Genomic DNA, 60948 nt, shown 5'->3' with positions numbered 1-60948 from the left:
TATCTTACATTGTATGTATTTTGTTAAATGTTTGTAATGTTTCTTTTATATTTATTTTAATGTGCTTTTGTTTCATTTAGTGTTCAAACAAACAGAGACAAATTGCTAGCAAAGCAAACATTTGTTTTTCCAGGTTTATCGTCAGACTGTAGTGTATATTTACTGATTAAATTACATTAGACATTTTTGTGTTTATTTTATTGAAGCATGAAGGGGGCAGTTTAGAAGTAGCCATACTGAATGCATGCTTTATTATGTGGTTTGAGTCGCCTTAATTTGCTGTTTGTAGGGGAAATTTGAAGTGGTGTTGAACGGCTTTGATTCGAACTGGATCGTGTGTATCATTTATATTTTAAATTGTCTGCTTTTATATTACTCCCCTATCATCAAGTCTAGCTCTACATCATGTGTTTTGATTCTACTGTTTATTGTTTATCATCCCATTTTTTGGCTTGCATTAATATTGCTGCTGTTGTTTTTGGTACAGCAGTCTCTGGTTCCAGTCTGTTGTGGGTCTTGTGTAACCGAGCATCCTTGGTGGCAAACGTGTGGTAAACCTCTTATAAATGCTTGATGTATCTAATAGCATCACTGTAAGCTTTCATTTCTAGTGAATTCTCTGCCATTGTTATATTTAATGTGGTGCTCCATCTCCCTCTGTTGCCACTCATAGCCTTCCTGGGAGTGTGCTATAATTTAATGATCCACCTATTAGGTATGCATGCCATATAAACATGCCAATGTCAATTGAATCTGCCAGTTATACCGTACTACCGGGAAAGTAGGTATGGTACCACTAATGAGCACCTGAAACATTATATATGTCGTAACTACATCCAATACAATCACCATTTAAGTAACGATCCATCACATGCCTCAATTCATGTTGTTCACAGCTTTATAAACTGGCTTGCACTGGCAATTTAAAATCTTTCCATCTCTCAAGAGTTAACATGCATAAGTGCAGGCACACAGCATGCACTGTGCATGCTGGCCTTGGTTTCGGCATGGCCTCTGGCTCTCCAAGTGAAGCAGGAAAAAAAAAAACGTACATGAATGCCCTCAGGCCAAATCTGTTTATGATGGAGAGAGAGAGGGCAAAAGGGAAGGTTTATTTAACTGGTGGTGGGTAGGAGAGAAACAAAGACAGAAGAAGATGAGAGGCAGCATGGGGTGGAAAAAAGAAATCGATGAGGAGCTCAGAAAGAAATGATGATGATGCTGCTGTGGAAACTGTATGAAAAAGAAACAGATACAGTGGGTGGACAGGAAGGCAGCGGGAAAGACAGATGAGGAGAATAATGGAGCAAGTGGGGTGTTGAAGGGGGTTTGGGTAATTTATGTAAAGATTGGCAGGAGGCAAGAAAGAAAGAAAGAATGACCTCCTACAAGAGAGAAAAGTTAAGAAAGTCAGAGTGAGAAATCTGCACCTACGGCTCCCTGCTAAGAACATGTTCATGAAAGACCCGAATGCTGCACAATACCTGCTGCCTCTGGAGCCTTTTTTAACCGAGATAACTCGGATCATACATACATTAATGCACCAGCACGTGCACACACACACACACACACACACACACACAGAAAATGGAGCCTATAAATACCCTCGTGAGAGTGAAGTCACCTTGATAAAATTTCTTGAGCGGAAACAGGCAGTCAAACTGTCTATTAAAATGTTCGGTAAGAGCGGGAGAGATGAAGTTGGCTAACTGACGAGCACAGTCCTCGCCGAGCTTTGGAGAGAAAACAATTTCTTTTTCCTGTCAGTCATTGCATGTTCTGGATTAAACAAGTATTTTTAAGTTATGCACATCAAAGCACAACATGTAGGATCATTGATGGGTGGCTGCGTGCTGACTGATTTGTTTTTTTGCCTTGGATCTGACCCCCCAGAGCACTTGGATGTTGACATATTTGTTTGAGTCTTTTTAGTTATGAAACAAGGTATAAAAGAGACGATGAACCCTCTAAAAGAATAAAGTGTTTGACATTTGAAGTTTGCACTTTTTCCTTTTGTTTCAGACAAAGAAACAACCCCATCAACTTAATTTACACTTTTTTTTGTAACAGTCTTCCAGTTCTTACTATAAACTTCCAGGTCTGATCAAGCTTCTAGACTTGTACATGTAGAGATTCAAATGTATTGATTTTGACTTGAACCTTTAAATGTCTATCAAATCAAATGAGGACACAGATGTTGCAGAGCTATTTGAAACAAACAGTTTCTGTCCCTGTGATAATGGCAACTGAATTTACATTGAAATTAGCCGTCACTCTCCCAGTCTCATTAAAGTGACAGGGAAAAAGTGCCTTGAGTGATCGAACACATGATCATCCAGACAGCACAGAGAGCTGTTGAAGCATGTATTTACAGATGTCTGGTCAGTTTAATAACTATACGATTGTTGTGGGTGTGGTGTAAGTGAAGGCCCGCAAAGGTAATAAAACTTTTGTCTCACTTGTGTTTCAGAAATATGACTTATCCATGTGTTTGCTAGTTTACGGATCGTTAGCTCCCTTATAATAACTAACCTGCTAACATGCTAAACCCGTTCTTCTGACATGTTCGGCAGTTATCAAATAGCTCCAGTTTTATCAGGTCCACACTTTAAATGACAAGTGTACATGAGGCCACAGAGAGCTGAAACCTCATTCAAAAATCCCACTGACATTTGTAACTATGCTAATAACACAAAATACAGCCTGTCTCAAAAACATGTCATGTGGCTCCCTCATGTTTACATAAAGAGGGTAGTTTTTTTTTTTTCTTCAAATAGTCAAATATTGTTGTTTATTGAGGATTTTACATTTTTAGTGGCCTTTAACTAACACCATTTCCCATGAGCCCTAGCTGTTTGCAGGTTAAACGTCACAGCTGAACAGAAAGGTCGAGGGGTAATAATAGGACGACAGAGAGGATTAAATGTTTTAGAGGTTTTCTAGACTTCAGACATTATAGCTAGAAAGATGAAAAAAAAAAAATCACATGATTATGATGGGTATCCCTGCTGCTGCATTATAGCCGTATCGTTCTCTGTGCTCTCAAAGTAATCATTATTTCACTTTAAATGAGTTACAGAGCTAACATTAGCATTAACAACTGTTTTACTTACCAGTCTGGAAGAAACGTTGCAAGTTCAGCATCAACTTTCGCTCTTTTACTCACCAAGAGGAGTCTCCAGAAGTGGAAAATTGTTAAACTCTTGTTGTTAACTCTTACTTCTATTTCTATTCCTTCTTTTCTTCTACTGAAGTTAGCATGTTGACCGGCTAGCCGCAGCCCTGCCGGCCTCTGTCGTCACTTTAGCGCCCAGGTTTGACCTGAAGACGTCACGCTGCTCAGTTTGCATTATAACCTCTTGTAAACGCAATATAAGAAACTGCATTCATTCAGGGGCAGAGAAACATAGTCCCGCTAAAATCACAACAACAAAAAAGAAGCTGAATTAGTTCTTGCACTGACTTACAGAGGCGAGTGAGCGAGATGCTTACGTGGAGTCATGGCTTTGTTTCTCTGTAGTCCACCTGCACAGGTGTTTTCAATTCTCTTTTCTGATTAGATCTCTTTTCAAGAAGGTGTGGGCGTGTCAATCAGCCAGAGAATTGATTGAAAACACCCCTGTAGTTTCCAGGGACGGGGAATTCTTTACATTGTAAAAACTAATGTCATTTGAATGCAGCATGTACACATTACCTCAATGAAAGGAAAGTGCGTCAGAGCCTGTGTGCCCAGTCTAAATGTTTGCAAAGTGACAGTTCCAGGTCTTGGTGTAACACTATATATAGGCACTGCATATACCAGGTCTTGGGAATGTTGGTCTCTTGGCAAGTTTCTCTCTGTCTCTCTCTCTCTCTCTCTCTCTCTCTCTCTCTCTCTCTCTCTCTCTCTCTCTCACACACACACACACACACACACACACACAGGAGCGCTTGACTGAACTACAGTGTGTTTTAAGATAAGACTGCGGACAGATAGACTGTGATCTGGACTACGACCTCTGTGATAACCGCAGCTCATTTCCATTTGCTGTCCTTGTTGCCTCAGACACATTCTGGAGATAGAGACGAACTGCATATTCACCTGACAGAAGGTCCCACATTCACAGACAGAAGATATGACAACCGTACCAGCAATTCAGTTCACTACTGCTTAGCACATCACATTCAGATAAAGTTCTCGAAGGATAATACAGAAAAAAAAAATGTATTTCTCTTAATCTCTCTTCACTATGTCCTCCTCTGTCCCACAATGCCTTGGGGCTGGCTCGGGCTGCAGAGTGATGTGTCTCCATCTTAAGTCTCAATCACCAGCAAGGCTTTAAGTTAGAAATGACTTTCTGATCTCATGGACTCTACTACTGCTGTAGATTTACTGAACAGAACACAGAGTTACACTCACTTCATCTGCTTATACCACCAAATAATGAATGTCCTGATTTGATTTTTGACCCGGCAAGGTTAGGGCGTAAAGCAAACCTCAAAATCAGGTGTCACTGAAAGTGTCAGTTGTTTGAATAGTGTGGGATCATTTGTTTTAGTCCGTGAAAGCAAAGCAACCTTTAATCATTGATTTAATTCCTTTTATACTTTTCACTTTGGCTTCAAATTGGTGTCTGTATTAATAAATGTTTGTCCACTACTTTTGATACATTGGATGCGTCAGATTGTGTTGTCATTAAAAAGAAACCGATACAGAGACTACGGCCTCATCACGCTCTATACAAAAGAAAAAGAAAAAAAAAAAAGGAAGTCAGAGATAATGGAAAAACCTGAGGGAAAGGTGACACTGGGATGAAAAGATCAGTGTGTGTGTTTAATCTCCCAAACCTCTGCTCACAGCATGGCAGACAGCAGGCAGGAGATGGTACTGATGGTGCTCGGAGTGAGGGGAGCAGGCGGCTTGCTGCCAACATAAATCAGTGTCATGCCCTTGAGCCACACCTTAGTAGAGAGGCACGCAACTGAAGCGCTGTCCTTGCTGCTTCAATATAAAACAGCTATTTAAGAGCGGTAAAATGTGTTTCTATTTCTACATGTGTTAAATCAAAAGTAGCGACATGAGGCTGTGGAGGAGTTGCAGTTGAATGGGAGATGACAGTTGAGAAATGGTAGTAAAGTAATGAGGAATGTAACATCACTATTCCTGCTGAGTAATTAGTAAAGTAATGTGATTATGTTTTCACTGAATAATGTGTAACGAGTAACAGATTTTAACAGTTTTCAAGTAACTTGTCCAGCTGTTTACAGAAGTGTAATTTCATTTAAATTCAATGCTTCTTGAGATTTTTCAAGACCTGTAGACACCAAGCAACAGTGACAAAGACAAACAGTGTTTTCATATTAACATCTTTTTTAATAACTCTTTTCTTATTGGATGTTTTTGGAGGTCACACAGCAAACCAAATTTAAAAAAAACTAAAACGAAAAGAATCCTTTTAACAAGCAGTAAAACAATGTGAATATAGTTTTAAAAAACATGCAAAAACATGCATCTCCCACACCCCCTTTGCCACGCCTTCATTTCTAAAATGAAACAATGAAAATTAAATAGTTCTGACTCATCTAAGTCTTACACAGCTAACAGAACATCACCAACACATTGAAATCAAAAACATGAGTCATTTGTAACAGAAGAAGTAAAGGAAAGAAGGGACATGAATTGATACAACACACAAAAGACATAAATGTAAGCAGGTATAAAACACGTTAATCTATAACAGACAAACTTCTTTCTTAAAATGCCATTAAATTAAAAGGTAAAAGTCATTTCCAACCATTTTTCAGTGTTTCACAACTGTTCTGTTGAACCGAAATGAAGGAAGTGAACAACTAAATATCAGTCCTTTGTCTGGCTGCCATTTAAATCAGATGAATCACTGGCTGCCCCTCTGCTGCCTCTGTCAGATATGCTGTTATCTTGCTGGTGGAAAAAGTCAGACTGGTCAGAGACCAGTCAAAGACATGTTTAATTACCAGGCAGCCATTTGGATGACTGGGACCAAGTTCAGCTTGACAATTTCCGGATGTTACTGAGGAGTCTCCTGCTGTATTCCCTGTGGTCGATTGGTTGAACTTCCATTACTGTTACCTTCACTCGACTTTCATCCTGAGGAGAGACGACAAACAGTCTTGATTTTAAGTGCAGCAACATCTGATTAAGAATTTCTAACATCTATGATCAGCATCATTCAAAAGTGCAAATAATAATTATATATATGTAGTAAAATAATTTAAACCAACAGATGGTTTGATAAGTAGATGGGTTTAAATTGTGACCAAACTCCACGTCCCAATCTATCTATCATGTCAGCTGACATGACTTTCTATAGATTCGTGGTCCCAAAGTCTTTCAACCTAAAGAAACTCAGAGCTCTGACTCCACACACAGGCAATTCCTTGTCTTGTTTTTCATTTATAAACAGGGATAGGAAAGCCAGCTCACACAGATGTAACAGGATTGGCAATACCACTCTAAATGCACTATAACACAACAACATATATGCATCTCCCAAAGCCAACATTTGTGCAATCTCGTAGATTTCAATGTGAAGTCATTGAGTCCAAGTGACCATTTGGCGTTCCTTAGATATCACGTTCGCAAGAATGGGACGTATTCGAGATTACAATGACTTTGACCGCCAAAATCTAATCAGTTCGTCTTTGAGTCGAAGTGTGTAGGTATTATGACACATCACATGATCAAAGCTGCAGTAAGTCAACATACAAGAGGACTACCCAACCTGATTGGATTGCTAGCCTGCTAGCCCCGGCCCACCTTGCTTACTTTCCAATACCGCGTCACTGTAGCCTCCAGTCTGCCCCTTAGAAGTTGCTACTTAAGAGATCGTATTATAACCTCTTGTCTTGTAAATGCAACAATGGCTGAAGCTCTTGGCAAGACTGTTAAGTAAATAGCTGTTAATGCTAACACTGAGCATGCAGCAATAGCAAAACTTACAAATAGAGCCTTTAAGACATAAAGCCAAAAACTCATTTCCATTATAATCACACTCACGTTAAGTCGCATTAATACCCAGACAATTCATTAATCAATTAGCAAATCAGCCAGCAAAACGAGCACCAAATATTTAACACTTTCCCATTATCTTATATGTGATTCAATACCTCTGCTTGTATTTTCAATTTGCATCTACCTGAGGATAGCAGGCAAATTAAACAATCTGGGTGGCTGTCAAGACAAAGGTTCCACTTGACAAAAGGTGACAACTTGGTTAAAACTAATGGTTTTCCAAAGGACAGACTACTGTTTGAGAGAAGGTTTGTTAATTTAATGTGCTCAGACTAATATTCTACACCACATCACATCAGGAGAAAACAATTACTCAGTGGCCCAACATTCACCCCTATTCTCTAACTCAGTTTCAGATGGTAGGGTGAGGTGGAGTTCTTCCCCGAAGAATTAAACAACACAACTACACAACTTGTACATGTTGGCACACTGACAGAATACACACACACACGCACACACACCTCTTACTGACGCCACAACCCCACAGAGAATTAATGAGATACTGTACTGCACTGCAAAAATGAAATTACAACACAAAGGATTCCTGCAGATTAATTTGGATAACAAAGCTGTAAATGATACTTCACAGCGACAGGTTACATGTGAATGAGAATTATACCAAATTCACAAACACAATTTTAGCTTATAGTCACACTAGTGGCACGGCTCTATGGATTGCAATATCTGTCTGCTTCGGTCCTGACTGAAACAACTCCAACAGCTACTAGATGGATTGCCATGAAATGTTACATATCATTGACGGGAACAGTCCCCAAAGGACGAATCCTACTGACTTCGGTGATCTTTCTCAGACCCTTTTCTCAGGCTGAGAGACAGTGAAATGACCTCAATGTGGCGTTGACCAGGCCTGATAAGAGTGTGCTTTGTTGATGATATAAAGTGAGTGTATTAAGTGTCTGTATGGCTCTCAATGGCCTATCTGTTCACATGAGGCAGGAAAAACTCGTCCCCTCTGCTAATGTATTCATTGAGACTAAATCAATTCATTCACCTCAGGCAGACAGATTCACTTAAGACTCACAAACGCACAAAAACAGTTATATACACATTTGAGACTGCTGAGGCAGACAACAGGTCTGTTTATACCTGGATATATATTACTAATACAGTAGTGTATCACAAACAACCATACAGCCTGAGGCAGATACAGAGGCTCACAAAGACACGGATTCAATATTCTGCATCTAGGTAATGGTTGGAAATTAGATGCACTTTCCCAAATTGTATATGCATCAAATTTCTTGCATTGGCTTTTAAACAAATGCAAATTATATGTTTGTGTGAATATCTGTGCTCAGTAAATCCAATCCTGCAGGCCAAATCTGATTTTCACTATGATCTGAGCTCCAGCGACTCTACCTGTAGCGCAGTGAAATGGCCTCGACTGCACAAGCATCTGATTCACTGCACACTCTCCCGGCTCTGCGGGCCGCCACCACTGTAACGAAATGTGACGTTTTTCTGCCTCTTTTCTTCCTGTAACTTTCTGAAATCAACAACATGACAATCAAGTCCACTGCACGCAGTGGTTGGCCGAGTGTGTGGAGGTGAGAGAAGTTTGCTATTTTCATTCTTTACACAACCATTTATGCCAGTTTTCATGTGTAAAAACTGAGTGCAAAACCATGAATATCTTCCAGCAGAAACAGTCTGAAAATGTGCACCATCATCCACATATTTAAACAATTATCACATCTCGCCCCTCTCTATGACGCCTTCGAGCGAAGCTGTTTGGAACAAATAAAATCACTTTTGCCTTCCAATTACAGAGACATAAACAGTATATCCTACGTATACAGCTGAAAATAAAAGACAAACCCTGCAGAAAACTGGAGTTGTATTTACTTGTTGTCACTTCATAAATCAACATGTGTAATTTTCCATGTTTTGCTGTTTACTGCACTTTGTATGAGAACTGATAAATTTTATTATACTATTATACTATTCATGGCATTTGAAAAAAAAAACATCCCCTCATTAAAACAGAACTGGACATTTACACACTTGGACAATGGATTAATCATGTATATGTCCTGAGTACTGTGATGAATGTGGATCTTATTTTGCTGTATTTATTTGTTTTAAATTGTTCTTTCAGTTCAGTTTTCTGACCTCTTTAAACTGGTTCCTGTATTGTGTAACATGCGTTTTCCTTCTGGTCATTAATAATGTTTTGTTTGAATTACAATATAACCCTAACAGACATTTATATGAAAATGATGATTAGTCCAACACTTCAAAACAAAGAAGTCAATGTTTTTAAAAGTGCTAAATCAAGCCTGAAAACCAAGAGATGAACCAAAGACTGCTGCACTGCTGGAATCACCAACATTCGGCTACAGGCTTATGTGGTTTAATATTTACAGTTGATGGCAGAAAAGAAATTGGTGATTCATCATCTCTGCTGTTCTCTAAAATAATACAAACCTGAGTTTATATGCAAAAGAAGTTCAAACAGAAACTTTGAAATGATCCTAAGCTCGGTTGTGTCTCTGTGTCCCTGTTATGAGAGATGTAAAAATCTTGTAACTTCATTAGTCTTGTTAAGCTCTGACATTTCATTACATTGTTCTATTTTTATGAAAACACTGGTGTTAGATGTCAGATGTTTTTGCTTTGTGTCTATGGGAAAGAACTGCGGCTGCGATAGAAAGACGCACAGTGAATCTCAAGTGAATCACAGACTCTCTCTGTTCTGTGCTCATCTTTTTGAATCATAAACTTTGAAATAAAAACAGTAAACTTTGACTAACAACCACTGAAAATGAATACAGCCTTGAGTAGTAGTGTATCTGCTCAGAGCTTATTATCTCTGCTTTGTGGAATACTGTAATAATGAGTTTTATATTGTTCCTGTTGGGGTTTCAATTCTTGCCATTTCCTACAATTTTAAATTAATTAGAAAGCACAGGAAACAGTCACTCATGATTCTGTTACTTATGTGTTAATTGTGTTTGTGGTTTTGACATCCTCAAAAAATATCAACAACACCTGTTTAGCACTTCTGCCCTCCCTTACTAAGGTACGGTATAACCTCTGATGTGTGATTAACAGGTGAGTTTTTCCAACTGAATGTTTCATGATTTATATTTATTACAGTTAAATTAATGACTCAACGATAATATAATTGTACACAAAAGTTTGGGCACCCCTGACATTTCAGTCAGTGGAAATTTCAAGCTAAAAGTGCTTTGATAACATTTTAGAGCCACTCCTGGTTTGTAGACATCAATTAACTCCTTTTTCAGATCCTCAGTCAGCTGCTTACAGGAGCCAATGGTTGTTGAGTGTCACCACATGGTTTGAAGAGTCTTTATCAGTTATGGAAATGTCATCAGCTGATTCTTGACCTGCCTCACAAGTCAATTAAGGCCTAACAAGTTAATGAAACTGAGTGTTTTATAAGGACAAGGTGCCCAAATTGTTGCACATGCCACACGGTTTAATTCTCTCCTGAAATGAAAAGTAACAGTGCATTAATATGCTCATTTTAATGTCTTTTTGTTGCATTTACCTCTTTGCACTTCAGAAATCAACAGAATATGTATAGAATATGTTTACCCAGGGGTGCCCAAACGTTTGCATACAACTGTATTTTTAACGTATTAGCTGAATGTGGGCGGGCGTAACATACATCGCTAAATGCACTTCAATACACTTCATTAGGAGTGTTTAATGCAAAGCCGACGTTTACATGATTTCAGCGTCACTTTGTATTCACTTTCCCTGATTAAATTACCTCCTGAGACGTGGAATGATTAGTTTGTGCATTTCAGATATTATTAGACAAAAACAACAAAAAAAACTGTTGAAAAAATAATCCTTTGTTGTGAACAGTGTTTTTCTTTCCTTGCTGTAAAATAACCAGAATTTAGGAAGATTGACAAAAGCAAACAAAATACAATAAACAAGATTTTCTTATTCAGCTAGAAAAAACTGGTTGCTCAGCATTCACTTAAACTCCTAAAAAGTGTTGGTTTGAACCAGGTGAAGGCTTTGTTCACATACACGTGTGTGCACATAGTCGGGATGTTACCACCTCCGCCTCATTTTGAGGCAGGAAAAACCCTGCTCAAGAGCTTAGTGTGTCTTGTTATGCAATTCCTTCATATTAAACTGATTTGGTACAAGCAGAGGCAGGGAACAAAGTGATCAGTCAGTCTGTTGTTCTGCACAGTAGATCACTTGAAACAGCCGCTGTAACACTGTTGACATGTTTACTTTTTTCATTTCCACTTTTTTCCAGGTGGGGCCTCTGGACTGTGATGACTGTCAGTCTGTCTCTCTCACTCTTTATGTTCAGATTGCCATGAAATTTGCTGTGGATACTCATGGTCCTCAGAGGATGATTTAGCGAGAACATTTGTGCTCCCAAGTATTTGTTTTCAATGACACCATGACTCTTCCTGTAATGCAGCCCCTGTGGACAAACTGCATATTGAGCTCCACTACTGCTAAGACTATAATGAAAAGAGAAATCATCAGTATGTTGTTTGTTCTGCCCAACACCTCTGTGTTGTGGGCTGTATTTAAAAATGCAGCCTCCAGCATCTGTCAGTGGGGCTTCAGGCTTTTTCCCCATTAGCTGGAAAGACTGACACTGGACTGACGTTGGCTGTAAACAGTCAAACTCATTTTACTTGACATGTGAGTATTACTCTTCATTGCAATACATATACATATACACCATATGTAAGATTAGACTGCAGCTACAGAAAAATGTGAACTCCTCATTGAAAAGGTTCAACATTATCCTCCGCACCATGACGAAATGTCTCATGAACTCTGTAACATTCCTTGCAGGTTTTCCCGCGGCCAGGACACAGACCATTCAGAGCTCATCCTACATCTCAATCATTCCCCTCAGCCTCTTGGTATGTGCCCTCTGTAGCAAATTAGTCTCTGAATAATTAAGTTAATTAGGCTTAGACTGACAATAGCTAAATGCTAATTAGCGCCTAATTAAGAGAAATGAATCCACAGCTGTATTTGTTTTCTGTTATCCAAAGTGCACTGGCTACATAACAGCTCCCTCGTCACTGTGCTACTAATTGAAATGATTTTGGATTCATGTTGTGTGACTGACAGGGTATTGTGAATATATTGCATTTTACGCATCTTGTTTTGTGGCTTTACATGCTTGGGGTCGAAGTTCAGCGGAAAATAATCACAGACAATGAGTCCGGTTGATACAAACTCATTGATGCAGCTAATTAACACCACACCGCAACGTAACACACTTTAACACCAGGGGATACTTAACATGAAACAGTGAATTCTCATTTTAGAGTATTCATTGTGAAGTTTCACCTTGGCCTGCAACTAGTTCATGCTAAAGGATACTGCTCATCAGTAAATACTTGATACCAATCAAAACATTTGATCTGTAAACACATCACACTTTGTCACCGGAAAACCTGACCGAGAAAGTGCTACTTGGATCTGGCATAAACAGAATCCTGTGTGGTTGATAAATATTAAATGCTGCAATTTCCAGTTACTATTTCCATAACTGAAAAATAGTCACTGTCATATGAAATAAATTGCTTTAACACACACACACAGAGCTTAGAGCTATATACTTCAGCTGGTTCCTACTGTTTCGTTTGATTATGAAATTGACCCTAAATAAGACCATTTACAGTTTTTACAACAGTGCTAGTTGGTGTAGTTGTAGCTTTGTGTAACAGATATAAACTGGTCAATCAGGGTGGACAGGCACAGATCACAGGAAAGATTCTTGCAGCTTCTTGCAGTTTGTAGGACAATAATGAACACGACTGTACTGTATCAAATCCTACTGCACTGTGGTTTATAGCTACTTACATTGTACGTCTCCAGCTTGACTCTGTTTTTAAAGATGTGCTCTGTAAAGTTAGTTCTCTGGAAGACTTCATCAAATGCAGTCTCGTCCTTGGGAAGAAACACGTGCACGCAAGCACACACACGCAAGCACACACACACACACACACACACACATACACACACACACACACACACAAATAAAAAGTCAGGGCTGGTGGTTTTCAGGAAGTAGTCTGTTAAAGTTAGAGCTCGTGGAAAAACTGTAAAAGCAATTTTGTTGTCCTATGTGAACAAACTAGCTTTAGCAGAGCCATGTGTAGGAGTGATGGTGTGTGTGTGTGTGTGTGTGTGTGTGTGTGTGTGTGTGTGTGTGTGTACACGTGTGTGCGTGCATGCATGTCTCACTGTGTCTCTTAGCTCCCCCAGTGTTTCTGCACTGTGACCCAACAGGACCTCAGCTGTCTCCTGGAAGCATGTCACCCACTGGTTATCCCCGAAGTCTGCTAAGTTGGCCTGAAAGTCAGACAGACAGATGATGAAGAGGCGAGAGATTATTTATGTGTGTATGTTTGAGTGTGTGCATGTGAGATCACAGAAGATACAAGATTTCTCAAAGTCAGCATCACTGTATGTGTGTCAACCAGACATTAATGATGTGCACTGTGTGCACTTTGCACTTACAGAAAGTAGGAGTCTATATTTAAAGTTGGGGAACTCTCGGTTACACTTTTCGCAGCGGTACAGTCCGTTCTGTTGGTCTATGACCTTCTTGTTGCAGTCTGCAGATGGACAGGCCTGGTACAGACAATTCTCCTTACGAATGTACAGCACCGTCGCCACGCAGCTGAAATAGTCTGCCTGAATAGAGAGAACAAAAAATAGGACAGGAAGAAATCTAATTATGGAGGATAGAGCGGCACGATCAATAAAAACCACCAAATCACATCCAACTGCTGCAATTTGAACGTCTAAGAGGCTGCAGTTAATTTGCAGGTGCTTCCCCTTTACATAATATTGTGGTGTGGAGAAATCTAACCTGCAATTCAAGTTACATACTGGTAAAATCTTCCAAAACAAATCAACCTTAAACACTATCATTTAATTGCAGAAAATGTTTGTATTGCATTTTGTATATTTTATTTGATACTTGGTGATCATCCAGTTTCCCTGCTTAACTGGTAGCTCTCTCATTTGAATGTGTTGGTGCTGTAGTTGCTGGCAGATGTTAAAAACATGAAGATAACTGGAGCTGTCCTAGCTACTGCTTGATTGCCTTGTTTCATTAAAATTTCAGGATGTCTCATTCTTTTCTTTTGGAGTCTTGAGTGAAACTGTTTTACCAAGATGTTTTCAGTTACATTTTCAATGTGACAAAAATAAATTGCACAAGAATTCAAGCTTACAATCACTGTGTAGACATAAAACAGCTTCTCATACAAGGCTGTATAAGCTGACTATTGCACATATGCACTGGCAACAGATAATTATGGACTTCTTCGCTTAAAAATCCTTATTAGTAAATTATAATATTAATGAAGACAGAGCTCCTTTACTGTTGACATTAAGGCAATCTGTCACTGAGTATATCCACTTTGAGTTTTAAAACTTCTACATCTTCAAAATAAATAAAGATTCAGTGGTTCCTGTTAAAAAAAACAGATCCTGCCCCTGCTGAAGAAGTGGACCCTCTCTGAATGTTACTGCATTATTAAGAGGTAAACAGGTGTGATTTTACAGACTATAAAAAGGCACGTTTTTGTGTGCCAGGAGAGGAAGTCCGAGCATTGCAAAGACTGTCGCCACACTTTTCAAAAGCAGCGATCTTAAAAGGTGTACAATGAATACATCGGAAAAAGACACCTCTTCAAAGTGTTTGTTATGTAGGAGGATGCATCTTGGTAGATGAACAAGACACCAGGTGGCTCAGGCCATAAGAACAAAATGAGTAATCAGTGCACAGTACAAGAGTCAAAATCACAACACAGTTGTAGTGTACGACGACTAATCTCAGAAGACACAATGACTCAAACTCTTTCCTGTCGGAGTACAACTGCTCTCCTGCCCACCATAAACTGAAACCTATTTCAAGTAGGCTAAAAACATCACGAAGGAGTGTCGACAGCTTAGAAAACATGGTCTGAGTCTGCCAGCCACAACGGTCAGCCACATGAAGCGATTCCATGGCATGCATGGTAACAAGTGTACAGGCCGCGCTCAATAATTAATGACTACTACCATGACGCTTCAAGATAACAACAACAAGATAATACTGCCATCGGTACAGGAAGTGTATAGGGATGGTTCACGACAATGCTGCGATATCATTCGCATTAAACAAGTCTTAAGTTAAACACAGCAACATTAGAAAGAAATATTCATCAAACCTTTGGATGAATGTTGGGTGAAGATGCTATGGGTATCATTTTGGCATTACCTTATATTATGATTTTTGGTATTTTTAAATCATAAAAGCAATCATCAGCAAACAGCAAATGTCATGAAAATAATGTCCATCAAACTGAAGTGAGAAAAAAAACAAAACAAAACCATGTACGAGAAGGAGAAGAGCCAAAGTGCTCCTTCTAGTGGAGGCAGGACACCCTTCAACAGTTTTAGGAAAATTAATAAGCTGCTTAGGGTGAAAAAGAGAAACATTAAATAAAATAAAAATAAACTCGGATCAAACTTGGCATGATAAGTAAAACCGTTGCCAACGAGTCAGTCCAGCTGGTAGATGCACGCTGTTTACACATCTCTATTTGACTTCCAAACAATCTTGGAACAGTTTAAAAAGAGAGCAGAGGGAGTTTGAGAATTCTATGCATAATAGATGCAAGATGAGACGAATCTCTCTCCCTCTCGAATACATAAATTGTGCTAATGTACACATACACACCAGCACACTCACATACACATGGCTAACATACAAGGTTATATGCAAAGAGCCAAACTTACACATTTGCAATACAGATACAATGAGCTAAACTTCTCTCAGTTATGAATTTAAATTAAAGTGTACACAGTCAAACAGAATCAAATTAAAATGCAGCGATGTGTTGCGGTAATTTAAACAGATATTAGCACCTTAGGCGGCAGAACTCACACTGCTAAAATCAACAGCTAAAAAGGAAAGGAATGCGTACTCTGGGGGGGAAAGGCTATTCTCTCATCTTGTGGAGAAGCACAGCATTTGATTTCCATAAATGTAAATATAAAGAATGCACACGGCAGATGAACTGTGTCTCATCGGGAAGAGGCGCATACGTGTACACGCCTGCTTGCGAACAGACACACACGGATAGAAGCGGACGCAAGCAACAAACCGATAAATACGATATACACGCGCATGTAGGAAACCACAGAAAAATCCTTTTTCCTAGCTTCACCAGAGGGTATTTCGTCTACCAGGAGAACAGGCCTTAAACAAGATGTTGGAATTACAGCCAGAAATTAAAATGAAATGCTTTAAAATGCATTCTAAACAACAACTACAAGCTAGAGCTGGGCCAGACTCATTACTAATGTTGGCCTAAATGAGTCTATCAAAGACTCTCTTTAGGATACTGGCCAAATTCACACACACACACACTGACGGAGCATTGCTGTTCCTTCGTTATACAACCCACACTTTCTGTAAAGTGTTTGGTAAGAGCACTGAATGTGAAAAGGCCATTGTGTTCTCTGCATCCCTCATGAGATGGTTGACGCTGTCCTATGTCCCCACGACCTCTACAGATACTGTCAGTCAGACTTAGAGCTCTCTCTGACACTTTCCTCCCGCTAGCTAACACTGACTCACATGCCTCATAATCTGTCCACCCATCCATCTACCCAGTACCCACGCCACACAGCAAGAACCCCTCCAAAACACTTACTAAGAAGGTTTATTAATTAGGAGGATTTCTCCCGTAAGCAAACAGCCCTCTCCTCCTCAAAACTCCGCTCCCGTGTTTCCGCCCGCGCGCCTGCCTCATCACATTTCGCAGACTTGGGCAGATTAGAGCGCTGGAAGGCTGGAGAGGTGGGAAGGCGATGGGTGGGGAAGGTGGTAGGAGGGTGGACATGGCAGGAAGAAAAGAACAGGATGCTTTCTTTGGGGTTGTGATGAGGGCTCATGATGTTGGCAGATGCTACTGAGAATGTGAGCAGGGATGTCAGCAGGATGTGGACCATAGCACTTCCATCGCAACAAGCCCACTCTAAATAAATCCCCCCCGCATTTGCCATCATGTCTCCCCTTCTCCTTCTCCTGTTTTCTTTTTTTTACTCTCCCTCTGTATTCCAGTGTGTGTGTACACAGAAGCCTTGGGGCAAAGTCTTAACCTTAAGCACACTGTGGAGAACCTAGAAGAGCAGCATGACTAACACTGCACACAAAAACAGACACACACAAACGCTCACAGACACACCGCACACAAAAATATGTGTGCACACTTACCTAAACATTTAAACACACACACACACACACACACACACACACACACACACACACACACACACACACACACACACACACACACACACAAAACATTCAGAAATTCTTCATTCTTATCACAGCAAATCCCTGTGTCACCTGCTGGCACCTAAATGCAATTAAAATTTGTATGTGGAAGGGCAACCAAGTGAAAATCTACTTCACATAATTGACGTGTCTGCACATGCCAACTTTAATGCTTGTCCCAAAATCCCAACACGTACAGACAGACACACAGCTACATTAATTAGAAATGGCTTGTACACTTGCGTCCACACGACCACACACACACACACACACACACACACACACACACACACACACACACACAGAGTCTCACACATACATGGAGGCAAACAGGTAGAATGTCAAATTAGACTCCTTCAAACTATGAGCTAATGATTTGGATTTCATTATTATAGGCAACCTCCTTAAAGGTGTTCAATCACAGAAACGTTTGGGGGCACACGAGGCAGAGAGAGAGAGGAGGAGAAGACAAAGAGAATAAGAGAAAGGGAAAATAACAGAAAAAAGAAGAGAAAAAATATGAGCTTGAATTTTTTTTTACAGATTCTCACCTTTCAACTCCTTTCCCCACATCTGCCATCTGTATCCTTTGTCACTTGTCTCTCTTTGTCACCACACTCTCCCCTCCGTTTAAAAAAAAAAAATCCTTTTTCCTTCCTGTGGCCTTGTTTCCTTCCTTCCTTCAACACGGCTTTGTAAGTGACAAGAAGTTTAAGTGGCTCTGCCTGGCTTTTCTACCCTCTCTCACCCTCCCATGTTCTCAGTTCGTGCTACTTCCCTTCTGGTAATGTTATGCCCTATAGGCTTCCTCCACCTCCAATACATAATTAGAAATTTTTATTAGAAACGACACTGATGTTGGAGCTGCTCGTAAGTGGCTTCTAATTAAACGTGAGGAATGAGAGAGACTAGTCGAAGATAAACCTAATTAGATAGAAAGTTTATGAGAGGCACATACCACTTACACGCACTCTACTTTTAGCTGAAAGCATGATAATTGTGTGCAATGCCACTTCTTGAAATGGCACACGGTTCAATTTGAGAATTTCTCACATGCTCCTCCAAATGGCACACAGCAGTTCATTCAATACTGCTAATATGTGAACATCACTATTTCCCTCCCACAGCTAAAACAAGAGAACCATGACTCTAATCCATGAAGTCAAAGCAAGCTGCGGCCTACAGCTGCTCTATTTACAATGAATGGAAGACTGACTGTGGGTTTGTGTTTGTCTAAATGCTTACATTCAAATGACTGTGAAGCAGTCCGTTGTATAAATCACTAAATCCATGTCTGTTCGCAGGAAATGATCTTTGATAGTTTAAATAAGAGGCCTTCAGTCTATATAATGAAAAAAAAACCCAACCCCAACATTTAACCTTTTAAATCCCTGTAATGTTTAGTAGCAGGAGCATACCTGATCTCAATTTTCCACTTTGTGATTTCCAAAATTTTCCTAAATGCATTCTGACAAGTCTTACAAGTGATTGAGCTGAATCCAGCTGTGGTTTTCACTGTACGCGTAGGTAGATAAAACATGAGCCACAGCGATAGGGCATAAGAGACTCCTAACGTCAAAGACTGCCAACATGATGGATTTGTCCTGGTGTGACTGTGAAACTTTGGTGCAAAACAGTGAAGCTCTAACCCTTTGATTCGGAGGGGACCGACACCAAACCCGGTGTTTACCACGCTCGTCGAACAACACTGGGAAGATTTTCTGCTCTCTAACTCGGTTGTACTGTAGCTATGCTGATGTTACGTCATCTGTAGGGGTTTTTTTCATTCCTCTTCAAACAGTAGCCAGCTGCCTGAGTGAGAGGACTTTACTGACTCGCACATCAATCTGCTCCCAGCCAAAGTTTTCATAAAGAACCAGCTCAGATATCGAACCAAAACTGCAACACAAATAACAAGATTAGTTTTTTTGCTGTTACACCTGGTGGCTTCCATTTATTTCATCTACTGAATATCCCCTTTCTCCTGTGACTCAAATGCAAGAGGATGAATAAATATAAAGCTCAGAAATCAAACCTGAAGTTACACAGCCCAATAAAAGCAAGTAAAATGATTAGTGCCACTGTTACTTGTGGTTCTAATAACGGTTCATCCATTCTGGTCTTTTATTGTGGACTGAACTGAATCATTCAGGGGCCTAAATTAATCTACAGCCAAACCCAGAGAAACAGAGATATCATATATGCAACACATTCAGAGAAATGAAAACATGAACTATGAATTTCCACCATTTACTTGGGTCTTCCACTAAGTAATAGTCCACTCATAGTGTTTTAATAAAGTATGAGTTCCATGAATAAAAATGAAATCTGACTTATGGACAGATTTAGCTTTCATTGCAAAGCTGAATCTATTAGTCAATTAACATGAAATTAAACTGCAACAACTTTCAAATTCCAAACATCCCCTTGTTCCAGGTTCCCAGTTGTGCGGATTTGCTGCTTTTCTCTGTTTAATATCACAGTAACATGAAAATCTTCAGGGTTTAGACAGCTAGTGGGGCAAAACAAGACATCTGAAGGTGACACTTTGGGCTTGGGGAAATTATTATAGACATTTTTTTCTGAGAATTTGTAGAATGGCTAATTAATTAACTGGAAGGATAATTAAAAAGACACCACCGATATCTATTTTATGGTACATTTTTCTTTAAAGGGTCAGTTCATCCATATTACAAGAAAAACCCACATTTCCTCACTTACCTCTAATTGTGTCAATCCATGACAGTAATGGTTTCATCTGCCCTTGTTTTTCAAGATTTGTCTCTGATATTTATGGTTATTTTTGGGTGAACCAACCCTTTAAAGCTTCACATTTAAATGTAAAATGAGCCTTTTCTTTTAGATGAATTCCCTGCTGTATGTTTGCATGTGAGCACTGCACCTTCTCTCCTTGTCCCATGTGTTCATTCTTCACGTCGCTCAGTGTTTTCCAGTTCATCTTTGCTCCGCTGCCCACTGACCTCGTCTCTGTCAGGGACTGGCTATGGAGCGCATAGCCTGTCCGGTCATACCTGGACATTAAAACACAGAGCACACGTACAAATAAAGGTATGCGCAGACACGCTTGTACATGAAAAATAAACACACGCTCTTTTAAGTGAAATGTGACATAGGTTATTTGAAGTGTTAGGAGACGAGAAAGAAAAAAGAAGGAGGGCTTGTTGGTTAAAATAAAAAACATAAACAGCATGTGAGACCCGAGAGCATGTTTAATGATCCATGAATACTGAAGTGATTATATTACAGTATACCATTAATACTACACCTATGTGAACATGTCCAGGATTGAAGCTATTTTTTTAATGAAAAAGAGATTGTGAAACCAGGTGTGTTTGTTTACATGTATGAACGTACATGACATTATATTTGCTACAATCTAAAGAAACCATCTTCAGCTCTGACTGACTTTCGCCCATAATCCCTGATTGAACTGCATCTGTATCCTGTCATCTCGTTTATCGGACATTCGGCTGTCTATCATGGACTAATGCCTTCACACATCAATCAGCCTTTTATATTTACATATGTTTCTGGCCATATACACAGTTTCTTCACTGATTAAAAAAAGAGGAACAAACTGTTCTTGTCTACCCACTCCATCTATTCATTTATCTACCTTTTTAATATTCCCTTTAAAATCTTAACGCATCAGTGTGACTCCTGCTCTGTATTCTAGCCGAGCAGAACAATCTAATCAAGGCATCATCCAAATTCATCAGTTTTCTTCAATTATGCAAGCCAGCCTAGTCAAAACAATCCCACAAAGCACCACATCGCCACAGGAACTCGAGTCAGACAGACACTCTTTGTCTTTTTAAAGCACAGACCTAAATGTTAAAAAGGAGTAGAAAAACACTCTGTCTGCTCCTTGAATAACATTCATTGTCATTCGTTCACCGCTGTCAGCATGTAAACTGGGGAGAAGACCAAACAGCAGCAGAGATCAGGGAAAAGCCAGGGATTAGAGAAGAATGGAAGAAGGAATGAAAGGAAGGAGGGTCCCTGCCTTTTAGTTATTTAGCCCTTTGAATGTCAGGATGAGATGGTGTATTGACCAGAGACTAATAAGAGCAAGATTAAAGCTGGAGAAATGGAGCATTCCCCTCCTCTCTCTCTCTCACTCACACACACATACACACACTCACACTCACGTGTAACTGCTGTAACTAATAAAAGGCGCACACACAAAAAATGGCCACCGTTATTGTTCTTAGAGCAATTAGCTAAATTTATAAACCAGACATTAACGACTGAAAAAGTGAATAGAACAATGCCCACAGGTACCAACAAACATGCCCCTTTATTTACTGTCTTCACGCTGTGAGGCTGTGAGCATGCTGTTTGACGCAATTTTATGCCTAAGAATAGCTTTCGGTGTAACACACAGGCAATCATATGCACACTGCAGCATCATGTACATAAACGGAATAAAAGTGGGAAAAAAACGTTTATTTCAGCGTGGCCAGACTGGGGAACAGCCTTAATGAGTGAATGAGTCATAACTCAAAATCCCTCCACAGGAACTGGAATCCAGTTTGATGCGGCTCGCCGTGTGCCCATCTCTCTGCACACGTACAGTAGCAGTTCAGAGCGAGAATCCAGAAATATCCATGTTCTGCTTTTCTGTTATTCCCTCCATCCAATCCTGTCTACATCCTGTCTGGAGTCCCGCTGGGACTGAGGAGGCACATGCCACCCGTCTCTTGACACGTGATTATCAGGGCTTTGCATTCAAGTTTATTCATCTGTGTCTGGGTGTATGTGTGAGCATGCCCTGTGTTTAGTATTTATTATAGGTCATTTTACATATATAAGATTATACATATATACTGCGTCTTATGTGGTCCTTGTGTCAAGTTTCACTGTACACTGCACATGCCAGCATGACCACATTGTATGGACAATTCTTTATGTGTTTTGAATGTGTGTGTGAGCACTGCACATCAGTGTGACTCACCAGGCCCTCAATCTAAAGGCCTCCGGTATGTCTGGGTTGACCATGACTGTTGAGCTGAACAAAGCAGAGAGAGATCTGCCCCCAAAATCAGACAAGCGAGCTCCTTTGATGGCGACCACAGGCTGCCCTGAGCCGTCAAACTTCTCTGCCTGGAGACAGAAAAAAGTTTGTGAAAGACAGTAATTGAGGACAGAAAGATGGAAAACAACAGACATCAATAATTGTCCCGTAAATGTTCAGTGTGTGTCTGCAGCTTGGAACGACCAGAAAGTAATATGTGGTATAGTTTGCTTTAATAATTGGACAACCTACAAGATAATTTGAAAGTCATTTTTGGATTTTGGCAAAGAGGAGGATTAGCTCTTGGAGATTGAATGAGCTTAGAGAAGAATAGTGCCATTTCATGCACATTCGAGAGTTATTTAGCCTTCCGTCTCAAATCAGGGACTCTGGTCCAAAACACTACTGAAGGTCACCGGAATGATTTGACCGATCCAAATTTTACAGCCCCGAGAACTCAATCAAACTGCTCTGTACGCAAGAGCTCACACACTGTTGTGTTATGTGCACTGACACGGATACATGCACACGCACACGCACACACACACACACACACACACACACACACACACACACACACACACACACACGCATGGACACATTCATAAACACACCATTAATTACAGTCTGCTCAACATGTTTTTATGTTAAACCATAAATCCATCCCTGGATACAGACGGAGAGCAAGGAGATAGAGAGAGAGAGACAGAGGGAGAGGGAGACAGAGGGAGAGGGAGAGAGGGAGAAGGATTATAGTTATTACCTCCTCTCCCCACAGTGTGACTGCCACCACTTTGCCAGTTGTGTCTATTAGGTTGAGGGCCCTCTTGGAGACTTCTCTGCTGGTCTTAGTGGTGATACGGGATACATCCTCCACACTCTTACACACTCCAATGACATCTATGGGCAGAGAGAATCAATTAATCTCCATCTATAGACAGCTCATGAATACAGGTAGGCAAATATGCTTAGACACACATTAGAAACACGAAGCAATAGTGTGTTATGTTAACAGAGTCTTTTGAAAAGTCTCAATGTGGTAGCAAGTGTAAAAATGCCCCCTAGATGTTCTCTGCATACTGTGAAGTGTTATCACTTCATAAGCAGTAAAGATCCAACCCAGCAGAGTTGACACTCCCCTCTGATATAGCCAAGTCACAGCAGACTGACATAAATGTCATAAAAGGCTGGCTAAAAGCCAGGCCCACTTTCCAAATCTCAACAAACACACTCATTCCTCATTCATGTTTCCTGTCATGCTCAAGGCCTAAACACTTCATTCAGGATTACTGCACTAAGGCGCAGTCACAGCTGAGAGAGGGTGAGACCCTGGCCTACCATGACTCATATCAAAAACTAAATCAGAACAAGTCTAATTAATTAAACTAATCAATTTATAATGCCCTTATTGTACAACACATGATTTTCACAGGGTTACTGAAAACAAAAACAAACACATGCACGTTCAATCAAGACGCAGTGTAAAAGAGATTCATGCATCTCAATACTGTGACACAGGGTTAGATACACAGAGTACAATTTTAACTGAATGAATCGAATCTTTAGACTATAAAGTGTAAAAATAAAACAATGACAAATGCAATCATGTGATGAGCATTGATAATTTAAAAGTGCATTTTTTTCACAACCCACTTTCATTCATGTGAAACGAGGAAGAAGCAGCCATATTTAAGAAGCTACGATCAGCAGAGGTTTGTCATTTTTACTTGATTAATAACTAAAGGTGCCCTGCGGAGTTTTCCTACGAACAAACAAAGTAATGTTTACATTCACAAGGCGCTGTCAGTATCCTCGGGACCTGACAAATGTGTTAAATTCATCCATAAAACAGCTGCAAAGCCGATTCTTTGACTACTTTAAATTGTGCATTGTATATTTGAAGGATTTCAAGAAATCTTCTTCCCTGCCTTAAAAACTCCATAGGGCACCTTTAAATGGCTTAACAATTATCACAACTGCGGTGGCTAATTTTCTGTCAGTCATCTCATGCTGTCAGAACTAGTGCTTATGCATTAAATAAAATGATTGGACAGAATTATTATAAAGACTTTTCAAACCAGTCATTCTGTGAACTTCATCCGCCTGTCTGCTACCTCTGCTAACCTTTTTCTAAACCCCCACCCCCGGTTCCTCCCTTGCTCTCTGTCTGCGCTCTCTCAGCTCTCCTTAATTCCATTATGATTGAGACGATGTCATCCACCTCTGAACTCCATTATCACCACAGGAACAGGCTGACAGTTCTCATTACCATGTTATAATCCCCTATTTAACAAAGAAGCGGAGAGAGAGGGAGTGGAAAGAGAGTGAAAGGAGAGACAACAGATGAGGCACAGGACATGTAACGCTGCCCCTCAGCGACCAACGCAAACACGCTCCTCCAGGTAGAGCGCTCAGCGCATCCCTTCGCTCTGCAGTGTGCTGCTGCGCTCACGTGTATTGCTCATAGCTTACACTAATGTAATCATGTTATATTAATGCTCTAAATGTAAACCCACATTAATCTTCCACTCAGGAGGCTGCAGTATGTTGTTTACTTTACAACCATTAAGTTGTTCTCTAATATGGCATGTCCAACACTTAAAAGAATTAATAGCCCTGCTTTTGCTGTCTTCCAGCAGCCGCTGTAGGTTTTGCTGATCCTATGCAGTCGAGCACTAAATTACTGTGCAATGCAAAATCACATCTAGACAAGAGACCACACATACCTGTGCTGATGGGTGTGGTGAGAAATGCAAAAAACCCGAACCTCTCAACCCACAGAAGTCAGTGAAACAATGATTTTCATCCTAACAAGATTTTGCAAATTCAACTGACTATGCTAATTACTCCCGAATTACTCTTCTATAAAACAGGCTCATCTTGCTTTGAAAAGCTGTTACCCTTTGACAGACTGAAATGTGTTTGAACGCCAAGTATAAAAAAATATCAAGTACCAAATCAGATATCTCATTTGTAATCGTTTTTGTTTGTTCTGTCATCAGATGGTTCCTGAATAAAATCAAAGTTTGTGCCAATTTTAAACTTAATCTTGTTGAAGTTAAAATGTCATTTAACATTTGACAACTTGAGCCTGTGTTGTTACACCAAACAATGGGTTTTGTAGAAAAACAAGTTTGTATTTCTCAAAAGTAAGTTGTCTTGTGTCGCTACCAAAAAACTCAGGTATCGAATTGATACAAATAATGATAACTTTTAAATGACACCCATCCCTGTTCATAGTTGAAAAAAATAGACAAACTCTGTAACATACAATGTTAAGTCCTCACCCCTCAACATGCAAAACAAGAGCAGTTTCTCAAAAATAAATCGTCACTGCCACAAACAGAGAAACATCACCGTCATACCTCTGCATCACCTCACTAATAGCTCTGAGCAGACTGCTAACGGCACACTGTTGAATCACTAATTTCAACCCCAATCTACACGTGGACCATCCCAATTTACCTGTCACAGAGATAAGACATTCCTGTCAGGTGCAGAGGGCAGGCACCGCAACTAACCTTCATAAAAACAGTGGAATGAGCCTTATCCTCTTTTTTTATCTCTCCTCTTTACTGTATAACTGAATTAACCTTCTCTCTGACCCTGTCATAATGTATTCTTCCATGACATCTGGCTCACAACTGGCTGGCACGTGCCCTTCTATTAGCTCAGGGTTTTCTTTTTTTTTTTTTAATTTATATCAAGGACTTATAATCACCTAGGTTGACTGAGCAGTTAGAGAGATGGTCTGGTTGATAACACACGTTTAAATACTGGCAACAGCTAACATGTCCTAGACTTACTGCGCCAGCTCACTTTGCGGTTACTCAACAAACCTCTCGCAAGAACCAGTAGTACAAACAGAATCATTCTGAAGTGGCACATACAAGTGAGTTAAGAGAATGTGTGGCCATTTCTCGTACCAAGAACAAACGAAATTCACAAATGGTCCCTACCTGTCGTACCGGTCATACAGAGCTAGTTTTTATCTATTAATTGATCTAATTTTATTGGCCTATACTTGCATACAAAATTACAAACAGTTCAGTGGTTGTTGGAAAATTCTCTCGCCCCGATGGTTGCGTCTCTATGCAGGTTGCTGTCAATTATTTTCCCATAACACCCAACGGTGTAACACCACTTACTGTAGGCTGTAATATTCTCTCATCTAATAGCTACATGACTGTCACATCGCCGTCCTGACCGCCACTCACATCAGGCATGGATCGCTTTGCTTTAGAAAGACTTCTTTAAGCAACTAACTTCATGTCAGAGCAGTCACTATTTATTTCTGTCACAGTACAGCGTTGCTCTGGAGACGTCATTGACAGCTGCACTATTTATTGTTTCAGGTCCTCTACCACTACACTGACTCTGATTTTGCTTCTGACGGCAGAACTTCAAGCTCTGCGGTGTGGAAGTAACTTTTTTTTTTTTTTTTTAAATGAAACATACCCATGTGCGGAACAAGTAGCTTTAAATTGCAATTTAAGGGGCTGATGGTTAAATCTCATGAAAGAACATCTCATTAACAGCCGACATTCATCAGGCTGAAACGAGCAATTAATGACAAGTTTGTACAGTCAGGAGAGTTTGGTGAATCTGATTGGGAAAACTCCTGAAAGGTCTCGGATAAAAATATGAATATTTTCTTGCTTGAGGCTTAAAGCTTTTCTTTACACTGACGTCAGTCCAAGTAACTTGTAGTGCCAAATATAACTGACCGTTCTCTTATTATTCAAGAAATAACAACCTTTCCTTCATCTGATTGGACTAATGCACAACTCACTTGGCTATTGTTGCTTCTGGTTTTCAAAACACATGTACTCTATATCGTAGCCAGTCAGGAATGTGGTAAAATATTTCCTTAATTATCCACAAAAGTCAGTATCTGAAGGAATTTGTTGCACAATAAAAGAAAGAAAAGCCACACAGTTCATGAATCACACTCCATTTTCTGTCTATAACACCTTGTTTCAGTAGTTCATCACAAAGTTTGGAGAGGCAGTGAGTCCCATCATTATCTGAACACTCACCACAGAGTGCTGATTGGTTTGACACAAACCTATGTGGATCAGCTGATTATCAATGTTTTCGAGCCTTGATTGCATAAATTGAGCTTTTGAGATGTAGTCTGGCTTTGTGAGGCTGAATAAGCTGAGCTGCCACCTCTGCCACTTTTATCCCAACTGTCCTTGGCACAAAAGCTCTGCCTGCTCCCTCTCACTCTTCTTTTGTTCTCTTATTGATTAAATGGTGGAAATGTGCAAATAAAGTCTCACTGATGGACTTCTTCTCTTACCAATGATGGAGTCCTTGTCTATGTTCTCCAGCTCTGCGATGGGCACAAAGTCACAGTGCAACGTGGGGACGTCCTGACTGTCATCACACGGTACAATGGATGAATGAGCATGGAGGGTCATCTCGTAGTCGTTCTTCAGCGTGGTGTACTGTTTGTTGGCCACCTTCAGTGTAGCCTTGGAGATGTAGTACACCTACAGAGGACAGGTGAGTGAGGTGTGCTGGTATTATAAAATTAGACCTAATCAAACTGGTTATTTCCTGTGAATTTGAAGCAACTATGACTGATCGAACTGAGCGCACACTTTATTGACGCTGCCAAGGAAATTATTATAATGATAAAGCTTCTGTTCCACCAAAACCCCTTAATAAGAATGGAAAAAACCTCAAGGTCAGACTAAGATGTGGTGTCATATCAGTCCCATCACTCCTCTAATTCACCAGAAAATAAGAAGCAGCTGAGAGTGTGTTTGCTAAACAGTACAATTTAAACTCAATCTGCAGGGCACACTTCTTCATTTACTCTCCCAGCTCTGCATCCAATACCCTCCCCTCCCCCCCCTCTCTCTCCCTCTCTCTCTCCCCCTCTCTCTCTCTCCCTCTCTCTCTCCCTCTGTCCCTCTCTCTCTCTCTCTCCCCCCTCTCTCTCCCTCTCTCTCTCTCTCCCTCTATCTCCCTCTGTCCCTCTCTCTCTCTCTCTCCCCTCTCTCTCTCTCCCCCCCTCCTCTCTCCCTCTCCCTCTCCCCCCCTCTCTCTCTCCCTCTCTCTCCCTCCCTCTCCCCCCCTCTCCCTCTCTCTCCCCCCTCTCTCTCCCTCTCTCTCCCCCTCTCTCTCTCTCCCTCTCTCCCCCCCTCTCCCTCTCTCCCTATCCTCCTCTCTCTCCTCCTCCTCTCTCCCCCTCTCTCCCTCTCTACACAGAGATAGGAGCATGAAACTAATGTGATAAGCATTCTGGCCGCTCAGAGCCAGTCACACCCACTCACTGTTCTGTCAATACTCAGATCACGAAGGAAAGACGGATTCATTCCTTTATTTATCTTTGGAGGGCAGAGGGCACAAATTGGATCTGGGGCTGTGTTGGGAGTCACTGCCAGTGGCTGATACCTGAGCCAGTGTGACTAGCAAAATGATGGCCAGGGTTAATTGAGTTATTAAGCTCTGTGGGCCAGACTGAGTTGAGCAGGAGCTTTAGCATGTGTTCTACCTGGCTTAGGTAGCATAGGTTTTGTGAAACATGCAAAGGGCTTGTTTTAAGTGTTGAGACTGAGCATCACACAAACAACACACCTTTCTAAGACCTATTTTCTCTCTTGCATAAACAATAGCATGTTGATCATGTTGGTCCCTGAGACTGGTGCTAACTGGTGGAAACTCTCTTTCTAGGAAAAAAAAAGCATCTATATACTTTATCTTATATTTAACTCTTCCTATAAATATGAATTGTTCCTTAATAATTGAGATTATTCAAGGATGCTACTGTCTATACTTTCTAAGTCTTGTATAAAATTCTGTTTGGTTTGCAGCCCTCCAGCAAGGTCAGAGGTCAGTGTCATTGTCAGTTATGTAACAGGAGCTTGTGCTAGTGGGCACTACATTTCTTACTGAAGGACAGTAAAGCAGATGCTCGCTGACATGAGGTCTTGAACCAGGGCCCTCTGGTTGAAAGATGATCCTATTAACAAATGCTGCCTCCGAGACTCTTAAACCAACTGGTTTGGCAAAAAGATTTATGTATTAGTGCTCGACGGATTTTAATTTCAGTAAAGGAAAGCTGCCGCTTTCTTTCGAGTCTAGCTTGGCCAGTAAACTACCACAAAGTAGCCTCTAGAAGTCTTGCTCTGTGAGGAAGAACTCCACTCTGTCTCTCCTCTCACTGTGCTGTCTGCTCCCACACACACATACATACACGCACACACACACACACACCAATAAAGTGCCTGGAGGCAGCGTCATGTCCTTGTTCTAAGCAAAATGCATTCAGAATTTCAGCCAAAGTTAATATGAGTTTTCAGTATTCTGAATTTTTACCAAATCAAGTGGGTATCTTCCAAAGTTACGTCCTCCTTTGATTCCTTGAATGAAATTCCCTCTAAGTGTTTCCCTGCACAGCGTCTTCTAACACCATGTTTACACAGCAGGTGTGCATGCAGCGTGAGCAGCAGCTCAGCAACTGTGTGCGTCTACACTGGAGGCGTTCAGGCACAGTTGCAGATCAACACACAATCACTGTAGTTACATACACACAGCACAGGAGAATCAAGTTGGAGTCTAAAAATATGCAAGGACAACAAGTATTGGATTGATTAAAACTGAAGTGTATCTTTTATGCTCTCCCTGAGCCATGACTACAGGAGACGACCTTGGACACAACACAATAAAAATAAACCAACGTGTGACTACCAGAACAAAGATGGTGAGTTAATTAGGCTAACTTAAGACTGCTGACGCCTAATACAATGTAGTCTCTCTACGAAGGGGCCTCATTCCCAGAATGGAGAGGAGGAATGATGACAGTGAGCATTAATACTCTCAAAATACATATCAGCATGTTATTATTGCGTTAAGACAGATACAAATCCAAACCTATCCTCTATATAATATATTACAGGAATACTTGACTCAAGAGTTATAATCACTGTGTCAATCACTTAAGCCCTGAAAAACTATATACATGAATCCTCCATGGAGAACACAGCCTGTAAGACTGGCAATGAAGACAACCGGACACTTTAACAACAGCAAAACAATAAAACAATAATGTCAGATTTTAAACATTTTCTCAAACTGCAATTGGTTTCATATTCCCAACCTGATACATCCACTCAACTACTCAGTATGTCTCAAACATATATATTTCAGTAAAATGTGAGTTAATAAATCCCATCCACAAAATCCTCTAATACTTGCCTCCAGCTCATTCATTGGCCAGAAGTCCTGCAGGCACGGGAGGATTTTGCAGAAGGGGTTTATTAGACACTATTTTACCAATGATACACTGAGGTGCTGTGTGCATACAAAATGGACACGTCACTGAGGCTTAGCCTGCAAGTAGTTTGCAAATTTGTTATAGCCTGTAGATATTGTCTTGCTGCTGTCAAAAGGAGTCTTGCATTAATGACTAACACGGCTACGTGTGAAAGCTCCTTTGGAGAGAATGTCAGCACAAACATTTACTTGCAGCTTCCTGGCAAATGCGCAACACACGCTCAAGTTATCATTTTTTGTGTGAAACGTCCGACAAGCTCTTATCACATAAAATGTGGATGGATATGGGTGAGTGGGACTTGCTCACCTTGCCTTGCTCCACTAGAGAGAAAAACTTGTCCACCTCCTTGTTGAAGGCTGTGATCTTGATTTCTCCCTGCGGACGAGAATATTTCCATTAAGCAACATCTCGTTGAACGGATAAAACAAAAAACAGCCATGTGTGACGTGTGTTGATATGCAACAGACAGATATTCAGACCTCTCTGCTTCTATACTCACACTCTCATCCACTATGTCAAAGGAGAAGAGCTTGCCCTCTCCTTTTGAGTTACTCCAGGTGCGGACATTGGACTTGTTGGTGACTCGGGCTCTGATAGTCCACCTAAGGATATACACAGAGTGGACATCTGTAATACTACATCAGAAAACCTAAGCTCACAAAATGTTTTACTTGCAGCAGTTACATAAATGCCTGCCATCATGTTTTCATTTTCCATTTCCAGTGACAGATTTCTTTTATGTCAGTGCATATACAACACTTATTATAAAGTATATCTTTGTTATGAATATTTTTCTACTTTTCTTTGACCAACACTGTTATGTCCAACTTAACTGAAGTTGCAGTCTAAAGGTCAGCTCATACAGAAAGAAAATGCTACAGAGACACTTTAAAAAGCTTCCTATTTTTGTTAATGAGCATCCCATCTTAGCTCACATCAGTTACCAACGTGAAATACACCTGCGCAGAAGAACAATTCCCAAGGAAACTGGATGAGTGTCTTTTCAGTTTTTCTTTTTAAGTTCTATGAAAGACAAAAAAAGCATCCAACAACTTTCTTTTCAAAGAGTGAACTAGGTGTTGTACATCTGCCAACTCCTGGATGCATTTAAAATGTGCTTCTCATTCTGTTTTTAACAACAGCCAGCCGAGCTCGGCAGTTTATGCAGCAGTGAGCTTTTTGACTGCGCTGATAATTGTGCAGTGGAGGATATTCATACCATAACTTTGCCTGCAATTAAATCCCCTATCATGAGAGCAGCTGCTGGCCCAGAGTGAACCCCATTCCCTGCTCAGTATGGATAAGACTGCTACACTGAGGTTTTATGGCAGCCAAAAGTCAATTATAGTCTGCTCTAGATGCTATTACTTAACACGAGTAGAATGGGATGAGAAAGCCATGCAAACGGCCATAAAAGACCATGTGCAAATACACAGCATCTACCGTATGAAACACTTTGTGTCACAGACGGACACACACTTTTCATCTCATGCAAACATACGTGGAAGAACCACAGCTGCTGAAGTCATCTGTTTTACTCACTGTAGGTACTCCCCAACTTCAAAGTTAGAACAGTCATCAGTTTATTACAACTCCTACAGGCACAGTTATCTTTACAGCTTGCAATTTCAAACAGAGCTACGTTATCAGAGCCCAAACACAGAGGGGGAGTTGACAGGGTACTTTTACTCCAATCTGGACAACTACATCTTGCTATACTGTGCTCTTGTCTTTTTGTGGCCAACTTTAAGGTCAGAGACAGAGACTTAAGCCTAATGAAACGATAAGAAGCAAGAGGGGGAGAAAAAAGGCAGTAAAATGGAGCCCTGGAGGAGGTAAAGGAAGGAAGGGTGGAAAAAAACGAGGTTGGTCAAATCCCCACTGGGCGAAGTAACAGAATCAAAACCTCAGCAGCAGATCATAAAGACCCAGCAGTACCTGCCATTAAAGTGTCCGTTTCTGAGGCGAGATTGGTCATTTCCATACAAATGGGCTGACTAACAGGCACACACACAAATCCACACAGCTACACGTAATGACAAAAAAAAAAAAAAGATTGGTTGCACATGCATGCAGAAACACTTATACACACATTTCCCAACATGCCCCAAAGTGCCACTCAGAAATAGCAGCAAACAGGGACGTAGAGGCAGAGCATGAGCGGAAATAGTTCAGCTGATGGTTGAGCAGAAGGGGAGAAAAAAAAAAAATCAAAGTGAAATCATATCATAAATGAACGTATACAGAAGAGGTTTTCTTGGAATATGAGAGGGAATACACATATGTCAAGTTCAGTGCTTTGTGACTATCCACTATCGAATTTAAGTCATGTTTAAATTCTCTTACAGACACCGAGCAGGCACATACAGACGTGGACATACACACAACTTACTTGCTTTGGTAGGGGTTGAGGGAAGCAATCGGAATCACTTTAGCTGAAGAACCTGGAGATGAGCTGGATGAAGCCTTCATGGGTGAAAACTTTGAGGGTGAAGCCTTCATGGGTGAAAACTTTGAGGGCGAGGCCTTCATGGGTGAAAACTTTGAAGGTGAAGCCTTCATGGGTGAAAACTTTGAAGGTGAAGCCTTCATGGGTGAAGCCTGCATGGGTGAAAACTTTGAGGGTGAAGCCTTCATGGGTGAAGCCTGCATGGGCGACTTTCCCACAAAACCACTTCCACGGCCTCGGGGAGGACAATGGGCTGCTGGGAAAAAAATGTAAATACTTTAGGAGAACATCAAATTAATGAAATGGCAATTTAATAGTGCTAAAAGATTAGCAAATTCATTTATTTGTCGACATAGATCTTTTCATTTATCAAGCAAAAACCCACACAATATTTTCTGGTTCTAGATTCTCCAATGTCTCCAAAGGATTAGTAATATACTAATGTAGTATAGAGTAAAAAGTAAAGCAAGAGTGGGCTACCGAGGTCTGGCAAGCTCATTTCTTTCTAACTGCATAATTAAACAATTGTCTGGATCAATTATGCTTATTTATACAGAAATATAGCAAAGGTAGCATTCTTATAATTTTTTCATTGACTGCAGAGACGTTCCATACATTGTGAGATAGTTATTATCTCAAAGTACATGTCAAACTTATCAATAACAGGATCTGATGTTGACAAATTTATTTCGCAGAAACTGTAACTGTAAATGTAACTGATAGAGCTCCTACCAGATTTACAAACTTAATTAAAACACCCTGACGAAATATTTTAGCAGTTACAAAGTATAAGTGGTAGCACTGTTATCTGATCATGTGAGCAGCTGCCAAAATAGTAAAATAGCTGAGAAAGTTAAACCCTCCTTACAGATCTCTCCATAGAGCGACTCAATTCTCTGTTAACATCAGTTTCTGCCAATGATTTGAACAGTGTTTTTCCCCATGGGTAAGGCTGCCAAAGAATTATTAATTTGATAATTACTGTAATTATGCCTTTCAGTCATAGCAAAAATAATAATGATAATTACAATTTGTTATCAACATATCAGCCTTGTGGCCAAGACACCAGACATAAATCTGTAAATACTAGTCTTAAACACATTCCATGCATCATGAGGATAGTTTGAGTGAAAGACAAGACATAAAGTTTAGAGTTAAGAGCACAAAATGAGGAAGGCTAAAGTTATACGTTGTTTCCCACAGATGCTTCCAATAATCCATATTTCATACATTTATTATATTGTGTAGTAACAACAGAAGATATTTATATATTTACTTCTGTCAGATACTAAGGGGCCAGTATACTCTGTCCAAAGGGCTTGTCGGATGGTTCGATAGATTCAGAACCCCCCCCTGTGTTCGACCATTTCTGTGACTTTTCAAAACTAACAATTCAACATTCACACCCACTTCATGCTGTGACTGGCCAGCTGTGCTGAGAAAGTACACTGGGACTGAACTTTTCTCTCAAACTGCGACCTTATAGCCAAGTGGTTAGAGCGCATACCACCTGGGTACAAATACCCTAAGCAGCGAGTCCCTGGTTTGACTCCCGGCCAGCTGCACTCTTTGCTACATGTCATTCTCCTGCTCTCTGTCCCTGTATTTCCTGTCAATCTTCAGTCCTATCAAATAAAGACATAAAAATTTCCAAAAAAAAAGGATAACTTCCTTTTATTTCTAAAACTAAAATTACTGCTACATTGTTTTGCGCCTCTGCCAACCAATCCAGTCGCAGTTAATTATGACATGAGTGACATTCAACCACCAAATTCTGAATCCTCGTTTATCCTTGAGTCCAAATTTGTGCCAAATTGGAGAAAGTTCCCTCAAGGTATTCATGAGTTTACCTGTGGCAGACAGACGGACGACCCGAAAACATAATTTCTTCTTCTTTTGACAAATGACAATGCCAGAAAACTTGAACAGTTTGGACCAGCCCCAAGAATCACAAGGTGTTATCCCACCTCCCACAATAAATTAGCATCAGCCCCATCAGCAGGATAGATAGATAGCTGCTGTCAGAATGCATTCTATGCAATGCCTCATTTTGGCATGAATGATCTGCCATATTGGGCAACAGCAATTGGGGGAAGAATTGTCTGAGATAAAAAAGATGCAATTACACAGAGACCACTCGACCGATTTAAGCTCCAATGCTGGAGAACAACAAATATTCACCTCTATGACACCCTCCTTGTACTTCTGTGTGTATGTGTGTGTGTGTATGTGTGTGTGTGTGGTGTGTGTCTTGAGTACATTCCTCGGGGAAATCACAGGTTGAACAGCTATTTTCAGGCGAGGGGTAATTAACATCAATATTCATACACACGGTATCTGGATAGAGCGTTAGAGGGAAGGAGCTGGTGGTGAAAGAAAAGAAGGGGAGATGATAGGCGGTGGGAACGGGTGGAGGGAGGGTGAAGAACAGAGCGAAGAGCGGCACAGAGCTTTATCAAGGATCCTCATTTTTTGTCATTAAGATCAGAACATGCTCCTAATATGTATGCCAACAGTGTTTGTAAAGCGTGCTTGGTGGTGAAGACAATGTAAGAGCAGAGAAATGTATAGACAAGAAAATAGCGATAAATAGAGAAAGTGAATAAGAGAGTGTGTGAAGTGTGTGTGTTTTCTAAGAGACAGAGGGAGGAGAAGAGAGAAAGAGTTGTGAGGACAAAGGAAACCTGCAGAGAATGGTTACTGATGAATAATGAATATTTTTTTTAGCTGCACTTCAGCGAGCGCAGATCTCACTGGAATTTAAATATCATCGGCGAAGCAGTTTGAAGCTAGTGTATTTTAAGTGATGGCTGCTGATGAATATTTAACTGGTAACACAAAACTGTCGATGGCTACTGTGTCATGACCTCTGACTCTACACCTACTGTTAAAGACTGTTTTTTTGTGTATTACTTCAGAATATTGATACTTTTGAATAGAGAGAGTACAATATCACCTGTGATCGACATGCTCAAACTGTATCAAATGCTCCAAACATTTAAAATTTGTTCTTCAAACTCTGCTGGCACCTGAAGAAAAAATGTTGCTCTGATCACATCCTCCCACTCCAATGTCATGGAGGTCAGAGGTCACTACAGAGCAGAATACCTAGAGTTGACAGGGGGGGCTTTCCATTCATTTAAATACACTTCTTCCCATCCTCGCTCCTCCGTCCTCTGGCACTTGACCTAGATTAAGGTCTGCCATCAAGGACGTTCAAATCCTTAAAAAATATGTCCTGGAGAAGACAAGGAGAGTGAAGGGAGGAGGGAGATATTACAGGTGTATCCTTCAGTAGAAGTTTTTTTTTTTTTTAAAACCACATAGCAACACTGTTTCAATCTGAAGCTGTTCTGTGATTGGTCAGCTGATGTAATGAGACAGTATAGGAGCAGACAGGTGATTGGTTGTCTGATTGCAGTACCGCTGGTTGAGCAGACTGTGTACAAACAAATCCCAACACCAGTAACGTTTAGGGAATAAAAATAATTAAATGTTTTTATTCTGCATCGTGAATGAATCAAAAAACTGTTTCCTTCATCAGTGAAAGACTTTTCCTTTCTGCTTCTCTTTTTTTTTGCTCCAAGAGTATCTTGGCTTATTCGGGGAAAATGTTTGTCCTAAATAACTGATCAGTCACAGAATTATCTGTCCTATAAAATCCAGCCTGTATAGTATGGACTTAATATACCTGTAGCCTCACAGCTTATAATTGATTTTCATCCCCACTGGCAGGAGCTACTAAGACACGAGGAAGAGACACAAGTGAAGGAAGTAAGAAGCCAAAATAGCTAAATGGAAGCGCCCAGAGATTCAGTGTGTTGCTCAAAGACTGTAGTCTTTACAGTGGCTTTAACCCAGAACCTCTGATAAAACAGCAGCCTCCCTAGTCATTACATTGCCCACAGCCCATTGGAAACACTTCATTTGTGGAATTTGACAGTTTTGTGAATGCACACAAATTCATTGACCTACTGCAAATGCAATTTACAAAAATATTGGAAAGTAATCAAACACTTAGCCGCATTCAACTGGAGAAAACGCTTTCAGACTTTGTGCATAAGGTTTGCTTTTGTCTCTAAAGAAGAATACAGGACCATTTCATCAACAGAACAATTAAACAGAGCAGCAGGTTTTCTGTAACTGGTGGGATCTCCGAAGTAACATGGATCAAAGGATATAACGAGGAAAGAGTCTGATGAACTACTTAATCCTCATCTTTGCAGAGTCAAATTAGTTGACTTTCTTTCTCTCTTTCCGTCTGTGCATCGCTACATGGGGATTCGGTCCACAACACAATATTCATGAAGCCATGAACTGGAGGAGCCATCGGCCCACACAAGCTCCCTCAGTCACAACACACATACGGACACACACCTACACATGCACAAACACACAATATATACCAAGCACTCATTATCCGCCCACATTGCTACATCCTCCACTGAGGAGGACTATTGGGTATGTTCCTGCCACATAACAAAATCAATGTCGACGCTGTGAGCAGTTGGTGGTATAAAACAACTGAGTGAAACAAAGGCTAAGCTAATAAAAGAAGATCCAATAAAACACAGGCTACTTTGGGCATGATACATGGCAGCAGCCATTTTGGCAGGAAACCAACCATCATTCGGGGTCCTATTTTGTTATAAAATTCTGGTTGGTATTAAAACAGTGAAGGGTTGAGTTATAGACTCCACCAGCAGCGGTGGCCAGTGGGCAACAAGATAGTTTCCTGCTCTGATGGCTGGGCAGTAAATATGATAAAAGTGCACTATGTGATGTATAAAAAAGGCATTTGAGCTGAAGGAACTGCACTCTTCCATTAATTTAGCATTTCCTGTGGCTACCTTCAACTGGTAGAGGACCATGCTGTGCCTTATGATCCTGTTTCATCTCGTTCTTCACCCACACTCAGACTACAGCCTTTGAACATTGTAGTGTTATGAATTTTAAAGGAATGAAAACTTTACTTTTTAGTCGGTGTGGTATGGTAAATGAGATTGAAAGCCGAACGACAAAGACTATGTTGGTCCCCAAATTATGAACAGACAACAGCACTGAGGAGAAAAAATAGTGAGGGAACTGCAAATCATTCATCAGCTGCCTTCCTTCAAAGGGTACATGGCTCCCTCTGTTGGCGAGATTAGAGTTTGTCAAATTATTCGAATATTCTCTAAAATAACTGGGGCAAAGCTAAAGAATCCAACCAATCCCAAATTTTCCTGTTAATCTGAAAGTACTATTAGGTTCTTACCACAGTGCAACACGCCTGAATAATACTCATGTTAAGATCTGAGATTAAAGAATGAACTCAGAGGCAGAGGATCATTTAAAATGAAGACACAATAATTCCTTTTTTAACAAAGAAGCTAACATTTTACTAAGTCCTAAATTGTGTTTAGTTAATTATTAATTGAAAATGATCCTAACTTGTTTCCCTGGCTTCATATTACTATTGATAGCTATGGTTTGGTCCTCTACAAGCACAACATTTCAAGCGCTCCTTCTGCATGACCGCATAATAAAGTCAGTGACTTCTAGTTGACAAACCTGTATTTAGACTGAGTAAAGCCCTAATGATCAGTGCATTTAACTTCTAAATGAAGAAATAAGAACTTGTTTATATTACTGAGGTATTTAATTACAGTAATCTGCACCGCAAATAAGTAGTATTAATCTATATGGCATGTAATATCCACAAACAGAGCTTGGGGGCCTCTGGAGGCAGTGCTTCGTTGTGTTTAAAACTGATTTATTTAGACATCTCTGCCTTGCATGCAGTGGCTTGGAAATGAACACATATATTTTTGTACTGCTGTCAATACTGCACATGTGATACTAGTTTAAAAAAAAAAACACAGACCAGACATTTTTTTAAACTAAATGAATTGTATCTAATCTGCATCAGCCTCATGTTGCTCACTTGTGCATGGAAAGCAATGGTTTTAGTGTTGTATATTCTAAGAATATCTGGAAATATAAGTGTACTAATCAATAACTGTGTGCTTGAGGGATATGAAGTGAAATTCATCCAATTTGTTGGCTGAAGTAAACTTTCTCAAAACAAGGAGTCCTGCTCCTCAGGATACATCACCTATTCACTGCAAAATATGATACCGCTAAGCACTAATCACATTTCACTTTAATAACTGCTGCTGTGAATGAGAAGTCAACAACATACAAAGGTACTTAAGCCATGCAAAAAAACTGGAATAAAGGCATATTTAAGACTAATATATGAAAGACTCTTAACACTGACCTGCATTTGTAACAACCGAGAGGATCATATATAGAGAAACATGAAATCATATATAAAAAAATCTTTGATGACACTCACTGCTGTTGTTGACATAGGAGGGTCCAGGTACTGCAGCTGATGGAGGGCTCGGTGAGGCAGAGGTGCTTGAGGCAAACTTCTGCGGAGATGACGACTTTTCTGTAAATTGAATAAAGAGAGCATAAGGGACCTGCAGATGATATTTATCCGTGTTTCTAACTTTATGCATTCACATTTCCAAAAGAACATACCATCTGTATTAAATGGAGTGGGATTTCCTATCTTCCCTCCAGTTTCCTCAGCTGACTGCAATATGTCCATGCCCATCACAACCACCACATGCCTGGAACACAAGAAGTGGGAGAGAGTAAAAATAGAGCCACAAAAATAAAGGAGAGGAAGGAAACAGAGAGAAAACACATACCTGCCATCTGCCAATGTGTTGGTGATGGTCTTGGTCAGCATACACACACAGTTTGGTAACAGGAGGTTCTCTTCTGCCAGTTTGTTTAACTGGGTGGCCAACAGGAAGGCTACACACACACGAACACATCCAAATCAAATATAATCATGTACATATCAGATCTGATCTTCTGAGCTGCAAGTTTTCCTTAGCACTACTGCTGTATTTTGTAATTGATAATATTACCCTTGTTGGATCCCAGGTTATTGTGTTACCAACACACCAGAGACCTATCAGTGCCTTAGCAAACTGAACCCACAGTGTCAAAGTTACTGTATGATACTCACAAGACCAATAGTGCTGACCGTCACTCATCATAAGCCGGAACCTGGTTGGGCCTGTGGTGTTACTGATTTGACGCATGCTCTGACAAGCACAGAGAGAAGGAAGGATACTTATACTTTTTAGTTATTTGTTAGTGTGACAGAACAGACAAAGAGCATTTATAGCAAAGCTGTCCCTTTAAATGTCTTTAGTTGTACTGGACCACTGATCATGATGAGTAAGTCTGTACCTCAACTTGTCACAATTTTAATATACTGGATATGCTAAAAGAAGAAACTCCCATCTACTCAATTTTGTCCACAACTGGTTTCTCAATTAAAATTTATTATATCCCATACATCATGATATGAAGTTACTCATACTGTAATAGAGGATTTTATCCATGTACCCTTTCAAAGTGGAGTTTGAAATAAAATACAGTTGGACTGGCTGGTCAAGTGGACTCCTAAAATATACTCACCAGCATCTGCAGCACGGGATTGTTCATGTGTGAGCCTTTGAGCAGGGCCTACACAAAAAAAGGATTTTCACTTATTAGTGCCTCCTTCTTCGCCTCGTCATGTCCCACCACATTACCACCTTGCTAATGTAAAAAGTCAAAATTAAATATTATTGGAGACTAATGAAATAGCAATTATTTTGTACTGCCCCTACCAAGTAAACATTAGTTTATCAGCTGAACGGACATTCATCAACTGTCTGGACGCCTCAGTACTGGGAAGACGTGGCCAAATATCAAGATTTTATTCTGACAACTTAATCATAGCATTGTTGTGTGTCAATAATTGAATAAATAAAGCATATCAGCATTTCCCCAATCACCCACATATGCAGAGAAACTCACTATTTGACAAATTTTCAAAGATAATCAAAGTTTAAACATTTTGAGCTGTAGGTGCAGCTGACTCTTTAAATCATACTAGCTCGCTAGCATGCTGCAGCAAGTAGAGCTACATGGCTAAATATCAGCCTGGCGACATCGAATCAAGAAAAAGTCGGAAAGTCAGTTATATTATATTCATATTTACTTCAACCGCCCCCTCTGTGAGTGTAACACTCATCTCTCCCGGGTAAAGTTGTTCTTAAAGCCAGCAGACTTTAGCTGTTTTCATGCGAAACCCAAGGTAAAGGCACGGGACTTATCGCGAGAGAAGCGAGACAAACGATACTTTCGCAATGATTACAAAAAGCAACATAATCACAAAGGGTACTACACCGGATATGGCGCATTTATGCCTTCAAAATAAAGGAGATTTGTAAGTATATTGCGAAGCTGACATAATGGCATAGCACTAGTACGAGCAGTGGTGTAGTTATTGGGAGGAATAGTTGAACGAAATACCTGGGGCAGCAATATGGGGGAGGCCGTCAAAACGCCTGGAATTAAATTAATTACATTTAATGTATTAAGTTGTTGATGTCCAATGAAAATTATACATCTCTCTGAAAACCTCACTTTTTTCTTGCCCTGTGGAATAAGCTTTGTTTATGACAATGCATTTTAGACAAATTCCAATTCGTTTCGAAAGGTTTATTAAAAAACGAAGGACATTTTTCTCGACACTTAATTATGATTGCCTTATTTAATTTGAATTGGAGAGCGAGGGGGTTCAAGGATTTTATTTTGAAGGTTCTTATCGGAAACTCACTTTAAGTCCAAGCTAACTTGACAGTGGTGTTGTCACCGTTTAAAAGTGGCGTGAAACGGACTCAAAATAAACCCAAAGCTGGTCTGCGATGCTAATGAGGCTTCCTTATACCTCATGATGGATCTTCCGTGTGTCCAGTGGCAAGATCACGTTGCACAGAAATGGACCGGACTCGCCCCCGAGTTAAAGGAGCATTTCACATCCCTGCTTGAAATAGATGATGTTTTTAAGTGTGCCTTAACTCTGACAACGTGAGTAGCTGGCTAACTATTGTGCTAGTGGATTTATCTATCTGATCAGTGTTACACTTCAGTTTATCCTGGTAAAAACTATAAACTATTAACTATTTAAAACGTAAGGTTTTCATCAGCTACAAAGGGACAATGCATTGTAGCCGAGTGAACCACGTATTCGCTTCTCTGTTCACAAAGCAGACTTGTTCAAAGTGAATAAATTCCATAATCAATTCTATGTAATTTGTCAATAAACCACCAATAAATCCATGATAATGCTTCTGGGAAAGGTTTTTGAACAAGGTACTGGCTTAGTTGTTGATCACAGTTTCCTCTGTATATTTGTAATGGTACATTTCTCTGTTTTCCAGCCAAGATGATCTTGATTTTCTGCAGTCGATCTCTGCAGGACAGTCAGTGCAGAAGGACACAGTGCAAGCAGCCAAATGCAGGGAGAAGGGTAACTCAAGCTTCAAGACCAGAGACTACACTGCAGCCGCTCTCCACTATTCACAGGTGAGGTGACAACAATCATCTGTGGTTTAAGTCTTAAAGTCTTGGCCAGAAAACAGAAACTTCAATCCACCACAATAATCAAAGATTGAATATATATAAAAGTCCATCATTCCATTCAAAGTACCACTTAGCTTTTGATTATGTCCAACTGTCATTTCTTTCCTATCTTATTACATTAGTGTTTGCAATTATTTTTATACGTTTTAACTGTCTAGTTAATGTTTTAGTTGATGGTATTGCAGTTGATGACATTTAATGTAATAATAGTAGTGTAATAGTTGTGATGTGATACAGAAGTAACCAGATGTTCACCAGAGAAATTTGTATTAATCTATAACCGTTATATATTGTAAAACTGAAAAAAATTATATCTTTGTAAACTGGTATCAAATAATATGTTTACATTTTTGAGAGCAGTAGTCTAAAAATGCATTTCTCAGTCCTAATTAATGCGCGCCAACACTCAGCTTCTCTCTCCTGTCATGACAGGGTATATGTTTTGCTCCTCAAAGTTCGCAGCAGCTGTCTCTGTGTTATGCCAACCGCTCGGCTGCGCTCCACCATCTGCAGCACTACCAGGTGAGACAGAGCCACCTTCCACAATTAAATACCGAAGCAGTTCAGCACTTGTATTATCATTAAAACCTGTGTAGACCAGTTATTACATGTAAACAGTACACTCACAAGCTTAGCATTGCTGTTTATACTAGTTATAAATAGCAGATTATTTGCAAGAGCCCATTAATAATTTGGTTATTATCAAATAATATTTTGTCAAGGTTTTGATCTTTTCACACATATCACTGACATTAAAGTGTTTTCCCAACTAGGTCATCCAGGCAATATACACTCAGTTGGCAGTTTATTATGCACTACAGGCTAAAACTAATGGAGTCTGATAGAACAGTCCAGCGATAGAGGCCACATTCATGAGGCTTATAGTGTTCAGATTGTGTTGAAACCGTTTTAGAGAGGTGTTGATTCAACTTTATGGTCATTTTGGAGGCTGCGGTTTGTGTCGCTGTTGAACTGTATTGCATTCTAACAACGAAACAATTTCAATAAAAACAAAACCGCAAAAACCTCTTGAAGGAGGATTCATTGCAGGGCTGCTGTATTAGACTGCATTGCATTTAACTAGGTGTACCTGTATAACTGCTAACAGGGAGTATGATTAGAGGATAGACACTTAGCTCTAACCCCAAGTGTTGTAACAATCCTGCTGATTTTGTTACCCAAAGCGTAGGAAATCTGTGTGTTTTGTTGTCGGGGGAACATCAGTCTGCCAGGAACCTACAACAAGAATTGAACTGCTGCTTGTCTTCAGCTCAACCCACACTGACTGCGGCCAAGCCAAGAAAACCTCCTCTCCAGCTATTACTCATTTTTACCCAAACATCTCTAATATACTTATAGTTGAATGACAGAGAAGCCTACGTCTAATGTGAAATGACGTACTTATGAAGCCAGTGAAAACTGGTAAGAATGTGAACAAATTGTCATATCCAAGCTTTACACATTAGATTGACTCATTTTCTTTTTCTTCACATCAGTCACAAATTGTTCCAGCTCATCTGTTCTGTGCTGTAGGCAGAGATGGCTTAACTATTCCCTTCTCACGTCTTTGTTTCCTGGTTTAGGTTTAGATTAATACTCAATCCTAGACCTTAAACATTTTATAGTGAAAATGCTGACTTTTATAAGTTAGTAAAAGTCATCCATCTGATGTTTTGCTCACAAGCTTGGATTTTGTCGTGGCTCACACTCCACTATTTCTGTTTTACTCAGGAATGTCTTGATGACATTGACAAAGCCCTGAAGAATGGCTACCCCTCTCATCTTTCACACAAACTGGAGGACCGTCGCACACAGTGTCTCAAACACCTCTTTGGAGGTCAAAACGGAAAAGAGGATCATCACAATCTTGCCTCAAAGAATCATAAAGGTCCAGATGGGGTCAAAGCACCATCTGTTGATTGTCTCACTTGTGGGATTTGTCCTCAAGCTACTGTTGGCTTCAGCCCGGAGAAAGGTCGACACTTGGTGGCAGCAGAGAGAATAGCAGCTGGGGAGGTGATCCTTAATGACAGGCCGTACAGTTGTGTCCTCATACCGGGGATGGAGGAAGAGAAAGGGAAGAGAGGAATGTTTGGAATAGAGCACAGATGCTGTCACAGGTGTCTGACTGACACATTGTGTCCTGTGCCGTGTGAGGGATGTAGTTACAGCCGATACTGTTCAACTGGCTGTCAGCGGGACGCCTGGGAAGAACATCACCGCTGGGAATGTCCACTGGGAGCAGATCTGATGGTGATGGGTGTGATGTCACAGCTCGCTCTGAGGGTCACACTAAAGGCAGGGTTAAAAAACATCCAAATGGCCAGGGAACCAATCAGAGACAAGCACACAAAGTCAGAGCCAGGCTGCTTAAAGAGAGAGTCCAGTGAGTCCCATTCATGTCGTACAAATCAACCCGATCCTTCTGCTTCATACTTCGGTGGCTCTTACCTGAGCGTGTTTCACTTGCTGCACCACCTAAATCGCCATAGCCCTGCTCTGCGTTTCCTGAGTGCTGTTACCGCAGCAACACTCTACCTGAGGCTCAGTAAGGCAGGACCTCCACCTCCATCTTGGGCCCTCAGTGGGCCCTCGGGGACAAATGGGCAATCACCAGACGAGGAGGGAGGTAACGCACATTGGAGCACGGAGCTGTGGCTGCTGGGAGGTGCAGTCCTGAGACACATCCTGCAGCTTAGGTGTAACGCGCAGGCAATCCTGATGTTGCAAGATACAGGTAACTCTCATACAGATTTCATACAGTGTTATCTATCTTAGTGCTGCATCAATTCAGAGTGAATCAGTTGCAAGAAGAGATGGATGAGCAGCTCAAAGATGATTCCACATGCATAAAAATATCAAACAAAATATTTTTTGAGGACGACTTGCAGTGGTGTGACAAAGTCATATATCTTTTTTACCTGTAGCTCTGTAATGTGATTGTAGTTATACAACCATTTTTTATTTTTAATGAAGTTAAAAAATGAATTTTTCTTCAATTTAGGTCCACAAGATTATTATTATTATACATTATCAATTACTCTAATTTTCTATATTAATCAATAGTAATAATATTATTTGGCCAATAAATTGTCAGAAAAACAATGTTTGACTGAAGGTTCAGAATCCAAAGGTATTCCGTTTTTTTCATAGAAAACCTCAAACCTTGACATTTGAGAAGTTAGAGCCGGTGAATTTGGGGTATTTTGGCTTAAAATTTACTTTTAATCATTAATCTTAATTGTTTTTATCGATTTTCTGGCGATCAACTAATTGATTAATTGGTCAGTTCCACTGTAACTGTATCCATGCTTATAGTGTGGTAGAATCCACTATCGAAGAATTGGTGCCTGTTTAATAATCACATCCTCTGCTATGAATGTTCACTAGGACCTTTACTCTGGTTTTTGCAGGAGCAACAAACTCACCAGTGCAGTCCAGCCGGGAAATCCGCATTGCTACGGCAATATTCCCAACTCTTAGTCTTCTGAATCACTCTTGTTGTCCCAACACCAGCCTGGCGTTCAGCACCGGAGCTAGTGTTGATCCCCTCGAATTAGACGTGTCTGCAGACTTCGGTGAGAGTGTAGCCGAGCACAGAGGCTCAGCTCGCGGAGTCACTGTAACTGTGAGAGCAGCCAAAGGTATCACTGCAGGACAAGAGATCCTGCACTGCTATGGTAAGAACATTTGAATTAATCAGAATCACTTTGATTTGAGAATGCACTCTCGACTGTGTGGTTCTCTAACTATCTTTATTGTCCCTCCTTCAGGTGCTCACAGCAGTAGGATGGTGACCAAAGAACGCCAGCGTCTCCTGCAGCAGCAGTACTATTTCCTGTGTCAGTGTGAGGCCTGCACCCTGACCCAAGAGGAGACGGAGGAAGGTACAGAGGGCGGACAGCAGCCGGGTGTTGGAGGTAGTCAGCGTCAGTCTGGACTCCTGTGTGGCAAGTGCAAAGCATCTGTCAAAGTGCGTGGGACTTTCTTTATACTTACTCTGAAGATTTGCTCTACTATTGTTGATGTTTCCATCTTAATCATTTGAGACACTATATGATTTTCAGAAAAGCAGTGTGGACAAAGGAACAGGATTTATATGTTCGCAGTTGTCCTGTGGTCACCGTTTATCTTCGTCTGAAGTGAGCCACAGGCTGCGGGAGATCAGGGTCGACCTGGAGAAGGCTGTGGACCTGATGGAGAGAGAGAGGCCAGGTGAGAAACGGCTGCTGATTCAGTATGTAGATACAGTAATGTATCATTGTCATTTGTTCAGAAGGTCTTTGTTACATTTTCTGCCCCCCCCCCCCCCCCCCCCTCCCTCAGATGACGCTCTGAGTCTGTTGAAGAGGGCTCAGTGTCAGTCTGGACTAATCCTTGCGGAGACGCACCCTGTACAAGGGGAGCTGGCAGATGCAATGGCCAGAGCATATGCTACAATGGGTGAGAAAAAGAATGCATGAGTATTTGCATGGGAGCTGTGTGGTTACTACACCCCTTCCTTCACTAACACAGTTGGGGGTTATGTTGCTTTTGTCTCTCAGCAGGGTTTCTACATGTATTGTCTTAAAAAACTGGGTGAACCCTCTAATGGTTACTCAAAGGTTTAACTTGTCCATTAATGGTAAATGTAGATCTCTACCAAACAGTAGGGATATCAGTCTGAATAGAGTCTCAATCTTTAGCACAATAAAGATTTTTAAGATTTTTTAATTCTCCATCTCTTTTTATGGACAAGAGCAATGTGTAAAACTTAAGAGATAAAATATAATTTATCATTATTATAACTTTTTTTTTAAGTCAAAATTGAAAATAATAGTCAAATGAGTTAAGTTCAAAATGATATTGATAATTTCAACAAATATACAATATGATGACTTTAGTTTTAACAGTTTAAAATACGAAAAATCATGAATATTATATACAGTGCACTCTGGTGATTTATTTGAGGCTTAACATACATAAATTGAGTGTGAGCTGTGGCTCAATCAGGTTGAGTTCAGTACAACAAATCTTTCAACAGGATATCTATAAATATGCTCTGTAACAAACTTCTTCTCAAACAGTAGAGAAGACCATTAAAAATGAACTGATAGGAACTGAAAAGTATCAAGCAACCCCATTAACTTAATGTGCCTTTTCAGCAGGAGTAAAAGCATCACTGGCTGTGGCAGCAGAGCAGCAGTGCAGGGCTTATTTTTAGGTCAGAAATAACCACCTTGACACTTTTTCCAAAACCAGGTACAGACTTAAATGGAGGAGTAATCCTAACAGCTGCTGAACCTGCACTGGGCCTCATGGTGCTGATTATCAGCAAAAAATGCTTAATAGGGTCATGTTAAATTTCAGATATAGTAGCTAAAGTCAAGAAACCAATAACAGAATTCTCAGACACCCTGGGGTGTCAAATGAACTCCAGGTGTGTTCATGACCAGAGTTGTGGGCAGTTATATATATATATATTTTTTTTTTACTGCTTTGCTTCTTGTAGGTGACTGGAAAAACGCAGCCTCCTATCTGGAGCGAAGCACCGTAGCTATTTGCTCCCAGTACGGAGAGGACAGTATTGAACTGGGTCAACAACTCTTCAAATTAGCTCAGCTACACTTCAATGGGTGAGTAAGAGGAAAAGAAGAACATGTAACTCCCTAAACTTGACATGAAGTTTAATGAGATGAAAAGCTACGACTTGATCTCAGAACTCCCACTGTCTCATTGTTTTGACTGATGTATCAGTAGAAATAACAGCTCTGTGTCTCTCTCCTCTCCTTCTCCCAGTGGTGCCAGAGGCCCGGCCCTCTCCGTCATCCCCAAGGTCAGACGACTCCTCTGCCTTCACTGTGGCCCTCGCTGCAATGAATTACAGGAGCTGCAAGCCATGGAGGAGTGTCTGCGATAGTAGCCTTAAATAATCACAAGAGTGAACAGTTTTACAATAAAATCACAGTTTTGTACTCCGGCAAATAAAACTGAAATTATTTTCCTTTGTTCCCTTTTTTTCTGTTTTATGTACTAACAGGCTTCAGCATCTATTACTGTACATATGCAAAGTATAAATAAAGGTAGTTTTATAGTGACACACATTTTAGTGTAAGTATACTGTTTTAGAAGCAGCGTGTAAGTCTTCACAGCCACCAAATGACCACAGGTACACATGCAGACCATTGTGGCTCTCTGGCCTCTTGGTGTCAGAATGTATCCATCAATAATTTCAATTTCATGCCTCAGTGGTGGTCTCGCACTGTGAGTCAACTTATCCGCCAGGTGCTTCCAGGTTAAATGTATTTCTCCGAGTGAAACTGAAGTACATGTGTGCTGTTTTTCATGATAGTTATCCTCTTTTTGTTTGGAGCCTGTCAAGAAATGGTTTTAAACTGTTGCAACTTAAATCAGACGTTACAATCTGCAAATACCTTTTCAGCTGCATACACATACAGTATGGGTAGCCCTCTGACCTTTAGGTGGCAGCAGTTATCCTCTGACAAATTCAATTTCATGCTTGGATGGCTGGAAAGGAAGATGAGGCTGTGACTCTTGAACCTACAGTACCCACCCTGTGTCCTCCAAGACCTCTATACCTTAATTTTAAGAGTCTTTATGAGCCACTTCTAATGAAGCATTATGTCAAGGTCAATTAGTAACCATCTACATAACTAGCGGATGAGGAATAAATTCTACTGTGCCACATAAACGACTAAATAATAAGGGGTTAACATTACTGCAAAGCTCTGCTGTAGAGGCTCATTGGTTTTCATGTTCAACAGGGACAATAAAATCTCAGCTGGAACTGGTGAGGCATCTGCCGGTTAGACGTCACCAGTATCTGGAGGCCATCCAATCTGACGGACGTGGATTCGTACATACAGAAAGTCAAGGTCAAGATAAAAGAAACTTGGAGGCAGCTGGTGAAATCAGCTGAGGAGTGGTTTAACAGTTAACCTGAAAGGCTCCACAGGGCAGGTTCCAGCTGATTGCTACGGTGACAAGGTCGCCACAGGTTCAGGACCAAAAAAAAAAAAGCAAAGCCATTGAAGAACTGTGAGTAAAAAGTGTATGACAGTATCACATGATTATTCCAATGGGATTTTGCTCTTTCATTAAGTTTTTGCTGAAAACATCATCTATTAATCTCCTGATTATTTTCTCCATTAATCATTTGGTCTATAATACATCAGAAAGCAGTGAAAAATGCCTTATCACAATTTCTCAGAGCCCAAAGTAACGTCAATAATGTCCGACCAACTGTCTACAACCATACAACTATAATGTGAGATACATTTTACAACCTGGAGCCATCTAATGTTTTGATTTTTTATTTGATAAATGACTTAAATGCTTACTGATTATAAAAATATCTATCCATTAATATTCTTTTAAAACTCGATTAATTGCAGCTTTGACTGAGATTAACCAAAAGTTGACATCTTCTTAAAAACACATGTAGTGAATTTATCATCCGATGCAAACAGGAACTTGTTTTCTTTGACTTTAAAAATTATCTGAATGTTCTATGACCCAGATTAGTTGATCTTATTTTGTGTTATTAAAACATTGAATGTTTTAACTTTTTCTACATTTTGATTTGTCAAAACTGTTAATGAATGAATGTTAAACCACGTGTTTTTTTTTGCTATATTACAAATTTGAAGTGACGTTGTGTAAAGTGATGTTGTATTTTCACAAGTAATTTTCTCTTGGTATAAATCACTGATGTAGCCTGCAGTCTGTTGCCACTCTGTGTACAATTATTTTTTAAATTCAAATGAACTTGACAAAGTAATTTTCCTTTTTGTACAGTTTGTCCTAATGAGCTACTATATCAACACAATGTTAACATGACATGACGGATAACACAGTAGGAGAGTCACTGATGCAACTCAAAATCTAAACACGTGGAGCCAGAGATAAAAAATACAGAGCTAGTGATTGCACTCTTATCATAGTAATCCTCGAGATAATAAAGCTATATATCTGAATGTTAAAATCCAGTGATATCCCTCTATGACACCATGATGAAAGACAAATGAAAATGGCAAAATTTCAAACAAACAAACAAACGTATAATCATCGACAGCTCAGGTTCCCATTGCTGTACTTGTGTTTACACTTCCCACATCTCAAATTCTGTATATCTCTGCTTATTCTATGTCTTCTGAGCAAATTTGCTTGTTTGCTTCTTTTTCCTGTATTTGAAAGCTCAGTCATGTGTGTTTTTATATGAGTCAGGAGCTGAGAGAGAAAATGTGAGCTCATGTTGAAAAGGAGTCAGACGAGTAAAATAAAACAGTGCAGTAGGGAGGGACAAGGAGGATGAGAAAGAGAAACAGAGTCAGCACCAATAAGTCTGCAGACATCTCCTTGCTGCTCCAGTATGAGATCACAAATTACTTATTTGACTGTGCAGTGCCATTTGAGGCCATTTCCAGTGGCTGGGATCTCAGCCTTATCAGATGTCCTGCTATACATAATGCAATCAAAATTGGCCAGACCGCAAACAAAAAGCTGTCGGGTGTGTCTTCTGTAACAAGGTCTGCATCGATATCTGTGTCACAGACTCAGCTTGTATCCCGTAAGCTGCTGGTCATCAACATAACAACCACCCCTGCATGAATTATACACACAGTTGTAACCATAACAATGAACTCTGACCTTCAGTGTGAGGGTGTGGCTGGAATGTTTAAGTGACTGTGAAGTCCAAACCTGGCACACATTTTAAACACTTGCTAATAGCATCAGTCAGTAGTAGACAAAGTGCTCATGCAGAATGGCCCATTTCAGCAAAATATATGTTACATAATTGGATTATAATTGATGCTTTCATGTGCACATCACCTAAATGATGCAGCTAGTGAAATGGGGCTAATTTTATGAACTACTGGGTACAATCTATAATAACACATCATGATTAATTGTTGACTATATTCTTTTTTTATTAGTCTGAATCTGGAAGGTTACTAGTAACTAAAGCTGTCAAATAAAAGAGTGAAAGTGAAGTGAAAAGCACAATGTTTACCTCTGAAATGTGGAGTGGAGTAGAGCTATAAAGTTGCATAAAATAGAAATACTCAAAACTGTATTTAAGTACAGTCAGTTTATCTGACCAATAGAGGAGCAGATGTCCGATTCTTAAAATCATTGTCTCCAGAACATTTGTACCAAAGATGCTAAAGTGAAACAAATTCAAGCTCTTTGTCATTTATGTGGCTTTAATACTTTTGTGTTGCTATTGTTGTTGTTTAGTTTCATCATAATGTCTTTGCATAGCACATAGTAATGATTCCACTGACCTCCCTTTCACCACTCATCCATCAACCCACACTTTGAATCATCTCTGCAGACCCCTTTGTAGGGTCTCAAGTTAACCTTTATCAGACAAAATGTCCCCTCTTACCACCATCCTCACATCCTCATTACATGAGCCCCTCACTCCTCACTCTCAGAGCTCCGGCCCCCTCAAACTCTCCGATGTCTGCATCTGCCTTTAAGTGGATTTGTTCCTCTAGTCAGCCTCCTCCTATGCTCTATCTTTCAGCCCCATCTCTCCACAGTGGAGGACATCTGAAACATGATGCAAATGATGGTAATGTGGCTGGTGCTCATGTAAAAATAAAATCCCCATCGCTCTCTTACACAGGCAAGGTTATTACCAACTATTATGGAAATGGCTGACAGTAAATCATAGTCATGCACGACTGAATGTTAAGTACAGTGAAGAATTAAAAACAGTTTGGAAAGACTCAGTTGCTCTCAATTTGTGATGAAGCAAAAATAGAAACACTCATTAGTATTTTTCACTTGCACTTGTAGGCTACAATTTCAACATCCAAATCATTATTAGAAAAAGAGAGAGAAAGTGCTCGTAGGTTGAACGAGAATCACGATCTATGTGTTTGAGGGCTGCTGCAATCTCAACTGCGGAGAGAGGGCCTTGCTAAAATTGGCACGTGTGCATGAGAGGCGTGTATACTGGACAAGGTGAGGGTGAGCTGGCCGACGGACCCACCGGCAATCACTCTCCTAAAACAGTCTGTTCACCTTGCAGGAACACAGTCACACACCTATGACTAAGCAGCTTCAAAAACACAAGGTTGACTGGCACTCCACTCTTTTAGTCATTTTTAGCTCTGGGGATGACAATGTCGGTCTGTCAACTGGTAGGCTGCGGGGGGGGGGGTCGGTCCACCACTTTGGTCCTGACTGAAATAATCCTTACAACTGTTGGATGTATTGCCATGACATTTTGTGCAGATATTCAATAATGAATCTGACCGTCTCTGCCGTTCTCAACTTAAACTCTTAGTAGAGTCGTTTTTGAGTTTGGGAGGATACGTTTCTTATACCAGCTGGTTCTTGTAATTTAAATCCTCAGCAGTTTTACTAGCTCTTATTTGCATGAGTGCAGTTTTTTTATTTTCCATATTTACAATTATCTAATTTTGGTTTCATTGTCATCACATTATTTTCCACGGTGAGAGGAGGTGTCGTTGACAAGCTCTATACAGGGATGCATTCTCCCATCTCCTGACTAGTGTCTGCTCTCTTGTTATGATGTTCCCAGATATGAAAGCTGAATATTGCTGACATTATTCATCCCACTACAGGGAACAATAACAAAGGTGACACACTTCGAACCTCAAAAAGCAAATAAAAAATATTGAGGAGAAAGTCGCCCTCGGGGAAATTTATTTATTTACTTAGTTTATATTCTGTGGCGTCAGCAATCCCCTCTGCCATCTGGGAAACTAAATATGTTAAGTGAAGAATAAAAGGCCTTCAGCTCTTTTTGTTTTCTTTTTTCATAACTGCCATAAAGGTGTTCTCATCTGACAATCCCATAATAATATAAAAAGAAGTGGATATTTTCTTCTTTTGTGTGTGTTTGATGAAGCTGTAGTTTGGGAGAGTTGGGGCGTGGGGTTCTAAAACAGGCTCACATAAAACTGTAGAGCTATCTTGTCGACCAGCCATAGGGGTAAAAGCTAAGAATAGGTCCCTCTCTCTCCTCTCTCCAGATAAAAATAATGACCTCCCCTGTTTAATTTACTCCACCATAATAAATGTAAGATAATCTCCTCCTCCTTCTTGCCCATCTATCCCCACCTCCTTTTCTCTAGCAAATGTCCCCCCTCTGTTCTCACCCATAATGGCACGAGTATTTTCAGCAGTGTGGTGAAACGTGGATGGATGATGAAGACATTTACCCCTATGATTGCTCATGCCTCTCATTCATCAGTTATCCCTCCCTGTAATGTAATGTGATCCTTTATTGCTCTCTGTAGGGAAATTTCCTTCCTAACTTTCTCCCTCCTCTCCCTGCAAAACAAAAGTGCGGGATCAGCTGCAGAACAGGTAGGGATAATGTGTCGTGTTCAAGGACATCAGTTGGAATAATGCTTGTTGGTCCTCCTGCTGATAACTGGTCTCACTACTGCAGTGTTTTCCAGAAACTCACATGTCAACACCAGAAAACAAACACACATCTACGTTTGCTTGAGGTTGAGATCCTTCCACCAAAATCCTATATCCTATTGATTTAACTACTTGATATACAGTTGGTTGTTCAGTGGTTCCAAAGCTAAGGTAGGTCCCTCTCCAAAAGGTCACAAAGACAAAGCTGAGTGGTCCTTAGATGATTAATAAGGCAGGAGAGAAGAAGAAACAAAGTTCAGCCACATAAATTTGCATCCATTTTTGGGACTTTTTTCTTGTCTTTGTTTTGTCGTCGGATAAGTTAACCTCTCCCGGATTTGAACAGTTATATTATAAAACCAGCTGAGAGAGGGGAAATGTGTCTTTTTTGGACCTACTAACAAGAGACATGACAAGTGGCCCCATCCAGACACTGCTTTACTGTAGCCAAACAGGTTGAAAACCACTACATTTGGACAATACATTGTATTTTATAAACTTATCACATGTATTTGATATTTAAAATGCAACGTAACTAGTAACTCTAGCTGTCAGTAAGTATAGTGGAGTAAAAACTAACATAATTCCTCTGAAATGTAATGTAAAAGTATAAAATAGAAGAAAATCAAAATACTCAGGTGAAGTACAGAATACCCCAAATTGTACTTAAGAACAGTACTTGAGTAAATGTCATAGTTCATTTCTACCATCGTCTCGTGGCTGCTAACTTTTCCTAACTTTCCCCACACACAGTCCTGCAGTTCTCACATCGCACGTCTCAGCAGCTACAAATACATTAATTATTGAATAAATGAGAGGCGAGAGCCCAGAGTCTGGTCACTCGTCGTCCGTCTCCGCAGTGTCCCGCTGGCCTGCGTGCAGAGCAGATCAGCAGCTGCTTGCCCTGGGAAAGTTCACCCTGACTGTGGGTAGAAGTGATGAGCAATCTAGCTGCTGATGGATGGCTATGATTGCCTGGCCCTGTCAAACATAAATATCGTCTCTTACTTTGCCCGTTCAGGATAGCCTGCCAGCCTCAAGGTTTACTGAGCGATGTTGAGAAAGTGATGTCAGGCTGGCAAGGCCTTCTGTCCTTTTTATTTGATATATTTTACTATATTTTGATAGGCTAGTGCTGGTATTTAACATAACCAAAGTTTAAACAACATTGTCACTTGATTATCTGATGACCTCTACAAACACTGGAAACTCAAACTCTTGACTTTAATCAGACCCTAATCCGGAGGCTGACCCTGACCCATGTTAATCATGACCCTAGTCTTAAACTTATCAAGATATTGTCGAACACTTATCACAGTGTTATATCCCCTCAAAGCAGAGAGACATTAATAACACCTTATGGCCTTTGAAAGTTGAGTATCAGCAATACACTACTATATTTAAATTAAATGTGACCATTAGAATAGGATATAATACACTCAAAAGAGTTACTTAGCACATTTTGTAAAAAGGAAAGAAAGAAAACACGCAATGCAGTATCTGTAGCGCAATTATAAGCGCAGACAAACGGAAGTAAACCCTATTTTCCAAAACATTTTATCTGTATAGTGGTATTGAAACAGGATCACCCAGCACTGGGACTGATTAACCCCTTCTAACAGGGCTGGCGGTAAGCCGGTGTCTTCCCCTGACTCAGGAGGTTGGTTCACTTTCCAAGGTGTCACTGATACACTTCACCCTTCAGCAGGAGTGCCTCAGCTGCCATGAGGGCCTCTGTACCGTCAGTCAATGACAGCCAGAAGGACAAACAGCGGTCACCTGAACATCAGATATCAACCGTTTTGTAATTCAATCATTTTGTTTGTTACGTGATCGTTAGAAACTTAATGTTCTTTATGGACCAGGAAGAGACGTAAACCAATCCAGCAGGCTACTGGAGGAGTCAATACTAACTGTGTAAAACCATGAGGGCTTCTGGGAATAATATACAGAGTCATGAATATCTGAATATCACTCGATTCCTTCATCATATTCTTTTGCATTCAAATCCAATCATAAGGGTATATTTGTGACAAAATAAACAACATGAATACACAACATAGCAGTTAAATGGAACTACAAAAATTGACCGAGGCAATGTCATAATTACCCTGAGGGACTCTTGTGTGACTGTTACATACTCTGTAACTCAATCTAAATATCCTCTTAGCAGGTCAAGTATCCACATCCACTAACCACTCTTACGTGATCATTTCAAAATCAGTGTTCCTTAACTCGCACATATATCAATAAAATATTAAGAAAAACATGTTGGGGGTGAGACACTGTTTCGAGAGCAAAAATGATCTCTTGGAATTAATCGATAAATGTACGACTTCTCGTGTGTGAAGTTGAATCACCTGCATAGGCAATGAATTCAGAGAGCCTCATATCTACTGAGAGAGGAAAGTGTGTGAACATGATCTTCACCACTCCGCTGACCTATTGATTTCTAGATCGTATTACATTCAGATTCTAAAACCTAAGAGTTTGAGGATTATGGATTACCACTGAGTCAATGTGATTCATCACATGAAATGTACATGCCCCCAGTCAAGACTGTAATGTGAAAAATTACAAATTTATGCATCACTGTGACGGTAAGGTTTGAAAACATCCTTCATCTGCAACCTTGAAATTGAATATTAAGTTTTCATTATATGCCGGATATTTGGTGGGCAAGATGGCTGATGGAATATTATATTATTTAAATATCATATATATAAAGAGAAGACCTGACCTAGAAAAAGCTATTAACTTATATAGCCTTTATACAGCTCGTTAGTTTGTTATTAATATTCTCTTTTATGTTGTTTTGATGTGCCAAATTTTTCTGGCTTCCAGTGCTTTTGCCCTATTTTTAGAGATTCCATATCGAATGTTTTATATCCTTTTTATGTCCCTTGCTCATTATCATTTACTGATGGTTTTTTTTTATAGCATCCTATATCTTGTTTTTGCATTTCATTTACCACACACTGAAAAAAGGCCATTAAACAAAAGATAATTTTTATTATATAAATTATCATATATATGTTCCTTCATGTGTCTCTGTCTCCAGAATCCAACAAAGAGGGTATATTACACTCTTATGAGCATCTGTCTGTGTTTAATGATATGTTCTGTTATGACACTGACTCAGTGATTCCTCTGATCACTCTACAGTTTTCCACTCTGGGCACAAAGAGTGAGCAGCAGCCACAGCTAACTCCTCTGACCGAGTGACTTGGCTTTGTTTGGCCAGTTGTGTCTGTCTGGCCGCAGCTCACTCCATTACAAGTCTAAATGACTAATTAATGGTCCTGGGACAGGTGACACTCAAGATCCATTTACACCCTGATCCCCACACGGCTCTGACTGGACTCCACTGCACCTCTTCACTTCTCATCCACCTCCATCCTCTCCTCTCCTCCCTCATCCCCTCATCTCTTATTCATCTGCTGGCGGAGTACTGTTTAAGGAGCAGGTCTGTGGATAGACAGATGGACAGATTGAGAGGCGGGTGGACAAATAGAGGTGCAGACTGCATCTAGGATGGGAGGGAGAGCGAAATAAAAAAGAGTGAGGTCGGTGATGTGTTACTATCTTTATTGGTATTTCGCAGTGGTTTATCTGGAAGGGAGATAGATGAACCGTGATCTCCGCCTGCCTACGAGCACAGCACACCTACATTCCTCTTTGAAGAGGTTTATGTTGGGTCAGATAGATAGCACTAGACCCTGTGTGTGTGTGTGTGTGTGTGTGTGTGTGTGTGTGTGTGTGTGTGTGTGTGTGTATAAACCACATTATTCACAGTTGCTATAGAGTCCTTCAACTTCTCACCTTGCTTGCTTTTTTTAAGTGATCGACATTATCAAACAAACACACATAGTGGAAAGAGAAAGATTAAGGAAGATTTTAGATGGAATTACTGCTACTCATAAGCGCCGTGGTGTACCACAGTATGTCCCTTGGCACCCAGTCAGAGAACGGAAGAAATTTTCACTTTTATTAAAGTTTGTCCTCAACTTTAACTCCTTTTCATGCAAAACCTAAATGAATATTGCTAATCCGTCAAAGGTAAGAAGGGCAGAATCCAAAACTGCAGGAAGCAAAAAGTAGTTTCACATAATAGTTAGAGAGAGCGGCTTGTTATGCTGCATCCAGAATGGGTTTCTGAATGCAGCATTAATATGGTAGAGGTTGGAAAGGGGAATTGGAAGAACAAAATTGTTTTACTCCTTAATGCAACGTAGTAATACCTCGAAATACAACCTAAAATATTATTTGAATAAGCAGAACATCTCTTCACACCGTCACAACCAAAATTGCACATTATAAACATTAGAGATGATCAGCTAAAAATGTAAATGTGCACTCAAACACTCGTGTGAGTTCTGTCTGTTTGTGCCAGAGAGATTATCAAAGTGCAGGTCAGGTAATGTTTCTGATGTACTGAGACATTGCATTGACTGATGCAGGGAGATCTAAGCTTACCATCTATGCTGACTATTTTCTGCATTGTGATGCCCTTAAGACTTTTTTTATTACAGCATATACACACTTGTGTCCTCTGCTTGTGTCATATTGGATCCTATTAAATATGACTAAGTCCAGCATGTGTCAGTCATGTGCCAGCTGGAGGGAGGATGAAGTAAAGAACAGGTTGGCTGTTAAAGCAAGGTTAATGAATGAGGAATGACACAGCAAGGACGAAAGAAGGAAACCAAAATCTGAGAGTGAAATGCAGGAGCAGTTTGCAGTAGACATAATCTTCTACACACAGCGCAAACAAAATGTAATCATGCATACAAACAGTAAATGCACACACAAAACAGTGTGCTGCTGCTAATTGAGCATGTGCACGAGAGCTGTCAGAAATAACGACACACCTGAGGATAGGAGGAAAACTCCACTGCCAAGGTTTTTGGCAACTAGTCACACACGCAGACACACACACTCACACACACACTGTAGACAGGAGATAGGGTTGGGCAGCCTTGAGTAAATCAATTACGAGGTTCAGAGTCAAGTTGAAGGCCACGAGGAGGGCACCATAACAATATCCCAGCAGCAGCCTGTGAATAGCTGCCGCCACTAAATCAGCTCTCTGCACCGGCAGATAGAGCGGACACCCGTGGAGGAGGCGCAGGGGTCCTGAGCGGAGAGGAGGACTGAACAGATGTCCTTGTTTGTTTGGAGGAAGAAATACTATCCCATATGCCTCAATAGGCAAAACAACCTGACGTTAATATGGCCCTTTGTGCTTATCAGGGGCACCAGCAGTAGGGCTGTTCTCCATCATTCGCTATCTGTCTCTGTCTCGTTGTCTCACTGTCTCAGCTTCTCGTTCTCTCCCTGTCCTGGTGTCTATATTTACATCCCTACCACAGCAATCTCTATATCTTTGTCTTAAATACTTTATTCATTTCCACTTTTTTGTTTCTTTTCCTTTCCTTATTTCTCTCTGCACTCAGAACTACAGGCACTGTGCTGCCACAGGAGCTGTCCATGGTGCTGAACCTTTCTCTGTCTCTGACTTTTCTCCCTGTCCTCTTCTTTAGATCTTTTTTCTTCATGTTGTATTTGTTGTCAGTTAAACAAAATCCTCTTTCTGTTTTCCTCCTTCCCTCCTTTCATCTTTCCCTTTGTAGTCCACTTCCTTCCTTTCTTTCTTTTGAGCACAGAACAAAGCAAGTTTGTGCAAAGCAAAGTACCGTACTGTACTGACCTGCTGACCCTTTAACTCTGTCTGCAGATTTTCTTTCCATTTCTGTTTCCTTCTTGCTGACAACTAAAATACTTTATCAAACTGATACATTCATGGTGCTTCTACCTTATTCATGTGTCCTCCATTAACCACTTTGTTTAGCACAGAATTATATTGGTTGGTCAAGGAATAGTCTAAATGTTGTCATGGTTTCCGCTTAAGATAAAATATGTATTGAACTTTAGCAATGTAGGCCACGGCACCCTCATACTAAAGTTTCAAGCCACCTTATTGCTTAATTAAAGCATAATTCAGTTCACCCCTCATTACTTCCAGACTTAAATGTAAAACTCTGTTGTTTAAGCTCCTTGTTTCCAGTTGAGTTATGAACAGAGACAAAATGACAGATCAGTCCCATGTGGCCGTCCAGCTCCACACCCCAATGCAAATCTCCGAGTTGGAAGCGGTTTATGTATTCAAGCTTATTGACCTGTTTGCCAGCTCTATACTGAAGACGTGGTGAGCGTGAGCAACACTCTGAAAGAGAATTTTCTTTCTTTGGAAAAAGGATCAATCAGAAAGAACTGACCAAAGCCCCATTATACAGGGTTCACTGCCCTCATGTAATTACAGCAGCTAATGTGCAGCAAACATAAGGATCTGTAAATTAAGGCTTAAATATGATGGTGGGAACTCTTTTGGAGTTAAATTATCCTACAAAAATGCAGTCACGATAAATGGTGTCATTTGTGTTCAAACTGGTGGAAATGGGTTTCACAATTACATTTAACACAACAGTGGACACTTCTGATTATTGAGAAAGGATTCCTTATTTAGGCTGTGATACTGAGATTCTTCCAAAGGCAGAATGATGCCACGATAACTCGAGACTATCTCCTAAGGCAACACCAAGTGAACATTACAATCATTTTGCTCTTAATAACTTTCAAGTATTCATATTCTCCCCATATTACATTCTCCTCTAAAAACACCATTCTTTCGAATAATAAACAACGAACTGCAAATTAGGATGAATGAAAAGTACTTGCGTTGCAGCATGTATCTCTCACTCTCTCTCTCTCTCTCTCTCTCTCTCTCTCTCTCTCTCTGTGTGTGACAGGCGTCAAAAATACCACCAAGGGAGCGCGGATCAGCAGCTTTCCACGCAGCCTCTACTCGGCTCCGATGCGTAAATATCCCAAGGAAAATCATCTTTTCTCCAAACAGAAACAC

General features: G+C 40.3%; 3 protein-coding genes across 5 annotated transcripts in view; 2 read left to right on the top strand and 1 right to left on the bottom strand.

The window, feature by feature from the left end:
• Nucleotides 1-5325: 5325 nt before the first annotated feature.
• LOC130182007 (replication protein A 70 kDa DNA-binding subunit-like) lies at nt 5326-46123 on the bottom strand. Of its 3 annotated transcripts, none has more exons than XM_056396528.1 (17): nt 46046-46123; nt 40623-40670; nt 40165-40243; nt 39839-39947; nt 39666-39757; nt 39475-39573; nt 33078-33390; nt 31185-31287; nt 30992-31060; nt 27701-27893; nt 23159-23295; nt 22336-22484; nt 20260-20389; nt 13538-13714; nt 13262-13369; nt 12878-12964; nt 5326-6106 (listed from the first exon to the last, which is right to left on the bottom strand). In XM_056396528.1, the coding sequence occupies exons 2-17, from the start codon at nt 40647-40649 to the stop codon at nt 6005-6007; spliced, it is 1974 nt and encodes a 657-aa protein (XP_056252503.1). In that variant the 5' UTR covers nt 40650-40670; nt 46046-46123; the 3' UTR covers nt 5326-6004. The 3 variants fall into 3 exon arrangements, with proteins under 3 accessions (XP_056252503.1, XP_056252501.1, XP_056252502.1); XM_056396526.1 differs by lacking the exon at nt 46046-46123 and adding an exon at nt 41191-41339; XM_056396527.1 differs by lacking the exon at nt 46046-46123 and adding an exon at nt 41191-41339 and having other exon boundaries at nt 33078-33387.
• Nucleotides 41761-48600, top strand: smyd4 (SET and MYND domain containing 4). The gene is made up of 10 exons (XM_056396525.1): nt 41761-42062; nt 42416-42560; nt 43050-43139; nt 44349-45354; nt 46031-46297; nt 46391-46590; nt 46685-46832; nt 46944-47060; nt 48109-48232; nt 48396-48600. The coding sequence occupies exons 1-10, from the start codon at nt 41926-41928 to the stop codon at nt 48514-48516; spliced, it is 2355 nt and encodes a 784-aa protein (XP_056252500.1). The 5' UTR covers nt 41761-41925; the 3' UTR covers nt 48517-48600.
• A 12251-nt stretch (nt 48601-60851) lies between these two features.
• waif2 (Wnt-activated inhibitory factor 2) overlaps nt 60852-60948 on the top strand; it is a 2749-nt gene continuing 2652 nt past the window's right edge. The window contains exon 1 of the mRNA XM_056396529.1: nt 60852-60948. This exon is cut by the window's right edge and continues 2652 nt beyond it. The gene's annotated coding sequence lies outside the window, so the exon portion shown is untranslated.

This window comes from Seriola aureovittata, chromosome 15, assembly GCF_021018895.1.
Source record: "Seriola aureovittata isolate HTS-2021-v1 ecotype China chromosome 15, ASM2101889v1, whole genome shotgun sequence".
In the NCBI taxonomy this organism is placed as follows: Eukaryota; Metazoa; Chordata; class Actinopteri; order Carangiformes; family Carangidae; genus Seriola; species Seriola aureovittata.
Note: the sequence above shows the minus strand (reverse complement) of the source record. Positions and strands in the feature narration are given on the sequence as shown.

Bases quoted from the DNA above. Each gene is read 5' to 3' on its own strand.
- LOC130182007 (XM_056396526.1), bottom strand. From the start codon at position 41,223: ATGAGTGTTACACTCACAGAGGGGGCGGTTGAA. The intron at 39,574-39,665 runs GTATGTTCTTTT...TTCAATTTACAG, and splicing joins CACTCCATTTAATACAGATG to AAAAGTCGTCATCTCCGCAG. The intron at 33,391-39,474 runs GTGAGTGTCATC...TTTTTTTCCCAG, and splicing joins CTCCTATGTCAACAACAGCA to CAGCCCATTGTCCTCCCCGA.
- smyd4 (XM_056396525.1), top strand. From the start codon at position 41,926: ATGATGGATCTTCCGTGTGTCCAGTGGCAAGATCACGTTGCACAGAAA. The intron at 46,298-46,390 runs GTAAGAACATTT...TCCCTCCTTCAG, and splicing joins AGAGATCCTGCACTGCTATG to GTGCTCACAGCAGTAGGATG. The intron at 46,591-46,684 runs GTGCGTGGGACT...TATGATTTTCAG, and splicing joins AGTGCAAAGCATCTGTCAAA to AAAAGCAGTGTGGACAAAGG.